Source organism: Cricetulus griseus, chromosome 2, assembly GCF_003668045.3.
Source record: "Cricetulus griseus strain 17A/GY chromosome 2, alternate assembly CriGri-PICRH-1.0, whole genome shotgun sequence".
NCBI classification, from domain to species: domain Eukaryota; kingdom Metazoa; phylum Chordata; class Mammalia; order Rodentia; family Cricetidae; genus Cricetulus; species Cricetulus griseus.
This window is the reverse complement of record NC_048595.1, coordinates 160,588,173-160,660,261: the sequence shown is the minus strand read 5'-3', so window position 1 is coordinate 160,660,261 and position 72,089 is coordinate 160,588,173.

Sequence of the window (72,089 nt, the reverse complement as noted above, 5' to 3'; positions counted from 1 at the left end):
TTTACTCCAGTCTCTCTATTTATTTAAATAAATAGGAGATATACAAAAATAAAATAAAGTCATTATCAAGAAGCAAAGTAATCCGCAGAATAACAGTAAAAATTGCTTAGATGTTGGAATTATAATACAGGCTTCAAAATTCCTTCAATCAATTCACTAAGCAATTTGGTTCCAAACAGGACATGACTGAACAGATGAGAAATTTTAGTTGAGAGATGAAAATTATAATAGGCAACAAGAAATTGTAGAAATCTAGAAAATATGGTAATAGAGATGAATTCTGTTGAGTTCATCAATAGATTTCATCAAGGTGAAGGAATTAAGAAACTTGATCATACTTCAATGTGTTATTCCAACCCAAACACAAATAGAAAATAATGAAAACGAAGAATAGTGGAACATAGCATTAAAGGGCAATTGTACTGAATTGCCAACACTATATGTTCACTTACACAATCTGAACTCTGGCAATCTTCAACTATGAGTCTCTCCTTCCTCAAATAGATGTTGTGAAGTTTTAATTGCACACATATCAAGCAATGCTCCCTCTGTAGACTGGTGAAGCTCTAGGCTTCCTTCATTTTCCTCTCCTTTGAAAAGTTATGGCCTCAAAGTTCCAGTTTCTCTGATCTTGATAATCTTTCATCCCCAATTCTTTAACTCATTGAACAAATGGGACTCTATCAGGATTCCTCTCACTTTTAGGGAAAGTATACTGTCTTCTCCCAGGTTTTACAATACTTGTTGCCAACCATCTAATCTTTCAAAGCGGTTGCTTCTTTGTTTTCTCTGGCTTCCTCTTGGTGCTGATAAGTCAACTCTAATCCTCGTAGTTCAAATTTTTCTAGAGTTATGTCACTGGAGCCTCATATTTCTGCTGGAGTTTAATGTCACACTTGGATTAAGAGCATTAGAAGAGAAATCAGGAATCCTTGGAGGAAGTCATTGCTTCCACTTACCCCTCACTCCATCGATATGAGCAAATGTGATGTCCTCCTGACAACTCTGTTTCCTTATCTGGAGATTTATAGTAGTGTAATTAATTGTTTCTAGATATGCCCTCAACATTCTGAATCTAGGGCACAGAACCAAACACAAATCTTTTTTTAGTTTACCTGAGAACTGATTTTCCCCTTCATTTGACAGAGCAAAATAATGACTAGATTGCCAACCTGTTCTGCCGCTGCTGTAGCTCCTGCTCACAGATAGAAATTACACACAATCAACTCAGATATAATGAAGCTCTCCATCTCTTTTATGAACCATGACAAACATTGAAGGAATGGTTGGCTTATGGTGAACACCCGGCATTTCACAATAGAATTAGCAAGGTTCAGCTCCAAATCCTTCTAGTACCTTCCCTATCTTCTTCAAAATTCAAAACACCAATGAAGTCTCTCTCTCTCTCTCTCTCTCTCTCTCTCTCTCTCTCTCTCTCTCTCTCTCTCTCTCTCTCTTACCTCCCTATCTTCCTCCCTGCCCCCTTTCTCTCCAGTGCATATTTACTGAGAGGAACATTAACATATTAGCAAGAGTACCCTCACTATAAGATAAAGCTAGAAATAAAATCCACAGTATTAATAACCTTTCTTTCTGCATTTGGATTTCTGATAAATGGATAATTGGAGATTAAAAGACTCCACTCTGTCTTTCTAAAACATAACAAAAGCATTCAAATGTTTTCTGTTGACCCTCAGAGGAGCAGAAGCCTGAGAAGAAATGACATCTAATGTGGGCTGTTTTTAAATTTCATTTCCTGGTGCCTCAGCTAACTTACATTTTTAGATTTGTCTCCCTTTTTGTGCCTCTGCTGCAGTGCATATGAGCTCTTGCCTGCCGCAATCCCATCATAGGAGCTGCAGGCCAGTTACTGAGGCAATATTTTAAATAGAATTTCCATGACAATATTATTTCTAATGTGGTATTAATGGAGGATGTGTATGAGTTTCTCTTTATTATCTGTTGATGGGAAATTTGCAAAACATTTGCTAGAGAAGAACTTCAGAGTTAATTTTGTCCTACTCTTATCACTTTCCAAAATTAAAGTGAGTTGTTGGGGTTAGCATTCCCATTCCTAGGGGACAACTGTATTTTAAACAATAAGAGTGATGCTTTTCCTAGTTAAGCCTGTGTTGCCCAAGCACAAAATTTAATTAATGGTACTTCTCTTCCTTCCCAGGTCATTCACACTGAATTCACTTTAATTGACTGCAAAAACATAGAAAAGTCTCCAGGGAATGTCTTTCCCAATGTTAGACATACAGAGATGCATTACAGGGTGAGATGAAGGGATGAATGGAAGCCCATGGGTGTGCATGAATGGGCTTGAATTTCACCTAGAATGAGTCATTGGGGAGTGATGTGGCATTATGTCATTAGCTTTCTACCACTGTGGCACCAGCGGCCAAATCTGAGATTCTTTACACAGGAAATGTTCCTACTTTGGTAGACTGGAATGAATGAACGAAGCTGAGATACTCCCAATACTTCAGCAGTAATCAAGAGACCCCAGAGAATCCTTAAGGACAAAAACTGACAAGATATGTTTTTTTTTTTCCCTCTGCAATCTATGGAAAACTGTAGTCAAGATGATTTGTATATGAAAAGTTAGGAAGCGATTAGGCATGCTCTGTCTTTTGTCTGTATCCTCAAGGTTAGACTAGGTTTACATACTTGTTCTGAAAGCCATCCGGTGCTCTTCCTTTTCTAACAAAATGTATTTCGTTTTAGTATATCCCATTTAATATGTAAAAAAGTTTTTAAAGAAGTTCATAATTATATAGAGCAGTAGAAAAACAAAAAGAAAAAAACTTTTAAATGGGAAGTTCTATGTGGATAAAACCCCAAGTTCACTGCAATCTGAGAATGCAACATTTATGAGAATGTTAATAACCGAAATAATGATAATGCCATCGGGTACAAATTCAATCCCTGGCTACTTCTTGAATACTTTACTTGTTTAATAAAATCCTCACAGCAATCCACTGAGCTAGCAACTGGTATTATTTCATTGGGCCAAGAAGTTCATTTACTTAGTGTAAGCAGAAAACAAACAAACAAACAAACAAACAAACAAAAACACTGCATGTTTGCGATGGGATTTGAACCTGGAACTAACCAATCAAGAAGGCCTGAGAGGAGACTGGCCCTTTGACAATTTGGGTTGGGATTCTTCTGAAGGTCAGAATAGACCAGTTCTATTCTTCTCACCTGCACCTTGATTTCACATAAGGTAAGTACTGATTTTAAAGAGGAAGTTACTACTGTATTTATATGCATGTTTTTCCTTATGGACAGCCAACAGATTGTAAGGTTTTCCAAAGCATCATCCCTGAAAACACATCTCTGAGGGTAAGATTTGACATTCAGAATTTCTGGCTCAATTATATAATCTTTCAAATTTCCCTGTCAGAAAGTTCCTTTTACTGCTATAGCTCTTGAGTATAAATTAATTCAGTAAGTATCTGCAGTAAATTACCCTACGTTCTTTGTCACTCCTGGCTGCTTGGTTTTAATGGTTATAGGAAAGAAATTCTATACCTTTGGTGACATATCCTCAATTACAACCTGAAAAGGCCTTTACCTGGTGTTCTTCGAGGTAGATAATTTAACTCAGATTCTAGCTATAGTGTGTCTCAGACAATACTTCAACAGGATCTGGCCCTGTATGTGAAGTTTATTAAAAATGCTCACCTACAGGGGATTTCCATTATCCTCTTGGTGCCTCCAGTGGCCTTGGCTACCCCTCTTCTTGCTAATTCTCTAACCTTGAATATTTATGCTTCTTTTGCTTATTGATTTTAAGAAAATGATATGGAAATTGATTGGCAGCTAGACAAAGAGCTGATGGGAGAATTTAGCACAATAATGAGAACACAACTGTACCCAGAGTGACTTATGCATAGAGTGAAGAGGTGCTAAGAGTCATTCCATACTCTCAATTCTCAATAGTGTCGATGTCAGCAGACAGGGAAGAACTTCCTCTACCCTAAGGGAAGACTTAAGGGTATTCATCATTCTCAGGCCAGCTGGACATGATATGATGAGCTACTAATGTTAAGACATAGAGCTCAGGTCATTGACTCAATGGAGGGATGTCTGGTATTTAATAGTTTATAGTCTGGACTGGCAGGCTTAGAATGGAACTAATATGGATTGGTGTATTCAGAAGTCTTTATCTAGCATGAAGTGATTGTTTCTGCCATAGAAAACCTAACTGCTTGGTTCCCACTTCCTGTCCCCACTCATCCTTTTCCCATATGTTCTTGAGATACAGTTAACAATTTTTCTTTTTAATTAAATTCTTTTTGTTGTTGTCTTCTTAAAAATGCTAATATACAGGGTCTGGAGATGGCTCAACTCACTAGCTGCTCTTCCAGAGGATCTCTGCTTGAACCCTAGACCCGGGGGTTCCATCACCTCCTTCTGACCGTAGTTGGCACTGCACACAAATGGTGAACATACATACATGCAGACAAAACACTTATGTACATTCAGCCAGAATAAATAGATCTTTAACAATTTTATTATTAGGAATACAAAAGGCAATTTTTATGTAAGAGTACAATGCACTGTAGTAAGCGTATTCCGTCTTATAACTGTCTAATTTCCCTCTTCTCATGTCATTAGTCCTGTTTGTTTCCTAGTTTTGTTTCTAATTTCATATCATAAGAAAATACATTTTATGGATCTGTAATACCTTAAACCGACAAATAAAAGCAGACTTGTGATGGTTAACCTTCTGATTCAGTTTTATTAGTTTAATACAATTAGAAGAACTTCATTATTCTATGTGGATGAACAAAATTATACTGTGCATACAAACTACATTTTCTACCTACCACCTCCACGTTGGACACCTAAGTTGAATCCATAAATCAGCTATTTTGAATACTGTCACATTATGTTAATGTAAGAATTGTGATGTGTTGACTTGGGATGGTACAACCTAGTTCATTTTTATTTTAATTATTTTAAATCACATTACATTTTATTTGTTTGAATATGCATTTGATTTATTGACTCTTCTAACTATCACTGAGGGCAGGTTTAATATGTGATTTGGTTCTATATTATTTTCATATTTATTTTCATTAAAATATAGTTACATCATTTCTCTGTTTTCCTTTGTTTCCTCCAACCCCTACCATGCCCCCCCCTGCTTCCTCTCAAACTGATGGCCTCTCTTTGGATATTATTATTTTACCACACACATGTATATGTACACACAAATATATAATGCATCCTGTTAAATCTGTATAGTGTTACAGATGTAGTATAGTTAAGGAGCTCATACCTTCATTTTTATTTCCATGGTGATAGGACTAGTCTATGGTTTCACATAACAATGTTATTTATTTTCTTGATGAGTGTCATTCTGACTGGGATAAAATGGATTCTTGGTGTAGTTTTTATTTACATTTCTCTGATTCTTATCGATACTGAACAATTTTCATATATTTATAGTGGTGGTATTTTGTTTGTGCTTTAACAAATAGATCTTGCCTGAAGATCAGAGTGCAGAGCCATAGAGGCCAAGCAGTGATGGCATACACCTTTAATCCCAACACTCAAGAAGCGGAGGCAGATGGATCTCTGTGAGTTCAAGGCCACATTTGGTTCTACGAGATTGATCTAGTCTGAAAGAGAAATAGAGCCAGGTGGTGGTGGCTCACACCTTTAATCCCAGTACTTCTGAGTCACATGCCTTTAATCCCAGCACTAAAGTGGCAGAGACAAGAGTGATATGGCTGGCTGGAGAGAAGTATATAAAGTGGGAAGAGACAGGCGCTCATTGCATTTAGTCTGAGAAGTTCATAGGACAGGATCAAGCATTTGGTCTGAGAATTCCTAGAGACAGGATCTTGCATTTGGTTGAAGGATTTGGAAGAGGTAAGAATTAGTGGATGGTTGCTCTGATTTTCTGATCGTTCAGCGTTTACCCCTAAACCTGACTTGGGGTTTTTATTATTAATACCAATTAGAATTTGAGCTACAATTTCATTATGCCCTGTACTGATTAGCTTTTTTGCCTGAGGTTTTCTCTTTTTTTAGTTCTTTATATACTTTAAATATTAATCACTTGTCAGATTTGTCAGATGCAGAGCTGGCAAATACTTTCTCTCCTTCAGTAGGCTGTATTGTAACTTGATTGCTCTTGTTGCCACTCAATTTCATAATGTCTGGTTTGCTGATTTTTTTGCACTGTCTCCTAAGTGACTAGAGTTCTATTCAGATACTTGCCTATATCAATATTTTTTCTTTCTATTTTTATTTAAATTAGAAACAAGATTGTTTTACATGCCAATCTCAGTTCCTTCTCCCCACCCTCCTCCCCTGCCTCCCCACTGAACTCTTATCCCATTACCTTTCTGCTCCCTAGGGAGGGTGATCCCTAGCATGGGGGATCTTCAATGCCTGTCATATCATTTGGGGCAGGGCCCTCCTCTGTGTGTCTAGGCTGAGAGAGTATCCCTCTATGTGGAGGGGGCTCCCAATGTCCATTCCTATGCTAGGGATAAATACTGATCTACTAGAAGAGGCCCCATAGATTGCCAAGGCCTCCTCACTGACACCCACATTCAGGGGATCTGGATCAGTCTTATGCTGGTTTCTCAAAAAAATCAGATAGCTGAACTCGACGTAGCAGCTCATAACATTAACAAATGCCTATTTTTATTACTAATACTTGGAAATTACTATCTCCAGCCTTCTTACTTTAGCTATATCCTATCTTTTATGCTTCTATATAAATTTGAAGTCTGTTTTCCCTATTTCTGGGAAGAGTGATAATGAAATTTCGATGAGGATTACTGTTTTATAAACTATGAAATTTTGAGGTAAATGGATAGAGTTGCAAACAATTGTTATTAATGTGTTAACCCAGAATTATAAAGGCAACATTGCATTAACTGAAGAAGCAATCGAAAGTGCTATGGAGATATTACATAAACTAGTTAAAAACTGTCTCTTTAACTTCAATAACAACTGAAGTATACATGAACAAGGATAGCAAGGGGAGGTACTTTTTCAGCCTCCCATAGCCACATCCTAACTTACTCTCTATATACACATGATTAAGGCCCTTGAACTTAGATGGATATGGTGGTTGGAATGGTGGTGGTGGTGGTGTAATGGTAGAAGCCCTGATACCTCAAACAAACCTTAGTAGAAGTCTTATGAGAAAGACTGCCCCTGCATTCTAGAGTCACAATCCAGCTCTCTCCCTGAGAAGCAAGGGAGGCACAGAAATAAGATCATTTGGTAGAGGATGCACAATAAGTGGAATGACAACTTCCAGAGAAGAAAGAATAAAAAGGGACTAGAAAAGGATTCAAGACCATAATTACTGACCATATTGTGTAAGGGTGAACAACAACTTCCGAAGAAGTAACAACACAGCAGAAGGAGTCATATAGGGTGCTTCGGTTGTCTCATAGAATTATGATTTCCTCATTAAACTTCTATCCTGTTGTTAAATAGTCTTGGGAGAGAACCACCTCTCATCTCTTCCATTTATTTTGACAATGCGCTACAATTGTAGGAAATTCTTTAGCAACAAAAAGCCATAATTCTTCCATCTATATTAGGAACATTTGACTTTCCCTTCTCCTTCTCCCTGTTTCAGGGACAGTCCTCTCACTGTGTGCTACCTGGTAACTTAATGCTGGGATGCTTCAAACATACAAAATCTCTGGTAGGAGTTGATCAACTGTAAAATAATGTCAAGTGTACAAAAGTATGCTTAAAAATATTACTTGACAAATCCTAGTGCTGAAGGGAGCACATACTTTTACTATAGGACACAAAAAGATCAAACTACAAATGAACTAAAAACTTCCTCTCTGCAGGCTAGTGTTTGGAGTACCATACTATATTATACTGGTTGTCAAGAATAAAAGTAATCAATGGTCTTAACTAGCTCTGAACCTTGCATGCTTTAATACCAGCCTGTTAGACAAGATCAGCCCACAAGTGAGACACTAGTGTGGCAACTATGGGGGTAACACTGCTTTCTGATGGGATATATGATTTTCTCCACAAGAGCGAATTCATGACCTTTAGGTTAATCTGGTCAAGAAATAGTGGATGGAGAGATCATATGTCCTAAGGGAAAACTTACTAATGTTGATTTATAAAACTCTAGTTGGATCTGGAGTCAAATTTATTTAAATACTTATGTTTATATGCTTAGTCTAAAGCCCTTGATTTTGCTCATAGAATGTTCTTTGTGTATCAATAATAAATAAATAAATAATAATAAATTCACAGATACATACTTGGTCAAAGTCTTAGGCTGTTGAGTGCTTAGCTACAAAAGGGACAGCAACACCACCTCCTCCAAGGACAAGAGAATATAATGGGACAGAAAGATTGAGAGAATCAGAAATTGATTTCTTTTCTGAATACAATATAGCCAATAGAATGATGAGGACAGGACACCTATAGCTAATTGCAAAACATACATACACATAAAATGAAATAAAAGGAAGAAAGGATAAGCTGGAAAGAAAAGGAGGGCATCAGGTCAAGACAAGGTGAAGTTGATCACAAGATACCCTATGTGGTATGATATTGTTAATCCTTAAACTAAATTTAAAAAATATTACCTAATACAGAATGTTGTCTCCAAGTTCATAGTGTAACATTATGAAACAAACACTGTCAGCCTGGTTTTCTTTCCCACCACTCCTCTGTTTTACCCATAAATAGGATTAATTAGTAAGGTTAATCTCTGAGCATAAATTTGAAGTTGGAAAAATTAGTTCTTTTGTCTTAATCTACTAAAGTAAGAGAGGGAGTTTGCCTTTCACATCCTAGACTTCTATTTCTGGATCCTAATCCAAATATGGGCCAATACAGAACACAGTCAAGCATGACTGGGAAAACAGACCTAGGTCTCTGATGGTAGAAGCTTATCTTCAGAAGGAACAGGCAAGCCTTGAACTTTGTTTGTTTGTTTGTTTGTTTGTTTTTTTTGATGAATGCCATTGGTCTGATTAAGTCGTGGGACAGTGGAATTGCACTTCTTTGTGTGCAACTCATTCTTCTAATGACATCTCAAGACGTTTTGGGTAACTTCAGCTTTCAGTGATCATGTTTTCCTAAATGCAATGCAGTTTACAGGATGATGGCCTTAACATTGACCCCTACATGTGATTTGTAATCTGGATATGTTCTATCAATACTATATTGCATTATATTCTTTAATTTTAAAGTCTTGATTTCCTCATCATTACCCAGAAATCAACAATTTCTTGATTGATAGTTATATTAGTATGAATTACACACCTAACATGAAAGATAATCATGTCTATTAGCAATCATTACTATTAACAACATCATCATTGATACTTTCACTCGCAACTTAGCCATTAAGACAATATCTTGAAAACTCTAATTTATTCTACCTCTGTAGCCAATATCGTTTCTGACCAGCCAGATTATAACAATGCCATGCTAAAGAAGTATTTTTCATGACTGCGTCTATTTCCTTAGAGGTTATATATCTGTTTAAGTTGCTTATCTGTTCTTGACTCAATTTTGATAAGTGATAACTGTCCAGAAAATTGTCCATTTTCTTTGAATTTTCAATTTTGTGGAGTACAGGTTTTCAAAGTCTCCCAAACAAAAAATCCCCGGGCCAGATGGATTCACTGCAGAATTCTACCAGAAATTCAAAGAAGTGCTAATACCAATACTCCTCAAATTGTTCCACACAATAGAACCAGAAGAAACATTGCCAAACTCTTTTTACGAGGCTACAATAACCTTGATACCCAAGCCACACAAAGACACAACTAAGAAAGATAACTACAGACCAATATCCCTCATGAACATTGATGCAAAAATTCTCAATGAAATACTGGCAAATCAAATCCAAGATCACATCAGAGAAATCATCCACCATGATCAAGTAGGCTTCATCCCAGGGCTGCAAAGATGGTTCAACATAGGAAAATCCATCAATGTAATCCACCATATAAACAGACTGAGGAAAAAAAAACACATGACCATCTCACTAGATGTGGGAAAAAGGCTTTGACAAATTCCAACGCCCCTTCATGATAAAGGTCTTGGAGAAATCAGGGATAACAGAAACATACCTTAACATAATAAAAGCAATATACAGCAAGCTAACAGCCAACATCAAATTAAATGGAGAGAAACTCGATCCAATTCCTCTAAAATCAGGAACAAGACAAGGCTGTCCACTCTCTCCAAACCTCTTGAATATTATCCTTGAATTCCTAGCTAGAGCAATAAGACAACAAAAGGAGATCAAGGGAATACAAATCAGAAAGGAAGAAGTCAAACTCTCACTATTTGCAGACGATATGATAGTATACATTAGTGTCCCAAAAAACTCTACGAGGGAACTCCTACAGCTGATAAACACCTTCAGCAAAGTGGCAGGATACAAGATTAACTCAAAAAAATGTAGCCCTACTATATACCAATGACACATAGGTGGAGAAAGAAATCAGAGAAACATCACCCTTTACAATTGCCAGAAACAACATAAAATACCTTGGGGTAACACTAACCAAAAATGTGAAAGACCTGTACCATAAGAATTTTGAGTCTCTAAAGAAAGAAATTAAAGAAGATACCAGAAAATGGAAAGATCTCCCATGCTCTTGGATAGGTAGGATCAACATAGTAAAAATGGCAATCTTGCCAAAAGCAATCTACAGATTCAATGCAATCACCATCAAAATCCCAACACAATTCTTCACAGACCTTGAAAGAACAATTCTCAACTTTATATGGAGAAACAAAAGACCCAGGGTAGCCAAATAATCCCTGTACAATAAAAGAACTTCTGGAGGCTTCACCATCCCTGACTTCAACCTCTATTACAGAGCTATAGTCCTGAAAACAGCTTGGTATTGGCACAAAAATAGACAGGTAGACCAATGGAATAGAATTGAAAACCCTGATATTACCCCACACACCTATGAACACCTGATTTTTGACAAACAATCCAAATTTATACGATGGAACAAAGAGAACATCTTCAACAAATGGTGCTGGCATAACTGGGTGCAGACATGTAGAAGACTGCAGTTAGACCCAAGCCTATCACCTTGCACAAAACTTAAGTCAAAATGGATCAAAGATCTCAACATAAATCCAGCTACACTGAACCTATTAGAAGACAAAGTGGGAAATACCCTTGAATTAATTGGTACAGGAGACTGCTTCCTGAACATTACACCAGTAGCACAGACACTGAGGTCAACAATTGATAAATGGGACCTCCTGAAACTGAGAAGCTTCTGTAAGGCAAAGGAGACAGTCAGCAAGACAAAATGGCAGCCGACAGACTGAGAAAAGATATTCACCAACCCCACATCTGACAGAGGGCTGATCTCCAAAATATACAAAGAACTCAAGAAGCTAGTCCCCAAAACATCAAACATCCCAATTAAAAAGTGGGTACAGAACTAAATAGACAATTCTCAATAGAGGAATCTAAAATGGCTGAAAGACACATAAGAAAGTGTTCAACATCCTTAGCCATCAGGGAAATGCAAATCAAAACAACTCTGAGATACCATCTTACTCCTGTCTGAATGGCTAAAATCAAAAATACCAATGACAGTTCATGTTGGAGAGCAAGCAGAGAAAGGGGAACACTTCTCTGCTGCAGGTGGGAGTGCCAACTTGTACAGCCACTTTGGAAATCAGTATGGTGACTCCTCAAGAAAATGGGAATCAGTCTACCACAAGATCCAGCAATTCCACTCTTAGGCATATACCCAAAAAAAGCACATTCATACAACAAGGACATCTGTTCAACGATGTTCATAGCAGCACTATCTGGAATAGCCAGAAAGTGGAAGCAGCCTAGATGCCCCTCAACTGAAGAATGGATAGAGAAAATGTGGTACATTTACACAATGGAGTACTACTCAGCAGGGAAAAAAAAATGGAATCTTGAAATTTGCAGGAAAATGGATCTAGAAGGTAACCCAATCGCAAAAAGACAAACATGGTATGTACTCACTCATATGCAGATTTTAGACCTAGCCTACAATCCAAAGAAGCTAATAATCAAGGAGGACCCTAAGAGAAACATACATGGTCCCCTGGAGAAGTGGAGAGGTTCAATATCTGCTGAACTAATTGGGAGCATGGGAAGAGGGGATAGGGAGCTAGGAGAATGAGAAGGGGAGAAGAAGAGGGATGCAGAGGACATGAGGGAGCAGAAAGTTTGAGTCGGGAATAATAGATGCTAACAAGAATGGAGATATCATAATAAACGGAGACATTTTTGGTTTCCAGAGAAATCAGGCTCTAGGGAAATGTCTGGAGATCTACAAAGATGACACCAGCTAACAATCTAAGCAACGGAGGAGTGGCTACCTTAAATGCCCTCCCCTGATTATGAGATTGATGACTGACTTATATGCCATCCTATAGCCTTCATCCAGCAGCTGGTGGAAGTAGAAGCAGACACCCACAACTAATCACCAAACTCAACTGGAACCCAGATGCAGAGAAGGATGAGTGAAGAGCACAGAGGTCCAGAGCAGGCTGGTGAAACCCACAGAAACAGCTGACCTGAATATCCGGGAACTCTTGCTCCCCAGTCTGATACCTGGAATACCAGCATGGGACTGATTCAAACTTCTGGAACATGGGTTTCTATGAGGAAACCTCAGAAATCTTTGGAACCTCCTGTAGAAGTCCAATACTTATCCCTAGCATAGGTGTGGGCATTGGGAGCCCATTCTATATAGAGGAATACTCCCTGAGCCAAGACACACAGAGGTGGGCCTAGATCCTATCTCAAAGGATACAATAGACACTGATGACACCCTTCAGAAGGCCTCACCATCCAGGGGGAGCAGAAAGGATATGTGACAGATAGGGTTTTAGTTGGGGGGGGGCGGTAGGGGAGGACGGGTGGTAGAAGGGAACTGGGATTGTCCTGTAAAACAATCCTGTTTCTAATTCAAATAAAAATGTTGGGAAAAAAGAAGTATTTTTCAATTCTGAAAACAATACTTTTCAGTTTTTTGTGTTTTCCTTTCTATCATGCCTAGGTTTCTGGTACAGCCCTTATTGCTAAAACATGCTTGCTTCTCCCATTGTACAGAACATAACCTGATTTTCCTTTGATGCATAAAAAGTAAAGTCTCTTTCCCCCACAGCCCCTGCCATTAGGATTATGATATATAGGCTTCATGTTGAATAACTATTTATGGAAATATTTGCTCATAAATGTTTTTCAGTTGTATTTAAAATTATTTAAGAGTATTTAGGCATGATACAATGATATAGACATAAGCTTTTACTCATTACCATATTTTATCTATCTGTAGATAGCAGCCTTCATAACAAAATTTAGTTTCAGACTTGTCAACTGTCCTTATTCTCTGAGTTGACTTAGATGGTTATCTTTTAGATGGGAAATGATCTTTTTATTCAAATACATTCTTCCATTTAAGGTAACTGATAACTAAGATGACATATATTTAAGATATGCAATGTGATTTGATACTACCATATGTTATGACTAAATGGTTGCTTACACTATTTAACACAGCCTTCATCTCACATGTCTACATTCGATTGTGTGAAAATAACTTATGATCTATCCTGCATAGATTCCAAGGACACAATTCAGTATTTTTAGCAAGCCATACATTATCTCTTCAGAACTTATTCATAGTCTAAAGAAGTTTACCAGGAATGTTTTTTAATTATGTCTTTCCCAAATGGTAAGCGTACTTTCTTTAGGTTTACCCTGGCCTTAGCTATCCATCATAGTCTAAAGAACTCTCAAGAAGAATGAATATTTAATACTCAAATCAGAGTCTAATGTGGGTTTAGATGCAGCATCATTTTTACTTTGTTGCCATACGAAAATGTAATATCATTACCTGCTTCATAATGCACTTGCTGTTTTCTAGTCACTTTGATGAGTACTTAACTCATTACCATAACTTCTGTAATTGGGTTTTTACTTTAAGAAATCTGAAGCTCAGAGAAATAGAAGACAGTATGTCCAAAGTCACACAAATCATCAATGAACAAGACTGAATCTGAACCATGACCTTAATATGTGATGGTCAACTCAACACAACCAAAATCACCGAGAAAAGAAAGCCCCAATGAGAGGATATATTGGTCTGGACTGTGGGCATGTCTGTTGGAACTGTCCTTTTAAAATTAAAAAATTATTCATTCTTTGAAAATTTCATACAATAAATCTTGATCATATTTAGGCCCACATCTCCCTTAATACTTCAAACTTCCAAATCCACTTCATGTTTTCTCAGAAGAGCAGAATGATTGGCCAAAATCCCTGTGTATGCTTCTTTCACGCTGGGTTACTCATGTTAGCCAGCATGCCTGGTTTTTCACAGGGCTTCTGTGATTTCTTATACAGTAGGTAGTTTACCAGCCAGGCCAAATCCCAGTTTCATTTGAAACTTTTAAATCCCACAGGGCAATAATGCCTCCACATCTCCAACTTATACTTTTGGATTTGAACACATATTCACCTCCTCTTTCCCCATCTATCTCTCTCCGTCTCTATCTCTCTCACTCCCCTGCATCTATCTCTCTCAATTTATCTCTGTCCATTTATCTCTCTTTCTCTCCATCTCTCTCTCTCTTAATCTGGATGGGCTGTATAAAATAAGTGGTAGTAACAGAAAATGAATAAAGAGGAACATGTGGGAATGAGTCACAAAACACCACACAGCCTTAGGGCAAATATAGGAGACAAATTCTACAAACCCTACTATACTACTCTCTCCTCTGTGACTTTCTCCTTTATGAATGTGTATATATGAGTATATATTAGCAAGCAATATAACTGTGATTCAGTCCTGAAGAACTTTTATATAAATTTCATAAACTAGCTACTATGAGTTTGACTGATAAGAACTTAGAAAGTTCTTGTTAACACAAGGGACACTTTTTATGTGGCAGACTAAAAATATTTCTGGATCAAAAGCAAAGGCTATTTGCTGGTGGGTCTCTGGCACCAAGGTGATTTGTAAGAAGGGCATCTGCAACCTGAGGACCAGAATGCCTGTCTTCTTTATTGTGTTCATGGCATTGCAGTTCAAGGCTTAGAATTTAAGCAAAGTAAAAAAGAAAGAAAGAAAAGATGAAGCTAGAATGTGAAAGAAATGGGAGGATCTGATGGTTTGACTTGTGTGGGCTGGCTTCTTTTCTGGAACACTGCACGATATTCACAGGCAAGACATTTTGTCAGTTTTGGCAGCTGAGGTCTGCACACAATCTATAACCAATAATAAAAAAACATGCTTTTGGCATGGTCTTGTGTATCCCAAGCTGGTATCAAATCCCCTGAGGGTGTCCTTCCATTTTCAGTCCTCCTGCCTATATTTCCCAAGCACCAGGATTATTATATACCACCATTAGCATATACCACCATGGCTGGTTTTTGTGGTCCTGGGATTCGACCCAGAGTTTTGTGTATAGTAGTCAAGTGTCCAATCAATTAATCCATACCTCCAATTTCTGGGATCAATAATGTTTGTAACCAGTCCTAGAATGCTGGGAGGTCTTAGAATTCTTCACTTTAGCATAGAAGGTGACATATTCTAAGCCATTATGCCTGACCTTCAGCTTCTTACATGTCTGTCAGTATTCATCATCTCTAGGAAACTGACAGATTTAGATCCTAGGTATACTATTTATTAGTTAGATATTTATTTATTCCTTTTTTAGTCTTATGTGTTTAGCCACTATACTGTGGGCAATAATATATGTACTGTGGAGTTACATTTTATAAGCATTATATTCTTTAGACTGGATCAGCAACAAACATATAATTTCATCTTTCTTTAGAGTCCTTTGGGTATACATTAACAAGTGATATAACTGTGTCATACGGTAGTTCCTTTTTTAGGTTTTGGAGGAAACACCATACTGATTTCCATAGAGGATAGAGCAATTTGCATTCCCAATAGAAGAGTATGTGGGTTCCAAATCAGAATTTTTTTGTTTCTTACTTTCCTAATGATAATCATTTTGACTTGCATGATATTAAATCTTAGTGTGATTTTGATGGCATTTCTGTGAGAGCTTAGGGTCTTGAGCAGTTTTTGTTTATATATCGGTATCTGTACTTAACCTTTTGTGAACTGTTTGTTAATTTCATTGACCCATTTATTCACTGTATTAAAATCCACCTAGATAACCATCAAGAAATGAATTAATGAAAATAAGGTATGTACACACTGTAGAATTTTATTCATCCATGAAGAACAAAATTATGTCATTTGCAGGAAAATAGGTAGAACTAGATCATCATTTTAAGTGAAATAAGGCAAACTGAAAGACAAATATCACATTTTCTGCCATATGTGAAGTCTAAATTTGAAATGAGTATTAGGGCTAGTGAAATGCTATGACAGGTAAAAGAGCTTGCTGTGCAAACCTGACAGCCTGAGTTTTATCCCTGAAACTCACTCAAATGTGGAGAGGGTGACTCCACCAAGTTGTATTTGGACATTTCCACATGTGCCACAGCCTGCATGCCTTCATACATACATCACACATACAAATACCCCCATCACACACATACACACACACACACACACACACACACACACACACACACACACCTCACACATAAACAGTACACATACAAGTCACACAGACATATATCACACACATACATGTCACACAGACATATATCACACACGTACATGTAACACAAACATATATTACAACACATCACACACACCACAAGTTCACATCACATACATACACATAAAAATAATGTAAACAAAATTATATATATATGAAATCTGTCCATGACATAAAAGTAGAAAAAAGACAAGGGCTAATACAAATGTGGAAGGGGAACAAGAAATTGTAATGGGGGTGAATATAAGTAAAATACATGACATACATGTGTGAAAATGTGTTAATGGAAACATCATTTTAAACAGTGTATGCTAATGAAAGGGGATAAAGTAACTGAACATCTCACCAAAAGCACAAGTGATTACAAAAGATATTCTTTTCCTTAAGATAATAAATGTTAGACCAATGTGAAATAAGTCTCTCTCTTTGGTAGGAAAGTTCAGTAACCCCCTGAGAAGATGATTGCTGTTTATGAAGGAATGCTTTTCCCCTCAAAGAGTTCTCTGTCCTGGGAAAGAAAATAAGCCAGTCTCCCAAAATCATGTTTAGAGACAAGCACATGGGTTGGAGACAGTACAGTTTCCAGAAGTCCAAAGAGGTTTTCACTGAAATGAATCTGCTTTCTTTGTAACACAACACAACCAACTTCTTTTCACATATGCAATTATTTCCCAAGCCTGGAAAATACTCTTAGATAATTGAATGACATGAGTTAAACTGGTACGCAGACAAACAATATCTTTTAATGAAAGCCTTCAACATGAAATTGAGCCAAGGCACAGTGTCTGTGAATGAGTATGTATTAAGTGAAGCCAACACATATTCGCCTTTGCAGACACTGATACTGGAGCAGATACAGGCATAATCAAAGCCAGAAGTTCTTTGCTTTTTCAACTCAATCTATGCATCCTAATTAAAGCCATATGGATGAACTTCAGCTATTGGTTTTACATAACCAATGTACATGACTGCTGAATAAACCTGTGGTCCTTTAACCAAATTAAAGAAGTTAACCATAATGGATATATTTATTACATGGAGTAATAAATAACTTACTTAAACCAATATTAGAATTGAAACCAATGTATCTATTTTTCAAGCCACATACATCTTCCCAGAGAATGTTATTGTTATATAAATATATCCATATTCATTTACAGCATTTCATATTCGTGTAAAACCAACAAATTAACTGCATTCAGCAGATGTGACAGAGTACTCTACCTTCTATTTCCTTTCTTTCCATTTCTAAGCATGGAGTTTACAAAAACAGATCAGTGAGAGCCAGGCAGCTAGGGATTGAATAGACACTTGATGTCTTTTGGGGGCCACAAGGATGGGATTCAGTGGCTACCAAGCTGATGCAGATTTGCAACTGATTTGCCTGTTTGGGGATAAATCACTGAATGGAGCTTCATTTTTCTCAATTGCTCACCTGGAGGTAATACTTTCTCAATGTGCAGGAATACTTAAGGAATGAAAGGAGATAAATACATCAACTTACTTGGGAGTGTTCTTTTAATCCTTCTGTGGATAATAAGCATCACTGATGCCAGGAATTCCCAGGTTTACAGATAAAATAAATAGCTGTCAGTAGCCCAATTTACTCATAATTTAGAGACAGTCATACCTAATTCCACTGTAGGTATTCCCTTTTCCTGTGGCAGTTTAAGGCTAGAGTGGCGTTCTGAAAGGCCATTGATTATATTGTATTTACTGCATATTAAGCCTCATTGCATGCTTCTTTGGCCTTTTCAGCAGACAAGTTTTGCACAGTCAAGGCAGGAGAACAGCAAATGCAAGCTGTGTGTTATCTGTTACTCTTTATGGACTCTAAGTGGATAGGAAAATGTAGCAGGATATTTTTTCCCAGCGCAAGTAAGAAAATAAAGAGCATATATTTCAGCAAGTCCTGAATAAATAATGGGGCTGTTCTTCAAAAGAAAAAAAAAATGGCCTCATCCATTTGGTACAACATCTGCCTTAAAAAAAAAACTGAAGAGTGAAAATGATGCTAATCTTGCACATACAGAGTAAGGCTGGAGAAAAGGCTCCTAAATGACCCAGATCCTCACAGATAATATCTACCGATGTTAAATTGACTAGGAGAGAAAAAATTTAGCCTTTGCACTTTGATGATATTGTGACTTGTAAAATAGGTGAAATTGACATTCAGTTCACATTATAAATCTCTAGTATTTGTCACACAAACACAAAACTTTTTTTTTCTTATTTCTTACAATTGCACTAGAACTCTGGTGTAGTGACACATGCTTCTAATCCTGGCATTTGGGAAGCTGGAGTAAAAGGATCCTGCCTCAATGTGCAAGGTCCTACATTAGATCCTTATCTCAGCAAAGCAATACCAAACATTCAACAACAACAACAAAAGACACAAAACAAAACAAAACAAAACAAAAAGACTTATTCATTTTGCCTGGATTCTGCCCAGTTTCCAGTGAAAATTAGAAATATGGTGTGCATTTTAAAGTCTCCCAAAGGACTCGTGTTACCATGGGAATGACTCCTGTAGTTGCCCAGATCCTCATAAGGGCAAAGTATGAACCATGTATTAGATTTTTAGGTAACATCAATATCACCATAAATATGAGCAGAATCTTGGAATTAGCTTGATCTTTGAATATTACAGAATCCGACATGTGAGTTTTTCTAAATGAGAAAAGCAAAGTATAGAGGAAACAAAAATGAGCATGAAGTTAAAAGGTGTAATTTCGTATTTCCAATCTGCATGATGCTTTACCTAGTAATATGAAGAATGAACTTCTTTTGGTTGTTTTTTAAAAGAAAATTTCCAAGAATACAGAGAAATTGAAGAATCTGATATCACTGCTCTGTGGCTTTCAGCACAGTGATTTAGTTCTGGATGTACGGGTTAGTGAGTAAAGTTCAGTTCATGTGATACGTTCTACAACTGGCGCTTGGCTGTTCGTCAGTCCAGTGGAAAGAACAGGTCATATGCTCCTGATCCTCACATAAGTTGGCCAGGGCTGTTTATGCAGAAGTTTCACAGTCTCCGTAGAAACTAGGATGGTTTTGATTAATGAGGTACAAATAGAGACTATTAAGTTGGGACACTAGACTTAAGCCTAAGTTAGAAAGGAATAAAGCATTTATCTTCAGGAAGTAGACAAACTTATCTTGCCTTAAGAAAAAGGCACAGAAGCAATAATGCCAAAAAACTATCCCTCTGTACCTGTCACAATGGTAAAGGCCTGCAGAAAAATATCACTTATTTATTCTGATGGACTATTTCAAATGAAATTGATGCATTATATTTCACAAGTTCTGAGTCATTTTAGGTAAATCATTTGACTTCCTTTATTTTTGCAGAAGATGGTGACATGGAAGCGTTTCTCTCCATGCTACAAATGAGAAAACCTAAACTAATATCTAGTTAGTCATATAACTTGTGAGTTATAGAATAATTGATTATGGCTAACCTTAATATTTCTGAGCCTTGCTCAGTGTTTCAGTGATAGAGAAGTTTAAAATAATGGTAAAACAGTGCTAAAACACAACTTTTTTTATACCACATGGAGTCCCGCCAAGGAGTTCACAGCTTTTACATTCAGAATATGTGCACCAGATCCAAAGTCTATTGATAGTCATATCATCATATGGATATAGGGAAAGACAATGAGTATTGTGGTAGCCAAAATGAGAATTCTCCCCCAAATTACCATGTGTTTGAACTTGGCTCCTGTTGGTAGTGCCATTTAGAGACTTTAGGTTTATCAATATATCAATAAGGGGTAGGACTATATCACAACAACAGCAACAAAACAGCAAACAGGCATCAGTAAACACCTTCATGAATAACTCTCAATATTAGTCGTCTAAATTCTTCAGTAAAGGCACAGGCTGGACTAGAAAACAGGATCCAGTTGTGTGTGTGTGTGTGTGTGTGTGTGTGTGTGTGTGTGTGTGTGTGTGTGTGTGTGTGTGTGTGCTGCATCCAAGAAACACACCTCACTATGAAGAACAGATACCATGTCAAGGTGAAAAGATGGAAAAAGGTAGTCCAAACAAATGCACCAGGAAGTAGGAAGATGCAGCTATTTTCATGACAATATTGACTTCAAACTGAAACTCATCAAAAGAGATGGGTAAGGATTGTATCTATTCATTAAAGGAGAAAAAAAGTCTGCCAAGAAAATATTAGTCATGAATATTTATGCAGCAAACACACGGGTGCCAAGGTTCATAAAAAGGAACACTACTACAGCTAGAATCATATATTGACCCTCACACAGTGATAGTGGATTACTTCAATACCCCACTCATACAAATAGATAGGTCATCCAGACAAAAACTAAAGAGAAATGCTAAATAATGGCACAAATCAAATGGACCTAGCAGGGTACTACAAAACATTCCACCAAACACTAAATAACATACTTTCTTCTCAGCAGCCTATGGAAATTTCTCCAAAATTGACTACATATTAGGGTACTAAGCCAGTGTCAACAGATACAAGAAAACTGAAATAACACCACACATTCCATCTGACCATCATGGATTAAGGCTGGGTGTCAATAGCAACAGAAACTACATAATCTCATTGAAGCCGAACAACTCACTACTGAATGAAATCAAGTCAGAACACAACAGGAATAACTCCATTAAAATCTAACCATGTGTGTGCGCATACACATCCCATTTTTTTACATAACCTTTCCAAATCAGTTGTAATAGATTATACTGGCAGCAAACTTGGTCCAGAGGAGCCAGAGAGTAGAAAAAAAATGTTCCAAAATTTTGCTTTTGGTGATAAAAGCAAAACAAAGATGATGCTGTGCACCTGCTGGCAATGAGTAAGAGAAACTCCAATGACTAGCATATGCACAGAAAAAGAATTCAAGGAAATAAGTGTGGTTGCATCCTATTCCTTTGTTTTATCCATAGGAACTCAGCTGGTAGGAGAGCAGTCTAAGGACCTGGAGAGAATCTCTGGAGTATAGACATATTAGAGCTCTCTTCCTTGTCTACCAGGAGAGTTAGGACTATCCCCACATGTGGAGCCATTTTGCTAGCTTTGATCTTACTTCTTAGCACAGGTAGCTAAAATCTGCCCTCATTTGTCATTTAGCCAATTATTCTTCTGAGACTCTCAGAGGCTTTGAGGTTTCTCGGGTCTATGGAACCAATGAGATGGTGTTTCCCAGATTATGTAAGGGGCTTTCAAGCTTCCGGGTATGAAGCTTTTACTAAGGTCATAAAAAGGAAAGGAAATACTCAGTGCAGGAATCTGAAGACATATCCATTAGAAATAAATCACTATGCCTAGCAAGGATTACACAAAAATAAGAACATATCATGTGCAGTATCAGATGCTAAGATTAACATGACCCCAGTGATTTGGGGTGACCTGGAAAACTTTGGTCTGCACTGGTCCACTAGCCGCTAGAGGTTTTAGAAGGTTTGGTAAACTATAGATAATATTTCTTTGGAATAGAGTCAGATGTCTATGGCAGAAAGCAATTAGAAATTTGGATTTCATGAATGTGAGGATATAGGCTAGTTGATCTCTCCTCACCAAACACAAATGCTTCCAATCCATGTCAGATTTTAGGACTAACATTTGACTATGGAATAACCCATTTCCTTGACCTCTATGGGATGGAGGAAAACTAGTATTTCAGAAAACACAAGGAGATCCCTGCTGTCTGTTCTGCCGTACTGTAGTTTTACAAGTTTACAGAGTGTGTGAGTCAAAGTTTCTCCTTGAAGTGGCCCTCAGTTTCCTTGCAATTAAGTAAAGCAACATGCACCATGACATTACTTTTCTGAGGCTCTACCGTGTGTGTGTGTGTGTGTGTGTGTGTGTGTGTGTGTGTGTGTGTGTGTGTGTGTGTGTGTGCCGTGCGTGCGTGCATGTAGATAGACCCAGGAAAGAAAGGCTGAGTATTGTCAGTGGAATTAAGAAAAAATGCATTTGAGGAGCTGGAGAGCAGGCTCAACAATTAAAAGCACATGCTTTTCTTCCTGAGGGCCCAAGTTCAGTTCGCAGCACTCAAGTAAAGACACTCGTAAATTGACTTCAGCTACAGGGCTTCTGAAGCCACTTACACTCAAGTATACACACACACACACACACACACACACACACACACACACCACCACCACCACCACCACCACCACCAACACCACCATTACAAATAATAAAAATAATTTTAAAGAAAAATGTCTACATCTTTACAAGACTTTTAGGAGAGATGCGTAGAATTTGGGAAATAAGAATATAGATGACTGAGAAAGGTCTCTAAAAGGAATAGGAAAGCGTGGTAGTCTGAAACAGACTAGCAAGCAAAGGCTAGAGATAGACAGGAAGATAAGCAATGCAAGGAGATTTCTTTGAGGATGGAAAGTGAAGTCAAAAAGAAAGGGAGGAAGGAAGAGGGGAAGGGAGAGGGGGAGAGGAAGGGAGAGGGAGGGAGGGAGGAAATGAGGGTAAGAGAGAGAGAGAGATTTAATGATTTGGGCAGTGATATATAACAAAAGCACTGTTTGTGGGGGTTAGTTCGTCAGATGGGCTAGAGGAGCATGCCGGTAGGGTAGACAGCACTACAGCCAGCCACCTCCCCCAGATTTGCATGCATGAATACATGGGTCTAGGCTTCCTGTCTGGTTTCTCTGAGTTCTCCATATTGTATTCTAACTACTACTTTCTAGAATATTCCTCGGGAAGACAGTGCTGCTGCTCCTGCTTTTGACTCTGGTAGAAAATGCACCTTTTCCTTTTTCTGTGACTTCATCTTTTAACAGGAGAAAGTCATAAATACTATTATAACATCACAGAATACCAAAGAATAACAAAGAATTACCAGCACCCAAGTTTGCAAAGAATAGGTTTCTAATGCCAGAGGAACTGAACCAGTGGTTCAAAAGCTAGTGTAAGGTCTCAGTATGTTGGTACCTGGTTTGTCAGCTAGTCATCTTTAAATGTATCCCTTTCATATTGTGGTAGTATCTTTTATTTCCCCACTAAAATCCCACTAAGTTAAAGTCTTAACAAGTTCTTGAGTTATTTCATTTAGTTCTAGTATCTCAGCCTATGGTCAGTTATGCTTTTTCATTATTAGTTACCAATTATGCATTTATTGGTATAAGAATGTCCATGAGTTTTGGCTGTGGTAAACACAGTCACTAAGGATCCATAGGAAGCTATGCTTTCAAACACTTTAATAGAACATACAGAGAAATGAAATGAATTTCTGAAGTGTAACAATGGGGCTTTTATATTCTGCCTCTAGTTATCTTGAAAAACTGAAAATATAACAGGTATTAAAGATCACCAGTGATCAACAAACCCACAGTATAGTGATATGGGTAACTTAAAGCAAGCATGCAGTGAAAGTGAGCATCATGAATGTAACTTAGATGTCCCCACTGAGAAGTGTGTCAAGATGACTGAACTCAGTGTCATGAAAGGTGGGGGTGAAAAGACAAAAAAGAAAGAAAATTTCAATTTTACATACAATGTTAGCTAGAGAGAGTGAAAATAAAGTACTCATAAAGGTCAAAACTATACAGAACATAAACGGCTTAGTGAGTTAAATGGTGAAATCAGAATAATGAGTAAGTAGCAGAGAGTTACTTCTCTTCAACCAATCTACCTTTCTAATTATCATCTATCTATCTACCTATCTATCTTCCATCTCTCTATCTATCATCTATCTACTTATCTACCTGTCTATCCAGCTGTTTATCATCTATATATCTACCTACCTATTTATCATCTATCATCTATCTACCTATCTATCCATCTATCATATATATACCTGTCATCTATCTATCTATCTATCTATCATCGATCTGCTGATCGATCAATCTACCTACCTACTTACCCCACAAACCATCTATCTCTCTAGAATCAAACAGTCTAGAAAGAGACTCTTCAGGGAAGAAGAATTTCTGCTACTGTTTATTCCTGGCAGTTCCAAAGCCTGCTTTAACTTGAGAGATCTATGATTGTTCATATAATCAACCCCTGTGCTTCATATATTATAGATACTGAATAAGTACTGCCTAATTTTTAAAAAAATAGAAAAACTGTCAGAACATTCCCCCAGACTATCCTATATAGCTAATAAAAGCATACAGTAAGTGCCTACTAGGCATCTCTTTCTCTCTCTGTCTCTCTGTCTCTCTGTCTCTCTCTTTCTCTCTCTCTCTCTCTCTCTCTCTCTCTCTCTGTCTCTGTCTCTCTGTCTCTCTGTCTCTCTCTCTCTCTGTCTCTCTCTGTCTCTCTCTCTGTCTCTCTCTCTCTCTCTCTCTCTCTCTCTCTCTCTGTGTGTGTGTGTGTGTGTGTGTGTGTGTGTGTGTGTGTGTGTGTGTGTGTGTCTTCTGGATGAAAATAAACAAAACCAGGAGCTTCACATTTTATTTTTAGTGTCTGTCTAGGGAATATGTGCACAGGAGGCCACATTTAGAAGGCCTTAAAAGTTAGTGAAGGATTAAACAAAATATGCATAAAAGTAAAATCCTTGTACAATATAACATTATAAATGCCCAGTGAGTGGTGAGATCTATGGGTGTCACAGTTTTGTTAACAGGAAATCGCCTTTTGTTGGCCAGTGAGTAGAATTTCCTAGAATTGCCTTTGCATTGCTGAAGGAGAGATGTCATTCCATTGTCATGCAACTAGCCTGTACTGTGAGAACAATACTACAGATCTTTGCACTGACAGTCACTGATACCCATTCACGAAACTTTTTGAAGCTTCAGCATTTGATCACAGGGTGGCAAGGAACATAAGTAGCATTGAGATACCAGGGACTTAGGAGTGGGTCGAGGAACAGACAGTGTGTGAATAAGCAAGGTAGAGTGAAAACTGCCTGGCAGTTGCCTGTGTTCTAATTAGCTTCTCTGTTGCTATGATAAAACACTGATCAAAACCAATTTGGGGAGAAAAAAGATTATTTATCTCACATTTACATCATGGCATTTCATGAAGGGAAATCAGAATAGGAGCTCAAGGCAAGAGCTGGGAGTTAGGGACTAAAGCAAACACCATCAAGAACTTGGCTTACTGGTTTTTCCACCCTGGGCAGTTCAGCCAGCATTCTTATACCATCCATGACCACCTTTCCAGGGGAGACACCACCCAAAGAGTGCTGGGCCCTTCTATGGCAATCATTAATCAAGATAATGCCCTAAAGACTTACCTATAGGAAACTGATGGAGGCAATTACTCCGATTAAGGTTCCCCTTTACCAAATGACTCTGGCCTGTGTCGTTCACAAAATAATAACAATAAACAGCTGGTGAAAGTAATTTGTGGAAAGTAACGTGGATAATCACCCAACATTTATGGAAGCAATTATTATGCTAACTTAGAAGAGGCCCAAAGAAACAGAATCAAAGAGCAAAGTTATTAAAAACTAGAAACCTACTGTCCCTAGCCTATTTACTAAATGTTTGTCTTTTTAATATTCTCACCTTTTTCTGTCTTCATTCTTTCTATGTGGAGTGCATTCCCTGCCAGAACATTGGACCCTCCAGTTTTACTTCAATGGTTCTGTCATCCCTCCAGTCAAGGTTTTTTGTTGTTGGTTTTTTTTTGGGGGGGGGTGCTTTGTTTTTTTCTGTTTTTTGTTTTGTTTTGTTTTCTGGATATATTAAATTCCCTGGTTTTCTTCCCAAGACCTCCCACGTCTTAGCCAAAAGACTCTGGTAATTTGGTTTAGATTCACCTTAAATTCTTCCACTCTTTTCCTCAAAGAGTTTTCTGCCAGGGACAGGCTGGAAGTGGGCCAAGCTTCTTGAGCTCCAGCATTGCCGCCCTGCCAAAGAAGCCTGCTCAGAGTGTGCTCCCCTGCAAGAAACAGGCTGTCCCCGATGGTGCCTAGTGTTCCACTTTAGCCAGCTTCATCCAACTGTCACGGGTCCAACCACTTTGATACAGACAGGTACATTTCTCTGAGGAACTCTTGACTGGAGAGAACAGGAGGCCCAGTAAGTGAGTCATTTATTCCACGTGTTTCTGACAGTGACACAGCTGCCTACTTCCTCAGCCTGCATCACAGCAAGGAATTCACCCTTTTAGAGACAAAGTGGCAAGATTTTTTTAACCTACAGATTTGAACCACCTACCTTCCTAACAGAGCACTCACAAATGCAGATTTTAGAGTTTTCAATCATTTAAATTTCTTTCTGAATCTCCTAACTCCTTAACTTATCCAATATGGAAGAAGCATCTCACCTCTAGAGGACTTAGTTTCTGTGTGGAGTTAAAATTTCCAGTGTCACCTTCCAAGTGTTTGAGATGCATGGACTGTGTTAATGGAGGCTAAAGTGCTCTGCAAACTGTGAAAAGCTATATGTTGATGTTTTTAACATGCAAATTGTTCCCTAGGCAGAAAAGACGAAGTGGTCTGTGGAGTCAGTCATGTCATATTTGCATTGCTTCACAGACTTCAACTGGGAAATGAATATAATATTAAAATATATTTGGCTTTTTCCTTTTTACAAATATTTGATAATTTTGTATTAATTTTTCCATAGGGTGAACATGTTCATACCTATTGTGTGACCCAGAATTCTCTGATTGTCCAGTTTCTTCATTTGAATGCTGACTTTTCTTAGGAAAAAAAATGTATTTGTTAAATGTCTGCTCCATGTGAAGCAATGACTTTATGCAAAGAGTGTCATGGCTAATAAGATACACACAGACCCTTCCATTGCACATTAGACCTCTGGCAAGAAATCCTGTTGAAATCTCTTTCATGTATTCTCCTTGACTCATACAACCAATCATAGATGCAATTGATCTGCGAATCAGGTGAACACTCCAAACAGATAACTCAGGGAGAATGCGGGCAGAGGTGAATGCAAGTGGCATGTAAATTGTGTACCTCTAATGTGTTATTGTAGGTTTGACTGTAGAGCTAATTAGTTTGTATGACTGTCCTGTTTGTAGGAATTATATTGTAAATGCACATTTGCTTTTATGAAATCAGTTAGCAGCCCAGAAAGCCACTGAAATGAAAAGAAACTAATTGAAAGTAAGAGGAAATTACCTGAACATACATTGCCAGTAAATTAAATTAATTGAAGGTAATTGATAGTGACTGGAATTAATAAAAGTAATAGAAACAAATTGTACTTAATTGAAATTTATTGAAATTGAATTAAACTCAATAACTCAAAGTCTATTAAAGTTAATAGATTCTAATTGATATTAATTAGAGACAATGCTTAACAATAACAGATCATTCTTAAAGGCTTCCCACAGCATTTGTAACATATGATTGTCTTTAATGTGAAAAAAACTAAATGTTACAAAGGGGGAAAAAGACATTTATAGGAAAAATACTGCTTTGGAATTTTACATTTCTCTGTGGAATAGCTGAATTAGAAAAATTGGATTCTGACAACGGAGCTTCCCCTAAAGACTTAGGAAGATAAAAATGATTTTGCTTCCTCCAAGGAGACTTTTCTTAGCATTTAATGAGAACATCTTACCTGTTAAAGCATTAGCTGTGGTTTGGTAAATACTCTTAGGGTACATGTTGCATTCAGTATTTGATATCTGTATAGTTATCCTGGCCAATTCTTTTACTTTTGTCTCCTTGTATTATGAAGTATAGAGAATGAGAATTCCTGGAAAGCAGCTGTGGCGGCAAATGCAGATTAACTAATTATAACTTCTGTGATCTGGAGAGGTTGGAGTGCCACTAGTCTACAGCCAAACTGTCTTGGGGCATCTTACTAGCCATCCTGGTAGTTGTTTATTGCCTTCCTCTGTACATAACCTGACATATTTTTTGACCATCAGGTTGATGCTTTGGAGTCTATAAACAGACCTCTAGTCTCTACAAACCAAAAGGCTAACAATGCTATGATATAGCATCTAAGACCTATAGCACTGACGGATTTGAATTTTCAGCTTAATCCTCCTTGGCTTGGAGGCTTTGAGGAAATGCCTGCTCTCATGATGTGGAGGACAGAATTCAGCCGGCTCCCTCTCCCACCTCAGCCACAGCCTGGGAAGCATCTGGAGATAGATGTTCCTGCCCTTCTCATCTTCAGCCACATTAAAGAGTAGTTCTTCTGCTTTGTGAGAAGTAGTTATTTTCTCTCCGAAGAACTGCATTAAGTATATCCTACAGGGAAAAGTGCACTAAATACTTGTATTACCATAGGTGAGGGTTGCCAAGTGGGGTGACAATTTATGCCAGGTCATTCTGTCTACATCAGGTGAAGTTGATATTCAGTGAGCAGTTGGCATTTCTCACATGCTAGTGCATTAGTCGGGGTTTTCTAGAATAACAGAACTTATAGAATGAATATATATGGGAATTTATCAGAATGACTTACAGGCTGTGGTCCAGCTAACCCAACAATGGCTGCCTATAAACAGAAGGTCCAAGAATCCAGTAGTTGTTCAGTCTATGAAGCTGGAAGTCTCAGCCAATCTTCAGTATATACCAGAATCCCAAGGAAATAGGCTCAAATGCCAGTGAAGGAATAGAATTGATAGAGAGAGCACAGCGAGTGGGTAAAGAGCAAAAGCCTCCTTGTTCCATGTCCTTTATGCAGGTTGCCAGCAGATGGTGTAGTCCATATTTAAGGTGGCTCTTCCTACCTCAACTGGATTAGAAGGGGATCTTCCCATTTCAAATGAATTAATTAAGACAGACTCCCTCACAGGTGTGCACAGTCACTTGGGTTTCAGTTAATTCCAGACATAGTCACGTTGACAATCAAGAACAGCCATCAAAACTAGCTTAACTGGACTTATTGAAAATGTATCAGGACCACAAGAAACACTTGTCATGAGACATCAGAAGTCTGATTTTTTTTTTTATTTCTGAGTAATGATTAAGCAGAGTGTGAGAGAACCATATGGTGAGTACAGAAAGCTGCTTGTCAGAGGCTTGTGCTGTCTTTTCTCTCTCCTTGTGTGGATTTTCCCCCTCAAACCTGCAACCATTAGGCCACTTCTTCGTCTGTCTTTGCTATAAAAGTCCTAGTTAGAGCTGATGAGATGGCTCGGTGTTTCTTCCATGTTTATGACAACAGCACTTACTAACCTGCATTTTAACCCCACATCCCACAAGACAGCAGGAGAGAACTGACCAGAGTCTTGGCACACCTGAACCTGCACACACACACACACACACACACACACACACACACACACACTTTAAGTAAAAACTTTAGCAACTACTTGTAAATTCTGGTTTTATTTAAAAGTATAAGAAATCCACCAAAATTCGAGCCACTTTACTTTTCCCCAAAACTGACTACACGGTTGTGTGATGAGAATTTTATCGATGAGTCTCCACAACCCCAATCATCTCCGACAGAGTTTTGACTATCTAGGATATTAATTCTCATATGAAGACCTATCCAACTGGGCTGGAGCCTCAGTAAGGCATTTGCTATCCTGCTACCTTTTCTTATGGAAAACAAAAAGAGCATCATTTATATTGGGGGAACAGCAATATTTACATGGTTTTAATAAATTTTTGACCCAGCACTCGGGAGGCAGAGGTAGGCAGATCTCTGTGAGTTTGAGACCAGCCTGGTCTACAAGAGCTAGTTCCAGGATAGCCTCCAAAGCCACAGAGAAACCCTGTCTCAAAAAACCAAATAAATAAATAAATAAATTTTTGATTATTTTTCTCCAAATCATTAATATTAAAATCCTTATCCCCTCAAGGTGAATGTATACATTTTCAAAGATTTACTTATTTGTTTATTTATTTTATGTATGTGTACGTATGTGTGTCTGCATAAGGTTATGTGCATTACACACTGCCAAATACCTTTGGGAGACAGAAGAGAATGACAGATTCCCCGGAACTACAGTTAAAGATGATTGGAAACTGCCTAATGTAGGTGCAAGGAACCAAACAGTATTGCATGAGAGAAAATCTATTTTAAATAAAAAATTTAAAGTTTCAAGGAAAAAACTCATTAAACCAATGTAACTGTGAAAAAATAAATACTCATTAACCATGAATCATCTCTCTATCCTGTGAATTTATATATATATATATATATATATATATATATATATATATATTGTAACTCCTTGAAACTTCAGGTACAAAATTATAACAGATTTTGCTCTTGGGTAGCTGCTTAAACTTCATGCAAGAGAAAGTTCACAAGACATATTTTGATTTTCAGTTTTACAGTGAAAACTTTAAAACTCCAACAACAATATCCACAAGTTTCCATATACTTACAATAAGGTAAAAAAGAATAGTTTCTCCACACCAAATAGGATTTTTGAATAAAGTAGCCTAGCTGGCAATAAATGTAGTAACATGTTCAAATGTCCTTTAAAAACACTTGAATATTTATGGGTACTGGTCCTGCATATATCCTAGTCCAAGATAAGGCAACAAAGCCAAGAGGACCAATATATGGAAGACAGGGAAGATGAGTGCCCCAGGACATGAGACAAGAGAGGAGACAGGGAGGATGAGTACCCCAGGACATGAGACAAGAGTGGAGTCCCTTTCTCTGCATTTTGTTTTGTTTACCTTGTTCCTCAACATATTGATGATGGCTACTCACATGGATTAGTGGACTCTTTCATGTTCTGCACAGAAGTTCAAATGTTTGTCCTTTAAGGAAACACCCCCATACAAACACACAGAAAGAATGTCTTCCAAGCCATTTGGGTATCCCTGAGTTAAATCAAGTAGACACAAGAGGCAAATCATCCAATCTTCCTACCATTTTAGACAGTTAAAGGTTCCCATTGTGTATTTCATACAAGTTTATGACAATAGCTATACCAACTTACCTACCATTTGAATTTGAACAATTTCATCTGCTAACAAAGTGCAGGGTATGCATTTTTTTACATATGCTTTCACATTTGCATAGACAAAATTCAAAGCTCCATTTTTGTTTATGGGTAGTGTAGCGCTGGGCATATAAATTAATATTTTCCGCCTCTATTTCTTTATATTTGAAATGAGACTGCTAACATTTACTCTTAAATCTAATGTAGCCATTGAATTAATTTGTACATATGAAGACCTGAGCAGAGAATAAACTAAAAAAAAAAGGAAAAGCATAGAGAAGTGGGCTGTCAATCTTCTCGAAGAAGCCATTGTCTAATTGCCTACTGTCTTCTCACAATATTGTAGTACCACAAATGAGATTTTTCTACTGCATGAAATTCCTGAGTCACAACAAGGCATGGTCCTTGTGCTCCAAATTCTTGACTTTCTTTACAACTAAGTCTGTGCTTTGCACAAAATAAATATGAGTTTGAGTTATAATACTTAACACTGGATCTAGGTAGTTTGCACTGGAATGACACTAAAATAAACTGACTCAATGCAATTTATGGGTTTTTATGAAAATTTGTAAGTGACTCCAATGATACTGAATGAAAATGTGTATCTCCAACATAGGTGTTAAGTTCTGTGGGATATAGGTTCAGCACTTGTGAGTGTTTGCTTCTCTTCCAGAAGAGCTAGGTTCTGTTTACCAACACACTTACATCGGTTCACACCCTGCTATAACTACAGTTCTAGAGAATTCAATGCCTTTTGACCTCTATGGGTTCCTGACCTGTTTGGACTCCTGTGCACACATGATACACATGCATGTACTCAGGTATACACACAAAAAATGTACTCACATTTTAATTTTAAAGAAAAGCTTTGTTGTTAATCAAATTGATTTTTGAGGTCAGATTTTCAATGTGGATTCCAACAATTTTCCTTTGACTTTCTTATCCTGCCTTCAAATTCTATAGATTTTCTTGGGGAAATGTCTGTAGAGTGTGTATTGAAAGTTAAATTTTTGGTTCATCATAGATCAAAAAAGAGTTCTTGGATATGACCTAATCTGTAGCTTAATGATAATGACCGAATTAATATTTTCCTTCCTTCCTTTCATCTTTTCTTCCTTTCTTCCCTCTTTCCTTCCTTTCTTCTTTTCTTCCTTCCTTTTTTTTCTGTGAACACTCATGTAGATCATCCTTGTGGAAAGGACAGGTTGCAAGACTAGCCTCTCTCTACTTCTACCATGATGCTTCCTGGGATTGGACTTGGGCTCTTAAGACTAAGTATGTTTACCTATTGAGCCATCACAATGGCCTGCTTTATGTTTCTGTCAACAAGGAAATTCAATTTAACTGTACAGGAAGTATGATTTCCTCTGATTTAAGGGGAGAATTCAACAAATATATTTCCTTTTTCTATTTTTTGCCACAAGACAACACCTGTCACTCATGACTGGCTTGATGACCTTTGCTGGACCTTTGCAAAGGTAGCCCCAAACTGAAAAGCTCCTCCATTTGCTAAAAGTGGCCACTTTATTAGGAATGGAGCTATGCTGAGACTTAGAAAAATTCTTCATTAGTCTGGGTTTGCAAAGTGATTCAGAGTGGCTTATTTATTTTTTAAAGAGATGTGTTATCTTTTTAGAATAAATGATGTCATCTCAAACTGCTGTTTAAATATTCTAAACTGTCATATCACATCCTCATATGAAATATACTTTTGCCCTTTCCTATAAATTTTGTATAACAGAATACAACGTTATCCACTGAGTCTCTCTTCTTGAGATAATCACATCCTTGGGGCATTATAAGGGAAGACATGTATCCAAGCCACTATAATCCCCAGGAGCGTGATTGCCTTGTGGTAATTATACCCTCTTTCAAGATGTCTTATGCTATTATTATGGTGCCTTATTGCTCAAATACCACAGAGATATCATATAATGTAATTACCTTACCTTATCATGCTTTAATAAATAATTTAGGGAGGATGGTTTTTTGCAGAAATCCTGTTGATAGAAACCAAGTATTCAAAGGGAAGGTTTTGTGATATAGCTGACAATAATTTCAGAACTGAAGGAAAGCAACTGAAACATTAATATAAGATATTATGTCACCATGAATGATTAAACAAATGCATGGATTTATCAGAGTGTATGTAGCCTGCTCTCTGGACACTGGGAGAACTGATTGCCTATCCAAGTGTGAACATTTGGCACTTACATGTCTTTTGTGAGATGGGATGTCTGATCTATGCTGTCTGCTCTTGGGCTGTCCTATGTCTCTTCATCTAGTGTAATTGTTATAAAGGCGAATCAATATGTGTTTGAAGCATGAGCTATTATATAAAGAATAAGCCTCCCATAGTCATTGACTTAATAACATTTAATGATTGTTTCTCTCACTTGCATTATTGGAGATGCTGCATTTCCTTTTAGCTTATTAAATATGTAACTACTATATTGATCAGTGATCTAGCAGATAATTCTGAGTTTCATTAAAAGCACTGTATACATGGAGGATGACCACTGACTGTATAATAACATGAATATTATTTACTTAAGCCCTCAAAATACAGGCATAATAAAGACTCATATTAAGTAAAGGGCAATGTAAGCAATATTTATAATTTATTTATTCTTTTAAATTTCATTTTACATTCCAACCACAGTTCTTCCTTGCACCACTCCTCCTGTCCCCCCTCAATTCTCCCCTAGTTTACCCCCAGTCCACTTTTCCTCACAGATAAGAGCTTTCATGAGAAGTCAACAAAGTCTGATGCAATAGGACGGGGCAGGGCCAAGCCCCTCTCCCATGCATTAATGCTGAGAAAAGCATCCCCTCATAGGAAATGGACTCCAACAAGTTAACTCATGTACCAGGTTTGTATCATGGTCCCACTGCCAGGGCCCTCTCTGATAGTTCAAGCTTCATAACTGTCTCCCACATATTGAGGACCTAGTCTCATCCCCTGGAGTCTCCACAGTTGTAATTCTAGAGTTAATGAGTTTCCATGAGCTTGGTTTAGCTGTCTTTGTAGATTTCGCCATCATGATCTTGACCTCCTTGCTCAAATGTTCCTTTCTCCCTCTCTTCAACTGAATTCTTGGAGCTTTTCCTGGTTCTTTGTTGTGAATTTCTGCATCTGGTTCCATCATTTACTGGATGAAGCCTCCTTGATTATAGTTGGGGTAGCCATCAATCTGATTACAGGGGTAGGCCAGTTCAAGATTCCTCTCCACCACTGCTAGGAGTCTTAGCTGGGGCCATCCTTGTGAATTCTTGGAATTACACTAGAAAATGATCCTGAGTGATATAACCCAGACTCAGAAAAACAAACACCATATGTATTCACTCATAGTGGATATTAGATGTAAAGCAAAGGATAACCAGACTACACCCCACAGCTTCAGAGAAGATAGGAAACAAGGAGGATCCTAACAGGGACACCTGGAAGGGAAATTAGATGAGATCTACTTGGTAAATTGAGGACAGAGATGGTGTGGTAAGGGAGAGGGGAGGGGGATGAGAGCATGAGGGAAAGGGATGGTAGGGATGCAGTGGGAGAGCAATGAAAGAGATATCTTAATAGAGAGAGCCACTATGGGCTTAGGGAGAAACCTAGTGCTAGGGTAGCTCCCAAGAATGTAAGCAATTTTTACTTCTGCCTACTCAAAGAAATAGTAAAGTCATACTTGAACTAGAAACATCGTGATCATGTAAGGTTCAGAATCCTTTGTACATGGAGCAGAACATTGTGCCAGGTGCAGTGTTCTCCAAAGCAAAGCTAGTGCTTCCACAAAGTTAGTGTATCTAAGGAATGGAATAAATGGGTGAATTAGTAAAGGAGACAAGTCATTCAGAAAACTTGGAGGAAACGTTGATATAAAGTGTGTTAATTATATACAGAGTAATGCAAATCACAAACATCACAAGTTTTAAGATGTTAGGTGGTGTTATGATTAAGTTTTTATTTAATTGCTCAGTCACTGTATCATGAATGACTAAGCACGGTCACAGTAAAATAAATAAATAAAAAGGAAATCTGAAGTAATTTCAAAATGTGATAACAAAAGTGTGACCAAAAATGAAGAATAAGGAAGAAATGGTAGAGCATTATGCAATCAAGAATATTCATAACTGACCTTGGCTATCACAATCTTGAATTCTCTCCTGTGGTATGTGGATTGGGATATGTCACCATCATTGAAAACTGATCATTGAACAGGAATGGCTTCAGATATTCATTGAAAGTTTTTAAATGCCTGTTTTCGGGTATATCCAAGTCAGTGATTTTGTGTATGTGTGTATCTGAGACGGGTTAAGGATTACTAAATGCACAGTGTACTCATTTTCTTTCATCAGTAAAATAAATTTCTAAAGCCTAAATGGCTCAACACATGTAAGATTATTAACTACTTCAGATAAGAAGTGTGGAGGGATATTACCAGGTTCAAATTGAGGAGTTATGGCGCTGCTTGCAGAGTCTGAGAAGAGTCTACTTCTTCACCAATTCAAGCTTCCAGAGAATGGCTCCACCACTTGACTGACAGCCTCCTTCCTCCACACTCAGAGTTATTAACTGAGTCAGGTCTGCCACAATGCATCATCATGATATTCTCTTCTTCCCCTTTCTTCTGTCTTTAAAGACTCTTCTGATTATATTTGGGAACCTGGATAATTCAAAGTAAGCTCTCTAGTTTAGGAGAGCTGAGAAGTAAGATTAATTCCCTCTGAAAAATCGAACTCCCTTTATAGTACAATACTTTCTGGTGATTAGGCATAGGGTTTTTTAGCTTTTTTTTTTTTTGAAGGAGAAACATTATTCAAAGCTTAATAGGTGTGGAGAGAGGAAGCTTGTTATAAAAATTAATTCTATCTTTGCATTTGACTGCTGTGATGTGAGCAGATTCCTCTACCAAGTACCTCTCAATGGGATAATGCCTAGCTACATACAGTCCCCATTGGAATTGAACTAAAACTGAACTAAACTGAAACCTCCAAAGCTATAACATTGTTTCCTTTAGGTTGGTTTCTCTCCGGTATTTTGTTACAGTGACTGAAAGCTGACTAACACCAATATTGTCATTCTTTAGTGCAACCTAAATGAAATGTTTTAATGAAAACAAAAATAAATAAACAACTCAGTATCAGTCAGTGTTCTTCCAGAGAAGCAAAATCAAGAAGTTGATAGTAAGGTATGTAGTAAGCAAGAATTAGTTAAAGTTGAAACAAAGCAGCCTGGGATTGGATGCTATCTAAAACTCTTATTCATGAGTTTTGTTTCTTCTTTGTAGATTATAGGTATATGGAAAATTTCTGAAAATCCACTCTAATAAAGAAACTCCATCTCTTTTTACAGTACTTATTATTTTTTTAAATATAATTTATTTTTTATTTAAATTAGAAACAAACTTCTTTTACATGTCAATTTCAGTTCCCACTCCCTCCCTTCCTCCCCTGCCCCCACAGAACCCCTTTTCCCAGCCCTTTCTGCTCCCCAGGAAGGGTGAGGTCTTGCTGGGGGATCTTCAAAGTCTATCATATCATTTGGATCAGGGCTTAGACCCTCCACAGTGTGTCTAGGCAGAGAGAGTATCCCTCTATGTTTAGAGGGCTCCCAGAGTTCATTTGTGGATCACATAGATTGTCCAGTCCTCCAAACTGACCTCCTCATTCAGGGGGTCTGAGTCAGTCCTATGCTGGTTTCCCAGCTATCAGTCTGGGGTCGATGAGCAACCCCTTGTTCAGGTCAGCTGTTTCTGTGGGTTTCTCCAGCCTGGTCTTGACCCCTTTGCTCATCACTCCTCCCTTTCTGCAACTGGATTCCAGAGTTCAGCTCAGTGTTTAGCTGTGGGTGTCTGCTTCTGCTTCCATCAGCTACTGGATGAAGGCACTAGGATGGCATATAAGGTAGTCATCAATCTTATTATCAGAGAGGGGCTTTTAAGGTAGTCTCTCAACTATTGTTTAGATTGTTAGTTGGGGTCGACCTTGTAGACATTTCCATAGTGCCAGAATTCTCTTTAAATCTATAATGGCTCTCTCTATGATGGTATCCCTTTTCTTGCTCTTCTCTATTCCTCCCCTGACTAGATCTTCCTGTTCTCTCATGTCCTCCTCTCCACTCCCTTCTCCCCTTCTCTTTCTTCTAACTCCCTCTTCCCTACCCCCATGATTCTCAATATCTTAGGGAATCTTGTCCCTTTCCTCTTCTCTGAGGGACTATGCGTGTCTCTCTTAGGGTCCTCCTTGTTTCCTAGCTTCTCTGGCAGTGTGGATAGTAGGCTGCTACTTCTTTGCTCTAGATCTAAAATCCACATATGAGTGAGTACATATCATTTTTGTCTTTTTGTGACTGGGTTACCTCACTCAGGATGGTTTCTTCTAGTTCCATCCATTTGCCTGCAAATTTCAAGATTCCATTGTTTTTTGGTTTTTTTTTTTCCTGCTAAGTAGTACTCCATTGTGTAAATGTACCACATTTTCTCTATCCATTCCTCAGTTGAGAGGCATCTAGGTTGCTTCCACTTTCTGGCTATTACAAATAATACTGATATAACATGGTTGAACAGATGCCCTTGTTGTATGAATGTACGTGTTTTGAGTATTTTTTTAAATTATCTTACAAACTACCAGGTTTCTATTTGGGATTTGCACACATAGCTCATTTTAATTCTACTCCTTCCACAGCTACCCCTGAATTTTGGTACCTCCTTTACCCTTCATACCCCTTGACTCCAGTATTGTGCCTTGCACTTTGTTCTATGTTCTGGATACTGTAACTGTGTTTATAAGACCGAAGTAATACAGCCCATGAGTAGTTTAGTGATTAAAGACACATGCTGCCAACCTAGTGATGTGAATTTGATTCCTAGGAACCGTATGGTGGAAGGAGAGAACCATTTCTTATTAAGTTGTTTTCTGACTCTCACACATATAGCATGACACACATTGTCCCCACTAAATAAATAAAAATAACAACCCCTAAAATAATCCTAATAAATGTTTCATTAATTCAGTTTCACATATGGTAAACCAATCCTTAACAAATATGATTGGACTAGTAACTTTGACAACAAAACCACCGTACTCTCTGACTCATCGGCATGAAGCACAATAGGTCTTTATTTTATTCTATGTGGCCAGGATCTTCTGAATTTGCACACACTCTTGAGCCTTTCTGCTTGCTAGGGTGTGGCTGTATCATCTGGTGTGTCCACGAATTTCTCCTGGAAATCATGTGATTTTGACTGATTAGTTCTCTTTTATGTAGGAAAAACAGTTATGGAGTAAATGCAGTCATGTATGTGCTTTTATTTTTTAAAGAGAACATAAGTCATCCTAAAGGAGATGCTTTGGCTTTTTTTTTATTTATTTTTAAGTCCCCAAACATCCTTGTACACTTTAATTATATCAAGAATTCAAAGAACCAGAGCTTGAATAGTTGCCATGGGGTACTTGGGCATCTGGACTAAAAACTCCCAGCAGGGAAGAACTTAGGTCATGACCTCTGAGAAGACACATAGTATCTGATATCTTGACAGGAAACAATCAAATTACAATCTTGCAGATCACTTCCCAACAGACTATAATTACCATACCTGCTTCCATGATTCACAGGATTTCCTTTATAACCATTGAATTTGCTGTGGGGGTTGAAGAACCCCCACAGCCTCAGGAAATCAAAAATTGGTGGGGGATGGGAGGAGAAGAACCAGTAGCAGAAGGAAAAATTAGAAGAAAATAATTACAGTAGTAACAACAAACAGCTTTAAAAGATGCGTGTATCCTTCAGCATCAAACCATAAATATGAAAGTACTAATGGTGTTGAAACCTCAGCATTATGCTGACCTCGCCACCGATAATGGGTGGGACACAAATATTGGCATTCAGGCAGATACTTAGGCAGCTCAAAGTGTCCTGTGTTTCGTGACCATGGAATGGCTACATCTCTAGTTACAGAGCTGTATAAGGACTCAGTACGCATAAGCAAGCTTCCCCTTTTAACTGAGCACCTCCACATGTGCTCCTCTTTCTCTCTTTCTCTCTCTCTCTCTCTCTCTCTCTCTCTCTCTCTCTCTCTCTCTCTCCTTCTCTTCTCCCTTCATACTCTCTCTCTCTCTCTACCTTCACTCCTTCTCCACTTCTTCTCTGCCCCCTCCTCTCTCTCTCTGTTCCCAGTTGGTCAACATCTAGCATGCCCCCCCCCCCGCTTGTTCCCTTCCTCCAATAAACTCCACATGGGTGTGCTGAGTCTTGTGATTCGTGTTTTCATCTACCCGTGACTGAAACATGGTTTTGTGTTCCATCTGCATCATAACTTAAGCAAAAGAACAACAAATGGCAGCTCACATTAATAAAACTATCTAGAAGTCTTGCAAGAGTGTGGGGCTGGTGATCTGTATGAAATACACAGAGTGGATCTATTTAAGGAAAAACCATCAGTGGTGAGGTTGGGGCTGATTGTGTCTATCAGTCTCCACTGTCCTGCTTCCTTTCCATAACATCATGTGACTTATCACACACATTTGCCTTTCTTAGCTTCGACTTGCCCACTCCTAGAATCAAGGTTAGATTGTTATCTTGCATTGTCTAGTAGAAAGAGGCAGAGTGGTGACATGATAGTTCTGGGACAGCATTTCAAGAAGTATGGTTGTTTGAAATTGTTCATGTGTCCTGCCTTCATTACAGGAATCCCCTCTGTGGTAAAATGAAGCATGTAGATCAAAAGATCAAACCTGAGCCACCCCAGTCATCTTAGATCAGCTGAGTCAACATTGACGTAAGACAGGGGTTAGTGAGAAAGGAGGAACGTACATTCAGTTAAGTCCACATAGCTGCCTGCAAACTTACGAGGGGTGTGTGTGTGTGTGTGTGTGTGTGTGTGTGTGTGTGTACTAAAACTGCTGGGAGTTTTTAGTCCACTAGAGTTTTTTGAATGACTTGTTCTCTGCAGAGCATTAAATATCTATGGATAACTCATGTGAGACGTGAAGGAAAAACTTAGAAGATGAAATGAAAAGAAAAGAAATGCAAGATTATAGGGACCATGAGGAAAATCCAAGCTATGGAAAAGGCAGGTATATGGGGACTAATATTCTAACAAGAAAAAAAAATTCTAGAATTAAAAATAGATAGAAGAGTAGTGTTTAAATAACAGAAAGTTTTCCTAAACTGAAGAAAAGTTGCAGTGTTCAATTTGAAATAATAATGTGAACACAACAGTAAAGACTAAAAAGTATGCCATAGCATATTTTCCCAGCACTTGAAGTTCAATTATAAAGAAACAATTTTGCTAAGTGTTTTATTTTCTGGCGGTGTTGGTACTGAACCCAGTACTTGTGCACACTACCTACAATATACAACCTCTGAGCTACATAACCATTATAAAAACATGAATTGAACAATGAATTACTTGTAAAAATATTAAAGCAGGGATTCATAAATTTGGCCCATGTGGGAAATCCAATGTGACGTCAGTTTTGATCAAAGTGTCATTCATCTGCATACTACTATAAATGCTTTTATGCTACAGCTGCAGAGCTGAGTAGCATGGAAAATTCCCAGACTTTGCACCATGGTATAGGGTCTTTCCCAAAAATATTTTCTATTGTTAGCAGGAAACAAGCAACATCATCTTTATTGTCAGTCCACTGAGTTAAAAGTACTCTGAGATGAATCCTATCCTCACACAAGATATGATTCATCTACCAGATGGAAAAATATGAGTTTTATGTATTTACAATATAATTACTAAATATAGACATGTGAAGTAGCAATTACATACTGCAAGGAAAAATACAATAATAACATAGTTATAAAAACACTAAAATATTTCAGCAAAACTCATGGATCATAAAATGTCAGGAAGAGGGAGAAAATGAAAGCACTCTTAACTATCCTGCTGGGGAATGCAGCTCTTATAGGAAAAAGAAAAAGCATTGGTAGACAGAATATAGATACTTATGTATAAATGTGTAGAGAAATTGAGGAAAATAAGCACAGAAATCACAGTACTTAATCAAACTTCAGATCTAAAAAGGAAATATAGAATTAATATTTCAAAAAGCAAAATAGGGAAATTAAAGTGAATATATAGCAAAATAAATTAAGTAGTAAATATCAATGTGATACTTGTTGCCATGCTACCAAACCATACCTGTAGGCAGAACTCAAAGACTGAGGGAAGTTGTACCATTTAGCTATATATTTCCTAAAATAAAGTACAAAAAAAAAACCCTGAAGGGTTGGGGAGATGATTCATTCTGTGAAGTACTTGTCTGCAAGCATGAGCTCCTGGGTTTATTCCCACAGAATTCATATAGAAAACCCATGGGAGCATGCATCAGAAAGCCTAGAGATAGAGGAGGATCTCTGGGGCTTAACAAGCAACTGTCTAGCTGAAACAGTGAGGTTCAGACTCTGCAAAGATCCTGACTCATAAATAAAATGAGAACAAATGAGGAAGTCATATGACATCTGACCTCCATGTGTGTGCACACACTTGTGTCTGTGATCCTACATACAAGTTAGTATGTGCACATACACACACATACAAAAAGCAAAACTTTAAAGTTTGAAAATTAAACAAAGATACTAAAATTCAATGAAAAAGCAGGGATGTGAGCTGTAATATCAGACAAAGTGAGATGAAAGGCTACAAGTACTGAAGAGGACACTGAAGGACTTTACACAATGACAGAAAAAAAATTTATGAAGAAGATATAAAAGTCATAAAGTTGGATGCACCAGGAAGATAGCAGCTAAAAATATAAAGCAAAATATTCAAAATGTACATTGACCTTGATAAAATGCAATTATGGGGAAAGATTTTATTGTATCACATTCAAGAATTGCACAGATATAACAGACAAGAAATAAGCGATGGTGCAGAGACAGAATAATATGTCCAATAAACTAGACTTTATGGGTGGAAACACACAGCTATGCAATATTACAAAGCTGCATTTACGGTAAGAAAGAAAACATTTTTGCTTATATCTGTGATGTATTTATAATAATTACTAACATCCTACTCATAAATAAAATATTTCCGCTGAAGAAAACTTTTAGTCTACAATCTCTGATCACCATAAAATGTAATTTTTAATATAAAATATCCTTTTAATAATCAGTTCTTATAAAATAATGTATTCAAGTACTCCTTGAGGCTGAAGAAACTAAGACCTGAAATTTTCAGCAGTCTGAAAAGACAAGTAAGGCACCTTTGATGGTTAGAATTTGGATAAGTTATTTGAGGGCCCAGAATAAAATTTCTTCATCTTTAAAATCCCTTAGTGGATTTTAGGAGCCTTGGAATCAGAAACTCCAGGCTACATCAGTTGTTCCAGTATATCTGAAGCTTCTTCTGGGGCACTCATACTGACCTCAGTTCAGGGAGTTTGTTCGCCTCACCCCCAACCTACGCCCTCTAATTGCTTTGTCTCTATATTCAAGTTTCCTAGAATGCATGGGATACAGAGCTCATCAGTCATATAAACCTTTATTCTCAACTCGATGCAAAGAAATTTAAAAACACAGATATAATAAACAATATTCTAGGAGAATATGATTTAACATCAGTGATGATGTTTCTTATATTAGTCTGTTGACTGGGCAAAGTGGCATTTGTTCCATAAGTTTAGTGGAGGAGAACACAACCTTAAGTCATGACTGTTTGCGAGAGAAGAGGTAAAGGCAGACACAACATAGTTTGGAGTTCCAAATCAAGTTACAAATACAAGTGACATAAAATGAGACTCTCGAAGTAGAAACTTGGGATTGGGCAAAGGTCATAATGACACAATATATAAGATATACAGGAGTTGTTCAACGCAAGGAGATGAAAGTACTAAGGGAAGCCCCGATCAATAAACTGTACTTTATTAAGCAAACCGTTAGAACAAGCAAATAACCCACTATTTATGAGAAGGGCTATTTGCTAAGGTGAGCATATTGGGTAAGATGAGCTTCTGCAATATCTTCAAACTAACAGCAAAGTTGTTTATTGATTAACGGCCTTATCTTCTGAGGTAAGGATTTTCTGGAAACAACCGTAAAGCACTGTTGACATAAGAGGTTTGGATTGTCATTTCTGGCAATAAATGATGTCAGAAGTAGGTGTTTTCATTTTCAAGCTAAAGCACTCTGGGTAAGATAAAATAATCTTATGTCTTTCCAAATATGGACCAAAAAGCTGAGGGCCAGAGAGAAGTGGAACCTTCCTCTGTTTTCACATTTAAGAAAACCTTAAACCAGTATCACAGAAAATATTTCAGAACAGGGGATAGGGAGAGTTAAACTACCTAATTTCTATTTCCTGTTTTGAAGCTCAAATAGTAGCATTAACTCCTACAACTCCAAATTTTCCACAATTCCTCACACCACAGTTGCTTGTGAATCTATGTAAAATATAAATTTTGGTACTGAAAAAGCAGAATTCAGAAACTCAAAAATCCTGAACAAGAAAAGTTAATTCCAAGTAGGATGTACCAATATAGGTATATCTATAAGTACAACTTACTGTAACAATAGTCTGCAAAGGAAGAGGTAATGATTATAATCATAATTGCCAAAAATGCATGTGATACCAAAAAATCGTATTAAAATTTTCAGTGTCGTAGCAAGAGGTGAATAATGATTTTAATTTTCCATTTCATCATCAAAGCCAGTTGCATTTGAGGAGCAAAGAAATGTTAGATTTCATGAAACTATTACACACGTGGCTAATACATAATCCAAACAGTCTGTTCCTAAATACTTACCCAAGAGAAATGGAAACACTTGCCTTATTCAGGACTTACAGAAGACTACTCACAGTCTCTCTTTTTGTAATAGACCCAAACTATAAAACATTCAATAGTCCACCATGAGGATATAAAAGTATTGTTGTGTATTCAGTCACTGGTGAAAGAAGGCAGCCACAGACATGAACAATTGATACAAATAAAAATGTGAATTAATTTCAAAATAACTATGCTCACTAGAGGAGGAGAAGCCTCAAACCCTCAAGAATGGTTACTAAAGAGTACATAGTATTTTATTCAGTTTTCCTTAAGTCCTGTACTGAGAACTGATTTAAAGTTCCAGCCAATTAATGGTTATTTGTGCAAGACGTGGGATCATGGAGCATGAGGATATGATTGTGGAGAATAGATGCACTCATAATTACGACTCTGGCCATGATTTCACACAGACATCCCAAGTTACCAAATTCTGTGCTTTTGTCATGTGTAGGTTGTATTGGTTTTATATTTAAATGTTTTCCAACATTATGCTCACAAGTAGCTAATGTTTGTTGTCTATCTGATGGCATAGTTTCTGGTTTTGTATTAGCAAAATAGATGTAACTAATGGATGAAAGCAACAGATCAGAATAAAATCAAATAAACTGTGCTTTCCTTTGGCTTACTCTACATCTTTCTGTTCATATCGGTGATAGTAGAAAAGGAAGACTAGAATGGGCTCTTTAACACTACGCCCCTAGAAGAATATATTTTAATGGGGATGTCATACTATAAAATGACATTTTGAAAAACACAAAGGTAAGTAGTAGTCAATCAGTAAGGAGTCACCATTTCACGGGAAAGTACTAGTCAGTTTCAGAGTCCTATGTAGAACCTGGACTTACTTGAAATTGTTTTACAAATGTGAGGAGACATAACTAGATCTGGAGCAAGAAATCATATATCAATCAAAGATTCACAAGATACCATGGATACCAGGTAAAAGGAGATTGAATATCAACCTTGCCTAACTGTCCCCAAACCTACTCTTCACCCTCTCTCTCCTGTCCTCTACAAAGAAGCCTTGTCTCCTTTATGAACTGCTGGCAAAACACCATGTTAGAAGTTAGGTTTCTTCTGTTCTTTTTCGTTGGTTATCTGTGTCTTTGGGAAAGCTGGTGCCTCTTAACTCCTCGGCTGCTAAGGTGGAAAATGCATGCATGTGAGGACACCTGTCCTACTTACTTTATAGGTCTGCTGTGAATATGAAGTGAGATCGTGAATATGAAAGTGCCTTTGAAATTGCCGAGTGCTTTACAGGGAAAGGGATTATTCTTTGCCTTTATAGTAGAAAAGATTTTATTTCTAAAAGCACTTAGAGCAATTTGGCTATTTACATAATAGCCCAGAGAGTGCTCTTGTAGCAGTAAGACACGGGAACGTGTAGATTCCCACTTGTATATTCCTTTATATCATCCGCAGCCTTTATCTCATTGTCCTACACAAAGTGAGTGGTAAGTAATTTTTGAACACATAATTTTGATTCTACATTTGATTACTGAATGCCCTACTTATGAAGCACTTTTCCTAAATTACTGTAGAGTGCTGAGAATCTCTTCGTGTGAATGTGTTAACTTCTAAATTTGGTGGAAAATTCTTAGAGAAGAGGAACCAGGCTATGTCTAAATAAAAAAAAATAGCCAAGCACAATTTCTATCGAGTAATATACCTTCTATAAATGAATCTTTTATTTCTAATGAATGAGTTTGAAGCATTTCGGTGAGTTATTAAATAGGCAGTCATGCATTTGCTCAGCCTTTATGTTTGAATTTAAGTATTTGGAAATAGACCATTTGCACAGACAAAGTTATTTTAAAAAGAATGATACACATGACCCTCTAAAAGATGGGTCACTACATTATACCATTTCTTTAAGAAGTAAGATTTATAATGTATAATTTTCTCTTTAAAGAACGACACACACCATATTCACTAACAGATACAATTTGAAAGCTGAAATGCTGTCCCACAGCTTCTGATGAATTTGAGGGTTCAGTTTTTGTTTTTCTCTTTACACACAAAAGGACAAGTTAAGTTTCCCCAGGGTTTGATACACAGTAGAACGTTAGACGTTTTGATACAGGACTGTAGGTAAGGAGTGAGTTGAAACTTAAATTTCTGTTCCCTGGATCTCAGCTGTGAATCACAGATGATGTCTGAAATGGAATCTAATGCATCCGGTGTTCAATTCTCAGCACTAACCATTTCATGACCCATATTCATCACACTACTCAACATGAGACATTCAATTAAGTGTGCTCAGATTTTAATACTGCACTAGATTGGCAATAAACCCAGGAACGCGTGCAGATCGTATTGTACTCTCCTCCGTTATCTTTTGCACTATACATTACTTTTCATGTGAGGCCATAACTGCATGCTCCTTTATGAGCTGTTCCTCCAGAAACCCAGGCGGTCTCATTCCACAACCACAGCAGGATACCTGCTGCAATCATGTGAGCAGACTAAACTTCTGGTATCCCGTTAGTATTTCATGAAACTGTATCATTGGAATTCCTTGTCAACATTGAAAATAAAGCCCATGCCACTCTTGTCCTTCCTGGTCTATGATTTTATGTTAACCCCATGATACAGTAGATGCTTCTGAAAATATATACATATTTGAAGACAACCTAAGTGAAATCACCAAATAATGGGAGATACTGAGCCCCATTTGGAAATCTCTTGTTGCCTAATGATGCTTCCAGTGACAGGAATGGGTTACACATAATTGTGTTGTTGGCCAAAGGGGTCCCAGGGGAACCCCCAAACAACTCATGATGTAACCAAGACTGTAGATTTCTCTCTTTTTACCCTACAGATCCTTTGTGCATCTATTATAGAGTCTGACAGCTGGGGAACCAGCATAGGACAGAACCAGGCCCCCTTAGTGTGGGTGTTAGTTAGGAGACCTGGGCAGGCTATGGGACCTCTGTCAGTGGAACCAGTATTTATCCTCAGTGCACAAATGGGTTTTGGGAGCCCATTTCCTATGGAGTGATACCTTGCTCAGCCTAGATACACAGGGGAAGGCCTGGGTCCTGTTCTAAATGATGCAACAGACGTTGAAGGTCCCCATTGGAGGCCTCACCGTCTCTGAGGCATGCATATGAAGTGGGACAGGAGCTGGGGGGAGGATGGGAGGACAGGAGGGAGAGGGAACTGGAATCAGTATGTAAAATAAGCTTGTTTTAAATTTAAATAAATTATCTTATTTTTATTCATATATATATATATATATATATATATATATATATATATATACACATTTAAAATCCTAGCTTTATTTTCAGAGAGTTTACAAAATGCTGCAGTAGGTGGAGTTGGTTGAAATATACATACATATATATATATATATATTGAATGTATATGTATTTCATATATATGAAAGAAAGAAAAATGTGCAAATATGTCCTAACCAGCTGTAAATATATTACTATTTTATAAATATCTCTGTTTTTCGTAAGCATGTGAAAATAAACTTACAAAAATATTTTAAGGCAAAAAGAGAGAAAATACAGTTTTCCAAATTTAAACAATAGCTCTCCAAATAGACATGATAAAGTGGACAGGAGAAAGACCATGAGGCCACACCCTACTCAAAGAACTACAGGCAACTAAGGACTTTGGGGAGGGGGAGAAACAGTCTTCCCCAGCACACCAGTTGGTTAACTGATAGCAAATGGTCAGTCCTGGAAACAAACATATGAGTAAAATTATTCAGACTGAGTAGGTTATATTTAGGAATATAAATGTTTATACATATACAAATACATATACATATTTGCGTTTAATAAAAATTAAGGAAAAAAGGTTATACATTAATGTGAAGTAGAGCAAGAAGGGGCTTGTGGGAGGACTTAGCAGGAGGAAATGAAACCGAGAAATGATGTAATTATATTATAACCTCAAAAGTAAATGTAGCTCTTCTCTTTCTCATGAGAATCCTCTGACAAGCAGAGATAAATCTGATTTTCACTTAAGTTCCAAATAGTTTAATTCAATTGTGTGTGTGTGTGTGTGTGTGTGTGTGAGAGAGAGAGAGAGAGAGAGAGAGAGAGAGAGAGAGAGAGAGAGAGAGACTTGAACCACAAACTTCAAGTTACATGAAGTGTTCCCTTCCTAATGAGACCTGTGTACAATTATGCCTGCAGCTGTGGTGTTTATCTCTAGGGCAAATCCCAGTGAGTTGCCACAGCAATAACAATCTGACTCATTTTTCTCTGTCTTACATTTTACTACAGAATTGCACCACCTAATGTGGCCCTTCATTCTAGTCAGAACTAAAAAGTTTGCATTTGTATCTAATCCACCTTTAGTGAAAAGAACAATGAGGATGTCAACATAGCTTAAGTGGTTGGGTAGAGAATATTGTGAGGATATACATTAAGGCCATCTCCTTAGGATCTGTTCTTTCTGTCTTCCATTGTTTCCCCTTCTATGACCAGCTACTATATTCTGCCTTTGCTATTTAATTCCCCGTGGCATTCTTCTAACAAATTCACATCAAGTTGTAGGTAAACACCATTTGACAATGACATGCATCTTTTAAAAATATATATTGTCCTTAATACTAAGAAATTCAATTCGAAACACAAAGTTGTTTTATCCAGTAATCTGGAGAGGCTTTGGATATTTAAATATGGAGGTAGAGAGCTTCCCCATGCCTGTGATCTCTTCACACACATTTGAGAAAGTCTGGCTCAGAATGCATTAGTTTCTCCGTTCACAAACAAAATCATTACAGCTTCTGAGAAACTGGTGTCTTTGTTTTTCCTGTGATCAATCTCAATAGCTTGAGGGGACGAAAATTCAGCACATGGTTGCATAATCATTAGACATGACACATGTGTATGAAGCAAGATAATCATTTGCTGAGATGAACTCAACAGAAAATCCCTGTACATGTAATGCAACTGATTGGATACATTTGCAAGAATCCAGGTCACTCTAAGCAAAACAGTTTATGAACTTGGCAATAGCACAGTGACCAAAATAGAAATGAGTTATCTGTTGAATGCCATGTCCTAATCATCTCAAGAATTCATTGATGCTAAGGTGAAGCTGAATGTTTTCTGTTTTTGAAGATTATACATTAATTTTAACTATGTGTATGTGTGTGGTTATGCTTATGAGTATAGTGCATGGCATCCAGAAGAGAGTGTGGGATTTCCTAAAACTGGAGTTACAGTTTTGAGCCCGCTGACACAATGCAGGTCGCCCACCTTGGGTCCTCTGCAGGAGCAGTGTGCACGCTGAGACACCGAAGTTATTACTTACCTAGACAAGGGCAATACCACCTTCAAAAGCAGGAGAGTAGTCATGATAGTTGTGATACTTTTCCATCTGGTTGAACTGCAAGGAATTTACTAAGGGTAAGGCTCATTGTATAATGTAAGACAGGGTAAGGATCATGGATAACATAAGACAAGGTAAGGGTTGTGGTATAACATAACATAGGGTAAGGGTCATTAGGTAATTGTCTAGGATTCTTGGGCATTGGAAGTCAGGAGTTTAGAGTCCTGAGTTGCAGACTGACAATGAGCACTTTCTGTAGATGTCTGGTGAGTTTCAGGAAAATTCAGCAACAAGCAGTACAGTTACTTACAACTTTCATCTTCTGACCAGTCAGAGAAGTTATGTTAATGAAAAGAGAGATGGACCAGTTGTGTTTATTCTAGAGGTAAATCATGTGACACACAATTTAAACTTTTGATTATCCTAATTTCAGTAATCTACAAATGCTGCTACTATTAGAAAATTAATTTTAATATGGCCTAAAGTATTGTTATAATGTTGTAGCATTATAGCGAAGTATTGTAATAAATGTGGACTGGGTATGAAAACATTAAATAGTTGGTGGATATGAGCAGCTAATTGGTAAATATAATAAATTAATTAATATTAGAATGCTGGTGACTTGATTAAAGGACTTTTTGCCATTAGGACCAGTAGAATGATTTGAAAATTTGGCAAAAGAACAAGACAGGAAAGAGGAGAGAAAAGACGTTTGCATTTCCTAACTTCACTAATTTTTCATGCCCAAGGCCTGTGGGATTCAAAAGGCTGCTAAAAGTTAGTGATGGCAGGATATCCTTGGATATGTCTTCAAAGCACTGTTGCTGCTTCTCTGGGCTTCAGATTAACCAAGGAAGGAGATTGAGGAACCCCTGGGGTTCTCTTCATACCTGTGTGTGAGGGAGACTCTTAAGCCCAAGGGCTATGTTTTTTGTTTTTTGTTTTTTGTTTTTTGTTTTTTTTTTCCTTTTTCACCAGAGATTTCCCTAGGTAAATTTGGATAACTTTGAAACTCCTCTGGCCATTGTATTTCTCACTTTCAATTTTTACAAACAATGAATTTTACCTTTGTAGCCTAAAGCCTGCAAATACCAAATGTGTGTTCAAGTATAATCCAAACAGTGAGCCCCAATTGCAGGAGCTTATGTAGAGTTTTTAAACTAGTGCTTCTTGAATAAATAAGTTTGGAAGTAGATGCATTCTCCACTCTGAGGTTCACATTTTGGAACTCTTGGAGGGAGATATTTGTTGATTCTGGTATTTGGGTTTAAGAGAATGCCACAGGACTAGAAATGGTTTGGGATCTGGGCCAGTTCCAAGTGTATGCCAGATTTTTTATACTATTTTTTTAATAATTTGAAATTAAGACATAGCATCCTCCTTTTTCTTTCCTCCCTCTAGTCCACTGTAGACAAGATTCTTCTAGCACTGCTATAGCCTGAGAGATGAAGACTATCCAGCAATATACCTGAGTAACTCAAAGACATCATACATGATGAGAACGTATCTATCTTCATTCTTTCCCATGGAGTAGATTGTTCCGATGGAGATCAAATTACTTAGTTGCATATAGAAACTGGGGAACTGTGACATATATGGACTACTGATTAAGCCAGCCCAGTTTTATATTTAAGGGTCTAAGGCTTTCCATACTTCCAGCTGGGATGTTTCACATAATATGCAGTTTATTTACCTGCTTTAAGATCTCATAAATACAAGGCTTCCCTCAGACCCTGTACTTCAAACAGCATACTGTGGCCTTCCTCCAGCTGTACCATAAAATGAATTGTCTTTGAGTTCAGGTTCACTGGGAGCCAACACACATTACTTCATATTGCTTTTTCAATCTGGAGACCTTGACTGTCCTCCATGTACTTCAGGTCCTGTGCTAGACTTGTCCCTACCTCCTTCTGAAGCTATGCCTTGTCATTAATGTATATCCTCTTAGACTTGCTTGGTGACCAAAAAGGCTTGACTGTCCATGTACATAGACACAACTACTTGCTAATAGTTCAGGATCTAGGGTGGAAAAGGGTTCAGGAAGAAGAGGAGGAAGATGAGACAGCTGTGTCTTAGCTAGTGTTATTATTCTCTTGTGAGATTTAAAGAAATCAAAAAGCTCTATCATAGAGCTATTTATCATAGCCAAGAAATAGATATAATCCAAGTGTTCATCAACTTATGAGTGATAAAGCAAATGTAGTATATTACTAGAATGTCACTTAGTCATTACAAAGATTGGAATCCTGTTATTTTGGACCACACAGATAGAACTAAAGACCACTATGTGCAGCAAATATGTTGGCTAGTTTTCATACAAGTTAGGGTCATCTGGGAAGAGAGAATCTCAACTTAGATGATGCTGCCATCAAATTAGCCTGTAGGCAATGTTCTTCATTAATGGACAATGTGAGAGATCCCAGCTCACTGTGGGAGCTGCCATCACTGGGAAGATGGTCCTTGGTTGTATAAGAAGGCAGGATGAGCAAGTTCTGAGGAACAAACCAGTAAGTAGCATTCTTCCAGAAAAAGATTATTCCACCTTGCTCTAAGTTTTGCTTTCATATTCCAGTCTGGAGGTTCTGCACTGAATTCCCTCAGTGCCTAGGGAAGGTCAGCTGGAAATGCAAGCTGAAATAAACCATTTTCTCCAAGTTGCTTTTGATCATAGTGTTTATCACAGCAATAAAAAAAAGACAGTTGTTGTTCACAGGTGTGTGTGTGTGTGTGTGTGTGTGTGTGTGTGTGTGTGTGTGTGTGTGTGTGTTATGAAGACTACTGGCTCTGGCAGTTTTGACAAGCCTCTACCTGCAAGATAAATGAAATCAATATTAGTAGAGCTATTTCCATGAAAGCCTTATATTGTAACCATTTTAAAAACTGTTTCATCCTCACTGTGAGAAAACAAAAACAAGCCATGGAATTAAAACTAGTGGGAGATAATTCTGGTGGGAAACACCCCTCTTTTGACAACAATGGCAGTTGAATGCTCATTTACATAAGTCTCAGAGCTGTAGCTATGGCTTTGATTATTGGTCTGGGATTGTTGTTCTGTGGCAGAGCACTTGCCAGCATGTCAAGCCCCACAATCCAGTCCCTAGCATTGAAAAAAGTGGTCAAAGAAGCCAATCTCATCACAGTTCTCATTTGCTTTTGATTATAGAAAATCAGTGTAAAAGAGATGTCAAGATCTTAATAGTTAAAGGTATTTCTAGCTGAATTAGCTCTACTGAAAAAAATTGGTATATATTAAATAATATATGAAATATATAGATATAACATATAATTTATAAATTATACATGTATTTATATATTATGATATATGTATAAAAAGAGTGTCAATAGCTGCCATAACAATTTTCTATTTTTCTAAGAAAACTGTTTTCTTAAATTATGCATATATTGACATTTAGGTTACTGTTGGTGACTGGTAAATCATGGTGTAGGGTAGAAGCTAAAATCAAAAATGGGTTGGTACTAACAATAATGGCTGATTCTGCCTGGATCTCACAAAGTGTGAGAGACTGTCCTTCCAGCTCCTGGGAGAATAGTGCTAAGATCCAAGAATCACTCTCTCTGCCCCAGCATCATGAGAATTCTGACTCAGCATGTTTCACATTGGCTCCAGATTCTGGATCTCCTAAGTAACTGCTAATATGAGTGCTAGTAGTTCTATACAAAATATTTCATCCTAATTCAAAATTACATGGAAAGACAAACAAGCCAGAAATGAAACCCAGAACTCCCTCTCTCTTCCATAATAGGCACAAGTAGGAAGTAAAACAACTGTTTAGTCCATGCTACCTCCCTAACCCCCCCAATCTCATGTCCTTCCTCTCTCTCAGACAAACAAACACAAAAGCAGACAACCAAATAAACAAACAATAAAACGAAAACAACAAAAAAAGCAAAACACAAGAGTCTCTGTTGTGTTGACGAACTCTAACTGGATGTGGGGCATGCCCTGGAGTGTGTTTGGCAAACTCAGTGGTTCACTGTTATAGAAAACAAATGTCTCCCCTTACCAGCAGGTATCAGTTACAAACAGCTTCTTGGTTAAGAGTGGGGCTACGTGTCTCCTTCCCCTGTAAAGTGCTAGTAATGAAAAGTATTTTTTAAAACAGTGTTTTATGAAAACCATGAGATGCTCTAAAGAATTCTAAGAAGTAACTGAGGCCATTTGAAACTACCAGTTAATATAATTGCCTGTGTAGAGGCCATAGTCAAAACATAAATTCATGGTTACTTAGATTTCTTAGCTGGCTGGGAAAACCTCACAGTGAAATTAACTTTTCAGATAAAAAGCTTTGGTTTATATAAAAGCAGGAGGTTCTTATAACGATAAGATGAAATCACTTAGTAATTATTCGGGCATAGTATGTAAACTGGGCAATAGTCTTGTAATGATAAGATGAAATCACTTAGTAATTATTGGGCATAGTATGTAAATTAGACAATAGTCTTGTAATGATAAGTTGCCCTCTGTTGGCTACTTGGTTCATCGTCTTCCTCTTAGCTCTATGTACAGATTTTCCCTTTCCACCATTAAACAGAGAACATCAGGCGCTTTAGTGTTTGTCATCACCCTGCTAACAGCTGGCTTTCCCTGTGCATTCAAAATGCACAACTTCTTTGCATAACCCTTCAGTTCTAGGCCTTCAACTGCCACTGAGGCTGGAGCCTTCACCAATGGCCTCTCCTGGCCTCTCACAGTGCCAAATCTCAGCTGCTCTCCATGACCCTCCATGCCTTCAAAACCTGTACCACCTGGGTGACTCTTACACATTACCAACTTGGGCTGCCAGTAGGAGGTACAACCTTGGCAGCCTCTGGAACACAGCTCTCTGTAAGTTGAGGCTTGGTACCATGAAGAGAGCCTATGAAAGGTTATTGGTGAAAGTGCAGCCCAGTTACAGCTGAAGACTCCAGCATTTTGGAGATGCGGGTACCATGGAATGACCACCAAGAACAGCAGCAGCAGTGGAGTGGAACTGGCCTAAGCCTAGAAGATGAGCTATGTGAAAGCAGAGGAGTGACCCAAGCACTTTGCCTCCATGAGATCCAGCTGCAAGGCATTTTCTCAATTAGTGAGTGATGGAGAAGGGCCCAGGCCATGGTTGGTGGTGCCATTCCTGTGCTGGTGTTCCTGGGTTTTATAAGACAGCAGGCTGAACAAGTAATAAGAAGTAAGCCAATAAACAGCACCCCTCCATGGCTTCTGATCAGTTCCTGCTTCCAAGTTCCTGGCCTGACTTCCTTTGGTGATAAACAGCAATATGGAAGTGTAAACTGAATAAACTCTTTCCTCCTCCTCAAAAAAACAAACAAACAAAAACACTGCTTTGTGAGCTCCATGGAATATCACCTACAGAATGACCTCTTCAGGGGAAAAACGAAATATGGAAACAACATCCTACTTCAGTGAAGCTTGGCATTGGTAAGTTTAAGTGAGAATTTGCCATTGTAAAATGAAGGCATTATCTCACACTGCCAAGTTCCTACACGTGTTAGTTCCTCACTTTCCTCTACCACTTTTTTCTAACTGGCCTGCTCAGTAACCCTAGGTTATTTCAGTAACCCTAGGGAACTATGACATTTTTAAGTATGTAGAGGCTTAGTTGTGAGCTGGTGCATATACCCATACTTACTCATGTGGAGGCAAACTGGATACTGGGAGTCTTTCTATCACGCTGCCTCACTTTTGGAGATTCAGTCTCTCACTGAACATTGAAGCTTGCCATTTCAGCTAAACCACCTGGCTAGCAAGCTCCCAGGATCACCCAACTGTCTCACAAACACACATACCCATGTTTTAAGAATGTATGTCATGGCTGACATTTACACTGATGCAGGGGATTTGAACTTGGGTCCCCACGTTTTCACAACAGGCATTCTTAAACACTGAGCAAACTTCCTGCCCCTAAGTAGTAGTTTTTTGTAACTGAAAATATATGTGCCAAAGACACATATTTAAATGAAAAGCCTGGCTCCTATCTCTTTCACCTTGTTTTCTGTTTATCTTCATACAGAGGGAAATATATTAACATCAGAGTCCACAGAGGGGGCTCCGTTCCATGTTGACTTGAGGTCAGAGAGTTCAAAACTCTCCTAGCCCTTTCAAGGTTAAGGGCCTAAGACATAAAGGTCTAAGGTGTGGATACTTAGGATACTAAGGAAGGATGTTTGGACTAAAGTGTGGCTGTCTTCCCTAGATAACAGAATACTTGATCTAAGGTGTGTTTACTAGATGTCTTAATCCTCAAAGAAACAAAGAGATTTGATCTAAGGTGTGGTTACCAAATGTTTGGAGAATTAAGGAAGTAATTAAGTCTGTTTGTTCCCTGTATTTTGGTAAAGAAGTCTTTTGCCTTTTCCCCCCTTTTAGTTGGGGTGTGTAAGAACTTTGAACAATAAATTTAAATCGGATCCTGGTATTCACCAGGTGCCCTCCCAACTCTGTCTTCTGGCTCCACCCAATTCTATCCTCAATCCACACTCCCCCTCTCAGGTACAGACCAGAGAAGATTGAAGGACCCAACACTATTATCAAATTTTTGTGAGTTTATATGGTCATTTGCTGAACTTTCTAACAACTCGGTAGCCATCCCATGACAGTCTCTCCAAGTCATTCTGAGGAACCAGTTTGTATAGTATACAAGGAATACAGAAAGAGTCTGTGTGGTGCAAAGTGGATCAGTGGAAGACAGCCTGTCTCATGACTTAGAAAATAATATTAGTTAGCATGTGACCCAGTAAGAATATTTTGAGTCTAGACTGAACAGAGCCAGGGGTTAAGTTAAAATAAATACTCTAGAAAGTAAAGTTAAAGGTGCTAGTTGACATTTCCACCCTTCAAGAGTTCTATGACTTTCAGCATGGATTTGAAACACATCACCCCCAGATTGGGACCATTCTGATCAGAGTGAGCAGAGAAATCAACTATGCCAAATACCCCACCATTATTTTCCCCTCCCCAATGTTTTGTTATAACTACTTTCCAGTTAATATTCTGAGGGCATTACATCTCTGCTCTTCATGGCATCCCTTGTATCAAGTGTAAGCTTAGGGTCAGTGAAATGACTCTGGAGATAAAGGTAGTTGTCTCCAAGCCTGATTACAGAGCTCTATCCCTTGTACAAACACAGAGAAAGGAGATAATTGACTCCTGCAATTTTTACTTTTACCTCCACGTGCATATGTATATGCAACACACACACACACACACACACACACACACACACACACACACACACCCCAAATAAAAATACAGAAAAAAATTAAAGCAAGGTTAAACTGAATTTTTCAGAGAATAATTTGTTTTATAACTGTAGATATTCTGTATTTTAGTTAGCCAAATTTACTCTATTTTATAGAGTGACCTGTCTCCGGTGACCTCAAATAAGAAATCACAATTCTAGATTTTACATAACAGTTTTCCTGATAGCCTTCTGTTCACTCTTTCAGATCTGTCTCTAGTGATCTGATTCACTCCACAAATAACTCTGCTCCATCACATCCCCTTGTATTTGTCCAGTGGAGAGGACAATGGGAGATCTGGGTTTATTCATGGTGGGCTGCGGATGGGATGAGAGTTGCCAAATTGAGGGGGCACTCTTTGGCTTTTTCATCTTTGTGTTGCAGCAATTATGTCTTCTCTTGGAATCCTCTTAAGATTGTGAGAGAAGTGACTAACCTTGGGGTATGTGTTATTTTCACCATTGTTCTTGGCTTACTGTTTAAATGCCATAAAATGCTCACTTATTAAACTCCTGAATTAATCTAGTTAGAATGTCTCTGCTGTCATTGAGATACTGGTACAATGGAGAGACTGAGTCAGAGGTCTTAGCCAGGAGTTTTTAGAAGTGTTTTTCAGTATCTGCATTGTCATTGCAATAGAACTGCGGATAATAAAATTCTTGACCGAAGGTCATATGCTGTATGACTCTAGCCTTCTTGTTTAATCATTCTGTGCTTGACTTTCCTCATCTGTAATATGAGTAAATCAATTTTGTGTTTTCTATGAATATATAATTTACAGCAAACCCTAAGCCCAATAACTAGGACAAAGTTATCCTCATTATGACATAAAATAATGAATCTACTCATTCTGGTGTTAATGGAGCCAATGATCTGTCTTTTATCTTTTGTTCAATCGTGGTGCAATGTGTGTGTTTTTTCACTCATAATCCTATATAGATATAAAGCTATTCACTGATTTCTTATTATCCAAATGACTTGCTATTAATAGTAGTAGAGAATCATAATACCTTGCTGTCCTAGTTACTTTTTTATTGCTAAGAACATAACCAAAGCAACTTATAAAAGAAAATGTTTAACTTGGGATTCATAGTGACAGAGAGTAACAGTCTATGACCACCATGGTGGGGAACATGACAGCAGGCAGGCAGGCATGATGCTGGAACAGTAGCTAAGAGCTTACATCTAGTATTACATCTAGCTTACATCTAGAGACATAACCATGAAGCCAAGAAACCAAACTTAGAATAGCATGGGCTGTTGAAACCTCAAAACCCACCCCCAGAGATACACCTCCTCCAACAAGACCACACCTCCTACTCCTTCCCAAACAGTTCCATCAACTCAGGATCATGTGTTCAAACAAATGACCCTATGGTCTCATTCAAACCACTACAATCTCTTATTTTTTCAAGAACCTGAAATTCTAAATGGAAGATAGAGACAAGGGAAAGAGCTATCACTGTGTTCTATGAGGTTTTACCCACTGTCCTGGAAAAATTCTCATGCAGGAAACTAATGCCAAAGAAAGGGCTGGGGGTGATATCAATGGAATCATTGTGCAGACAAGAGATATATATTCACAGTTTTTCTTTTCCTTTACTCAAAATTCAGTATTCTTTTACTGACTTACTTTTGCCTTGACTAGTCAGACCATGTTTTGAAAAAAGTCACGCTGTTTTAATTAATTTGTTACTCGGTTGTTGTATGACTTTTCTTGATGAAATGTGAACAAGCCTTCATTCACCTGAGATAAATTAAAGATCAAAGAAATAATTCAACCCAAGTCTTTCCTAGTGAATCAGTGAGATTCTTGTGGTTACTTACAGGATCGGAAGTGGCAAATGACCTGGAAAACATGAGTAACTCAAAAGCAGCTACATCACCAAAAGTCCACCCTGGCATGAGTGACAACTCAGAAAGCACCTTCCTGGAGCTCTCTGCCTACCTTGCAGATGTGAACACTGCTAATTTTCTCTTCTACCTCTTAATATTTTTTTCTAAACTTATGGAAGAAACTGAATTAGGGGCTTTATGAGCTTCATGAACCTTGTAACTTTTATTAGAAAGTCAGCCTTCCCTCTCTGTTCCATCAGGCAATATTTCAAGTAGGAAAGAACAGTAACACAACAGTCCTTCCTCCAGCTCTTATTTCTGCCCTCTCTTTTATGATGCTTCCCAAATCACATATGACAAAAAGTATCTGATTATTTTATTTTATTTATGACCGAGCATTACGCTGCCATGCCATAGGAACAGTTATCCATCCTCAGGAGCCTGACTTGTTATAAATCTCTTCATTAACCACTGACCCTTAAAAGAAGACATTTCTTGAAATGGCCAAATGAGGCTGATAATTCTATAGGTTAGGCGCAAATGTTTAGAAAGCAATTTAACAGTTATCTAACATTCATTTTATAAAATGATATCAGTGTCCTTCCAACTGGGTCCTATGACCTCCTTAGCCACAGTTCTTTGTCCTAGGCTGTGTAGTTCCAAATGTGAGTTCCTTCCTGTGGAGCCTGCCTTAATTAGAAAACTCTTGTGTTGCACCCACAATAGTTATATAATTATTGTAGCAGTAGCTCCATCTTGCCTGGCATGTTGATATTGCAGTATTCTCACCCTACAAACAAGCACTATTGTGTGTGACCCTTGTCTTCCAGCAGCTTATATGGCTACTTTTATTACTACAAAAGCCAATCGTCATGTGCTACAGTGGAGGGATTTGGTGTAGACTGTATCGGGTGAGGCCACAGGAAGGAGGCCTACTAGGGGCCTGTTGACTTTATTACTGGCCCAGCTATGAGAATAAAGGTGTTTTGTTGGATTTTGTCATTCAAATGTAAGACAGGGACAGCAGAATGCCATTTGTTGCCTATGAATCTTACATACCTGTGGTTTCCCAGGAAGCTCTAGTAACTAACTATACAGTATGTTTCAGATATACCACTGTTAGTACTTTCAATCTACCCATCCAAGTAGAGTTCTCAGAAAGGAGTCCCAGCCACCATCAGCAAGAATTTACCACATGTCCACCTCTGTGCTTGCCCTTACCACTATTCCAAAGAATAATGGTAAAGGAGTCACAAACTGACACAGAGATAAAAATGAAAATAAATCTGAAAAAAGGGAGAGTTTATTGAGGATTGGCAAGAATATGCACAGTGATAAAGTGCTAGAAAATGGGTGAGGGGAAACAATGCCTTTTGATGGTATCATGGGGCTATGAAATATCAAAGCAAAGTTAAGAAAAGGTTTTGATAAATACCACAGACCTATAACACCTAATGAAATAGAAGCAGTCATCAAAAGTCTAATGACCAAAGAAAGCCCAGGGCCAGATGGTTTCAGTACAGAATTCTACCAGGAATTCAAAGTACAAGTAATACCAATTCTCCTCAAAGTATTCAACAAAATAGAAGCAGAATGGTCAAGGAGGTCAAGACCAGGCTAGTTAAACGCACAGAAATAGCTGACCTGAACAAGGGGGAACTCTTGGTTCCCAGACTAATAGCTGGGAAAACAGCATGGGACTGATCCATACCCCATGAACGTGGGTGTCAGTGAGGAAACCTTGGACATCTATGGGACCTCTTGTAGTAGATCAGTACTTATCCCTAGCACAGGAATTGATTTTGGAGCCCATTCTACATAGAGAGACACTACATGAGCCTAGACACAATGAGGTGGGCCTAGGCCCTATCCCAAAGGATATGACAGGGTCTGAAGACCACCTATGGAAGTCCTCACCCTCCCTGGGGAGCAGAAATGGTATGGGATAGGTAGGGTGTTTGTTGGGGGGGTCAGGGGTGGAGGGGAGGCAGAGGAAACTGGGATTGACATGTAAAATAATATTTTTCTAATTTAAATAAAAGTGGAGAGAAAAAAAGAAGCAGAAGGGTCATTGTCAAACTCTTTTTACAAGGCTACAATTACCTTGTTACCCAAGCCACACAAAGGCACAACTAAGAAAGAGGACTACAGACCAGTATCCTTCATGAACATTGATGAAAAAATACTGGCAAATCCACTTCAAGAACACATCAGAAAAATTATCCACCATGATCAAGTAGGCTTCATCCCAGGGATACACATATGGTTCAACATATAAAAATCCCTCAATGTAATCCATCATATAAACAAACTGAAAAAGGAAAATCACATGCTCATCTCACTAGATGTTGATAAAGCCTTTGACAAAATCCAGCATCCCTTCATGATAAAGGTCTTGGAAAGATCAGGGAAAACAGGAACATACCTAAATGTAATAAAAGCAATATGGTGCAATCCAACAGCCAATATCAAACTAAATGTAGAGAAATTCAACCTGATTGCTCTAAAATCAGGAACAACACAAGGCTGTCTACTCTATCCATATCTCTTCAATATTGTCCTTGAAGTTCTAGCTAGAGCAATAAGACAACAAAATGAGATCAAGGGGATACAAATTGGAAATGAAGAAGTCAAAATTTTCAATATTTGCAGATGATATGATAGTTTACATAAGTGACCCAAAAAATTCTACCAGAGAACTCCTACAGCTGATAAACACCTTCAGCAAAATGGAAGGATACAAGATTAAGTCAAGAAAAAAAAAAAACAGTAGTCCAAAAATATACAGATGGTAATTGGGCTGAGAAAGAAATCAGAGAAACATCACCCTTTACAATTTCCACAAACAACATAAAATACCTTGGGGTAATGCTAACCAAAAAATTGGAAGACATGTATAGTAAGAACTTTGAGTCTTTAAAGAAAGAAATTAAAGAAGATACCAGAAAATGGAAAGATCTCCCATTCTTCTGGATAGGTAGGATAAACATAGTAAAAATAGAAATCTTGCCCAAAAACAATCTACAATGAAATCCCCATCAAAATTCCAGCACAATTTTTCACAAACCTTGAAAGAACAATTCTCAACTTTATATGGAAAAACAAAAAGCCCAGGATAGCCTAATAAAGGAACCTCTGGAAGCATCACCATCCCTGGCTTCACGCTCTATTATAGAGCTATAGTCCTGAACACAGCTTCATATTGGCACAAAAATAGACAAGTAGACCAATGGAATCAAGTTGAAAAACTTGATATGGACCCACACACCTACTAACACGTTATTTTTGACAAAGAAACTAAAACTATACAATAGAAAAAAGAAAGCATCTTCAACAAATGGTGCTGATATAACTGGATGCTGGCATGTAAAAAATTGCAGATAGATCCATATCTATCACCATGCACAAAACTTAAGTCCAAATAGATCAAAAGTCTCAACATAAATCCAGCCACACTGAAACTCTTAGAAGAAAAAGTGGGAGGTACCCTTGAATGAATTGGTACAGGAAACCCCTTCATCAACATAACACCAGTAGCACAGACACTGAGATCAACAATTAATAAATGGGACCTCCTGAAACTGAGAAGCTTCTCCAAGGCAAAGGACATAGTCAACAAGACAAATGGCAGCCCACAGAATGGGAAAAGATATTCACCAACCCCTATCTGATAGATGGCTCATCTCCAAAATATACAAAGAACTCATGTAGTCACCAAAACACCAAATAATCCAACTAAAAAGTGGGGTACAGCACTATATAGAGAATTCTCATTAAAGGAATCTAGAATGGCTGAAAGACACTTAAGAAAGTACTCAACATCCTTAGCCATCAGAGAAATGCCAATCAAAACAACTCTGAGATACCATCTTGCTCATGTCCGAATGGCTACAATCAAAAACAAGAGTGACAGTTTATGCTTGAGAGGATGTGGAGAAAGGTGAACACTCCTCCACTTCAGGTGGGAGTGCAAAGTTGTACAGCCACTTTGGAAATAAGTGTAGAGATTCCTCAGAAAAATGGTAATCAGTCTACCACAAGATCCAGCAATTCCACTACTAGACATATACCCAAGAATGCATATTCATTCAACAAGGACATCTGTCCAACTATGTTCATAGCAGCATTATTTGTAATAGCCAGAAACTAGAAGCAACCTAGATGCCCCTCAAGTGAAGAATGGATAAAGAAAATGTGGTATATTTACACAATGGAGTACTACTCAGCAGAAAGAAACAATAGAATCTTGAAATTCGCAAGCAAATGGCTGGAACTAGAAGAAACCATCCTGAGTGAGGTAACCCAGTCACAAAAAAAAATGGTATGTACTCATATATGGTTTTTAGACATAGAGCAAAGGATTACCAGCCTACATTCCACACCACCAGAGAAGCTAGGAAACAAGGAGAATCCTAAGAGAGATATACATGGTCCCCTAGAGAAGGGGAAAGGGACAAGATCTCCTAAGTTAATTGGGAGCATGGTGGAGGGGAGAGGGAACTAGGAGAATAAGAAGGGGAGAAGAGGAAAGGAGAGGAGGACATGAGAGAGAAGGAAGATTAAGTTGGAGGAAGAATAGAGGAGAACAAGAAAAGAGATACCATAACAGAGGGAGTCATTATAGGTTTAAAGAGATATCTGTCACTGGGGACATGTTCAGAGATCTACAAGGATAACCCAAACTAAGAATATAAGCAATAGTGGAGAGGCTACCTTAAATTCCCTTTTCTGATAATGAGATTGATGACTACCTTATATGCCATCCTAGAGCTTTCATGCAGTAGCTGATGGAAGTAGAAGCAGACACCCACAGCTAAACACTGAACCAAACTCCTGGAATCCAGTTGCAGAGAGGGAGGAGTGATGAGCAAAGGGATCAAGACCAGGCTGGTGAAACCCACAGAAACAGCTGATCTTAACAAGGGGGAGTTCACGAACCACAGGGAACCAGCATAGGACTGATCCAAACCTCCTGAATGTGGGTGTCAGTTAGGAGGCCTGGGCAATTTGTGGGGCCTCTGGTAGTGGATCAGTATTTATCCCTATTATATCAATGGAGTTTGGGAGCCCATTCCACATAGAGGGATACTCTCTTGGCCTAGATACACGGGGGGAGGACCTAGTCCCTGCTCTAAATGATATGACAGACTTTGAAGATCCCCCATGGAAGGCCTCACCCTCCTTTGGGTTCAGATAGGGGATGGGATAGAGGGGGTCAGGGGAGGGGGGGAGGGAGAGGAAACTGAGATTGACATGTTTAACACGTTTGTTTCTAATTTAAAGGAAAAAGAACTACATCTTGCCACAAGTATTGCTAAATTTGCTTTTGAATGATCAAATGATTCCCTTTCATCTAATTCCCTTCTACATGGCCCACCAGCTTGTATCTTTATTTTATTTTTTGTGTCTCATAATTCTAATTTAAGAGCCATCATAAGTCATTCAGATCTTCTAGATCCTCTTCTAATTCATAAATATCACACAACACAGGGCTCATCAAAAGCATTAATGCTTCATACCAGTCTAATGATCCTTACTGAATCAACCACATTGCTTAATCTTTTTGCATTCAAGGACTTTTATTTATTACATATGTATATGTATGTATATATTTTCCCTGCAAGTATATGAGTGTACCATATGCATATCGTGCCTTTGAAGACCAGAAGAGGTTGTTGGATCCTCTGGAACTAGAATTACAGATGATGGGGAGGCAGCATATGGGTGCTGGCAATGTGGAACTCTGCTCCTTAGGAAAACAGGCAAACTCTTAATCACCGAGCTTTCTCTCTAGCCTGTCGACCTCATTCTTAACTCTCCTGTGAACATAAGCCATTAGGAATATTTGATTATTTACAGCTAAGTTCCCCTTGAATGTCACAATCTCAAGGACAAGAAAGAAGAGAAACAGAAACAGAGCCAGACCTGAACTGATACTGATCTGAATGTCCCCTTCCTGAGGATGAACTGATCCAATGAAATGAGTTATCAAACACGCAGAACAGCTACCTTGGTAATGCCTGTCTCTCCTTTCCTGTCCTCCAGATTATGGCATTCATGGGGAACTCAGCTGGCAATAATCAAATCTCCCTAATGGCATGAGTTATCCAGTCTCTTAAGGGCTGATTTCTTTCATATGTTATGTGTCCTTTTTGTCAAAGAGGAAAGGGCAGTCATACTAATAAGGATTCTTCTATCAGGGTTCTCTTATTGATTCCATTTATACCAGTCTTTAACAGAAGTCAGATTGTGAAGAGCTATTACATTCCTTGTGATTATTTTTTTTGTTTCCTTTTGTTTTGTTTTCAATGAAGCAACCCATTTCATTGTTGGAAGCATGTACATAGTTTAAATTTTTTGTGGGATAATTACAACATGTCTGTCACCCTTCTCTTTCCTCCCTCAACACCCTCTTACCTCTCCCCACTCTCCTTTAAATTCATGGCCTCTTTTTTTCATTAATTGTCATTATGTGCATATATATCTGCATATTCGTATGGTTAACCCTCAGAGGTGGACAGTAAGTTCCTATTGCTGAAGACACCACACACTTCAGAAACAGAGTCCATACCTGAGCTGGAACTGACCTGAATGCCACTCCTTGAGGTCTGGCTTTCGTAGCACTGGAAGACACCACGAAAGCTGCCAAAGGAGAGAGGCAACAGCCCTACCGAGTTAGGATTCCTATGACCCACATCAGTGTCTATCATGGTTAACCGTAAGGATGTAGTAGTGTCACACAAACCTTGGCAGTAACCAAATGTTGTCTAATTGGCCTTAAGACTTGCTCAACAAGAGGGAAACTATGTCTGGTACTGGAAACCTCATTAACTACGCAGTGTTGTCAAGTCGTTATTTGAGGAGAATCTTCGACTTCTAATTTACTAAACTAGCACCCCCTGTTTTAAGAAAAACAACAACAAATCCTCCTCTATGTCAAGTTCAGGTGCTGAGTAGTACCTGATTATCACAATTCCTTCTACAATGCTATTATTAAGCCCCACTCCATTTTCATGCTAAATCATGGATTGGTCCTAGAGGCATTTTCTATTCTGTCTTATTCATATTCTCTCTGTGCGTCTGTTCCTCTGTCTCTCTGCCTCTGTCTCTCTGTCTCAAGAGTTCAGCTCATCCCACTGTCTTCTGAGTTCAGAAGCAAAGGAAGGTTCTTATCACCCAAAGAAAAGCCCACACAACCACGGCAGCAGAATGGACCTTGGGATCCCATTTCACATAGAAGGGTACTCCCTCAGCCGAGACTCATGGAGGAGGGCCTAGGCCGTATCCCAAAGGATATGGCAGAGTCTGAAGACTCCCCCATGGAAGGCCTCACTCTCCCTGGGGAGCAGAAAATGTTAGTGGGAGGCAGGGGAGGAGGGACAGGGAACGAGGACTGACATGTAAAACAATCTTGTTTCTAATTGAAATTAAAATATATATATATCCTCCACATGATACTTTCAGAGATTGAAACACGTTGCCTAGTCCATCACCCATTTGAGAGACATCCTTGTACTCCTATAGCTAACCCTGTTATCAAGGAGGTACTCCACCCTCTAACATGAATAATCTAAGTCATGTTTAACTCTAACCTATGGCCCATAGGCTAAATATGATCAATGATATGTATTAATGTAACCATACACAAAATTCTAAATATGTAAAACATTATCAAATTTGTTATGTGATACTTTTACCATTTTGTAGATGATTATGCGGTTTTCATGTAAAGAAGGATGCTACACTGGAATTATTCCCAAGGATTCTTCACTGTCAGACATCATTTGCATGTATTGCAGTATTACAGTCACTACAGTAAAGAAGCACACTGTCACACATCACATGAGGAAGGATAGCCATATCAGGATTGCCAGTGTGAACACTTTACTTTCAGATGGACAAGTCCTTGTTGCATGTCTTATCTTTCATCCCAGAGCAACTTCCGTTCCCCCAAATAATTTTTGGTACTGTGGCCCCTGTTCACACATCAACAGTGTTGTATAACTTTTCCTGGGAAGACATGAACAAACATCTATTTATTTAAGATAGGGCACCAGTTAAACACCAAAGAAATTATTTCATCTAAGTCTCACTTGGTAAGAGTTTATTGTGGTTTAGAGGTGCATGGTTGACAGCTATTTACAGAAATATGGGTATCTAAAAAGCAACTCCATCCCCAAAAATTCCAACTCTGCATTACTACCACCTTACAAAAGTGGCATGTTGGAGCTGTCAGCCAAAGTTGCTTCACTGGAAAAGTTTCTTCTTGACAATAATTGTCATCTGCATTACTAACCCTGTGAAGAATCCTCTGAATCCTGTAAGTTTCAGAGCTTCCTGAACATTGTACATTTCATTAGCTTCCTGTCTTGTGAGTCTCCTTCCTTCATCAAGGAGGACATGTTTCAATTCAGAGGAAAAAGCCGTACAACATAAATGACCCAAGGTGTGAAGACAATGTTTAGTTCTCTCGGGTATTGAGGATTCTGTTTTCTTTAAATGCAAATTTAATATCTCTATTATATTCATCTGTACAACTTAAATGAGTTTATTTTAGTGATGATCTTATACATCTAAGGGTTTGTATTGCGATTCTGGCAAGAAAGTATGCGGTTGACTTAGCCAAGGTTTCAATTTTCCCTTCATCAACATGAAAAATGTTGATTTATTCACAAATAATTTCTATTTTCATTTCAAGTCTAAGATCTTAAGGATATAATGCTGTCCTATAAATCAGTTTTATCAGGTTTGTTATTCATTTGTCTGGTTTAGAAAGAAGAGAAATACAGATTCATTGGCAAGTTAATTGCTTCTAATTCATGAGAGGTAGTTTCTCTCTACCCCAAAATAGGTTAATCATAATATTCATAACTTATTTTTAGAATTTTCAAGCTGTTTGAATCTTATGAAGTTAGGGGGAATGATTTATATATACAAAAATAAAAGTAATGAGTATCTGGCATAAACATTATGTATTGAAGGAATCTGCTTATGTGACTTACATAGGAATAATAGTTTGGGGTTTGTTTGTTTGTTTAGTATGGACTTCAAATTTCCCTAGTGGCTAGAGTGAGACTCATGAACACCATTTGTCATTTAAAAAGTTGTTAGTGTGCCTGATTGCTTAATTTGAATAATAAGAGTTCATCACATAACTGTTAGGTAGTTTAGCTAGTTACCTAACTACTGGGTCCCAATATATCTTTAGTACCACATGAATTTTCCCATGCATAACATGTTCATTAATACTAAAGTCAAGCCATATGATTTCTAATGATAGTCTATTTTGAAATTCAGAGAACTCCAGACATCCAGGCGCGCGCGTGCGCACACACACACACACACACACACACACACACACACACACACACACACACCCCCTATACAAACAGTGACAAAAGGACAAGCTCAAAAATACACACAAATAGAAATATGTTATCTTTCCATTTCTCAAAACATTTGCTAGATACCATGCTTTGATGGATGGAAAGTCCTATGCAATATGAGACACCAGAGGTGGCCGAGCAAAAGGCCAATTGACTGTGAGATTTCATTACACATACCAGTCTGTGGGGAGCCTGGATCTGTCATATACTACTACAGAAGACATGACTTGAGAATTACCTTTCTGGCCAGTAGAAATTAAGAAAATTTACTACTACTCAAATATTTTCCATACTTTACATTTCTACAGAAAAAGCACATTGGTTTATCTCCCTCACTCTTTCTACCTGCCAATAGTAATGCCCTGAACAACCCAATTTGTATTCTAGAGCTAGTCATGTTTAAGTAGGTTCTTATGAAACTTCTTCCATTAATGATGGGAAGGGCTGAGTGTTGTATGCTTTTATGTGCTCCTCTCCTTGCATTCCACTAAAGATAGCACTATGGCCTCTCAGAAATGAAATCTGGGCATGTTACAGATGAATATGATTTTATATATCACTCTTCTTTTATAGAGGAACTGAATCCCTCCTAGATCCAGTGGCCCTTGACAATCACAGCATCATCACTGTAACACCCCCACTGTGAAGCATGCTAACAAATGCTGAGTACCATCCTAGAGACATTATAATATATCATCTCATTTTCTTAATTATCACAATAATTTCATGCGGTGTCCATAATCCCATTTTACAACTTAAAAGTTACTGAGCTATCAATAGAGTGGTATAGATTGGATCCTTAGTCTCTGCACTACCTTGCTGGTGATGGGCCATTGCCAAATCTGTCTCCTTAGAATCATTGATTAAAATGCAAATTCACCTGTGAATTACAGTCTTAGAAGCTAAGATCTCAGCTACTAATCCTGCTTTAGGGAGGATTAGTCCACAACTCAGTAAGAGTAAGAATTGAATTCTGAAGTTGTGCTGGAGGGCTGGTTTTGATGATGAAACGACAAAGTATAAAATACCTATTTCATAGCTTTGCCTTGAGCTACCACTGTTCCATTTACCCATAAACTACATGGATGTCTGGTAAAACAGATGGAAGACCCAATGCCTGATAAGAAAGGAGTCTGTCGTTCCCAGAGAAAATAAGCCTGCCCCTAATCCGTCCCCTCCTATGCAAGTCCCATCTAGGCTCCTGATTGCCTGGAAATTCACAGGTTCATTTTCTGCTGAACAGAATAGGCTCCTTGAGGCAGCTGCATCAGTTTGTGGCTTCTAAGACTATGATATATTTGTGCCTAATCCATAATTAACTTGGAAGAGCATAGTATTAATTATTTTCCTCAACTGTTAACCAGTGGGGTGTTTCCCTCCCTCATTTCCTTCCTCACACACTAACCTGTCAGGCTCTAGTAATTGTTGCATGAACAGGTTTGGCTAAGTCTCCAAGGAGTGCCAATTCTCTTGTTCCATTAGTGAGAACACATATAGATCATTTTCAGCACTAATCTAGGGCTAAAATCAATTATGTCTCTTGTATTTAAAAATTAAATTGATTCACCATGGGAGCAGAATGAAGGCAAAATACATTCCTCCTATTATGTGTAATTACAATTGTAAAACATTTTCTTTGGAATGTGATTTCTGCCTGCAGAGGCTGAAGTGGGTAAGTGTGAAGTGTTTAGTGGAAATGCTGGGATTTCTCTCAGATCTTTCCTTGGGCCTTTGTTTTCCACACCTCCCCAGACCTCTTTCCTTCTTATTATTGCAACGCTGTTATAAAATTGTGAGGTCCTCTAAGGCTTCTTAGCTTTCAAAGACTCTCAAATGCAGTTTAGATGATAGGAACAAAATCCAAACTAGGAAGACAGCTAGAAAAACAGACAACAGACAGAGACAGAGACAGAGAAAGAGAGACACAGGGAGAAACAGAGAGACATGGAGAACTAATTATGGATGTACCTTACATGATGGAAATTTCAATCTTACTTCTAGTTGTGTGGTGTTAATAGTTTGGCCAGACCTGGGTTAGATACTATGAAAAACCCATACATATAATGAAGGTGATGAATGATTTTGATGAATGACTCCTGTCCACATTAAAATATCATAAACATTTCTTTTGAAAAATGAAGATATTGCACAGATTTGAGAGGTCGGTGTGTTGTAGTGCCACAAAAGCAACTGGGTCTTTCTTACTCTCAGTTTTCAGACTTCCTTATTTTCTCCTTCAGAAATGTTGTAATTTTTATAACCCAGCAAAATCATGTTGGGAGTACTTTGTTTACAAAATAGTGATCAGCACTCACATATACCAATGATAGACTAAAATATAGTCAACAAAACTATGTTCTTAGCTAAATAATGTTTTAAAATCCAAAACTATACTATTTTTGCATGTTTAGACAGTAAAACAATACACCATTGTTTATCTAGTGTTCACATTTATTCGGGAGTTCTGTGTTTTTATTTGTTAAGCCAAGCAACTTATTTTCAAAAGGAACCATTTATTATTGGGATACAAGTTATTTCTAGAAACTAATGAGTGGAATGACATCTTGACTTCAGATAAATGTCAATGAGTTTTCAAGACAAATCTCTTCCAATCAATCAGGGAAGAGAAAAGATAAAGTTAGTTTCAACTATCACTTTATGAAAAGGTACTGTTGTTAGGTTGTCCCAGGAGTTATTTAATAAAATACAGAATTAGTTATTTAGTGCTAAGAATAAAATATTCCAACACCTACTAATAATCAATCTTATTTTGCAATAAATTGGATGAACTTAATGTTTTTGACTTTGCAAAAACATCCACAAAGCAATTGTTTATAAAGTTCCATTCTTAGGAAGATATGATATCATAATAGAAATACTAATGGTGAAATTGGATAAATAGGAGTGACACTACAGAAAATAGGAGTTATTACAGTTAATGAAATAAGTGCCAATTGTTCTAATATTATAGGAGGAATAACCTCTCCACCCATTTTGCTTCAAATTGAGTTGAATTAACCCAGTGTCTAGAGTCCAGTGCTTGTTAATTTCAAACACTTTGGGAAATTCCATGTCTCCTGTGGCAGTCAGTGTCTAACAGTCCTCCTCTGGGCACCTAGGTGGTCAATGAACATCAATAATACACAATGACCTCTAGAAACAAATTTCACACATAATATTTAATGAAAAGTCGTTGTAAATTATTGAGAAAGCAGGTGGACTTGTTTCTTCAGTCTACTGCTTGTGACTATAAGTGCAATACATTGAGGGTGAAGCTAACATTGAAATGACAGCATAAACATTACCAAAGTTTCAGACAAATGGAACCAAAACCCTGATGCAACTTTAGTCAGAACCTAATAAATCTTGCACTTTCTACCAATATGAGCACATAGCTACCTCCTTTGTTTAGTTAGTTTGATGTGGGTTTATTACTGCCATCCATGACAGGAAAAAAATGATATGTAAATAGGCCATTTTATTTTTTATAAGCAGCTTTGATAATGTTTTTTTCCTGCTTGATTAGAAACATCAGTCTGTCATATATTATTGTTAGATTTATACAGTTTGGAGATTGAATAACTTTTCTAACAAATGCAGCTAAATTTTATTCAGGATGTTGGAATTTCTTTCTTTGTTTAGGGTGCTCACTTGTTATCCTCTCTCTTTTTTATTCTTTGACAATATGATACATGCATATAATTAATTCATCCACATCCCTTGTTGCCCTCTCTCATCTTTTGCCCAATGAAACTCTTCTTTCCATGCAGCCCCTGTACTAATTTCATGTCTTTTAGGATGTGCATATGACTTGTTAATTTAATTATAATGTCTTGTAAAAGCATGAGTAGTGGGGTTTTGCTGGGTCTTGAGCAACTTAACAATGGTAACACCATTGAAGAGAATGATACCTGCTCCTTCAGTGATTAACTGCACATAGTTCCTCAGTGAGGGCTAAGGCTCATGAGCCCCTTATCTGTGCATGATGAAATGGGGATGCATCCATTTTAGTTGGGGGAGGCAGGTACTCTTCTTCATATTCTGGTTCTTACAGTCTTTCTGTAGCCTCTTCCACAACACTCCCTCTGCTTTGGATG